The sequence below is a fragment of the Vigna umbellata genome, chromosome 6 (assembly GCF_029865625.1).
Source record: "Vigna umbellata cultivar VRB3 chromosome 6, Vumbellata_1.0, whole genome shotgun sequence".
NCBI classification, from domain to species: domain Eukaryota; kingdom Viridiplantae; phylum Streptophyta; class Magnoliopsida; order Fabales; family Fabaceae; genus Vigna; species Vigna umbellata.
Window position 1 is genome coordinate 17,988,567 of NC_142170.1, and position 72,089 is coordinate 18,060,655.

Sequence of the window (72,089 nt, forward strand, 5' to 3'; positions counted from 1 at the left end):
CCTGGGAGGCAACCCAGTTGATTGAATATTTCTGTTTGTTTGTTTAGTTAGGGTTTGCATAAGCATTTTGAACATTGAATTGCAGGGAGCCAGTGAGGGGCATGTCTAGGAGGCACGTAGGTTAAGAAAAGAAGGAGAAGAGCACTTCACGAAAGTGCCGCTGAGCGGTACTTTACCGCTGAGCGGTACTTTACCGCTGAGCGGTACTCTCGCAGAATAGGGTTTTAGCTTCCCTTAGCGGGACCCGAGCCCATTAGGGTATTTTTACACCCTAAGCTGCGCATTCTTTCACACTTTCAGACTTTTCTTTGCACAAACACTCCCACATACCTTCTCCAAGGTTTTCCACATCTTTTCACTCTTCCCTCTTAAGAAAATTTCTCTTCCACTCACTTTTTCACTAGTGTGCCATCAAAGTTTGGGGTTGGAAGAGAGCATTCTAGCTTGGAAGCATTCTCATTGCATCTAGTATCTCCACCCAAGTAAGTAAAATGCATTTTGTTCATTCTAGGGTTTTTGATTTTGAATATGATTGTCAAAGCATGAAGATTTAGGGGTTTTGATTTCTTTGCATGATTTGATGATATATTTGATGTTTGAACCGATTAAACTGCATGATTATGAACTGGAAAACTGAGAATTGCATTTGGGTGGAGTTAGGAAAGCTTTAAAACAGGTTTTTCAAAAATCTGCAGAGTTACCGCTGAGGGGTAAACTGCCGCTGAGCGGCACTCTGCCAGATTTGATTTTTCTGGTTTTGTGTGATTTGGAATGTGGTACTGGTGGCGCTGAGGGGAAATTCTGGCCCTCAGCGGTGGTTTAGCTTCGAAAGGAGTTGTGTTCTGTGTTTTACTAATGATTAACATCATGTTCTGTGGTTTGGTTTTGTGATTTGAATGTACGAATGGCATCCTCATCAGGAAAAAGATTGAAAACCATGGCAAACAAGAGAAAGGAAAAGGAACCAGAGCAACCCCATTCTAGCAGGTTCCTCTCTAGGAAACATGAGAAGCACTTTAAAGTGGTTCAGGACAGGAGACTTCTGATGGAGAGAAAGGTTGGAATGATACCTAACCTTGCTCCTCAATTTGGAGAGCAAGTTTTAGGGAATGACTGGGGAAAGCTAGCCACTTATCCTGCACCTGCCAACATAGTTGTGGTTAAGGAATTTTACACCAATGCAAAGAAGATTGGTGATTATCCAGCTGAGAATTATTTGGGCTATGTCAGAGGCCATGCTATCAGGTATGATCCTGATTCAATCAATAACTTTCTGGACACTGTATGGGCTGGTGAGCAGTGCCAGTTTGCTCTTTGCATGGAGGAAGGTGCTGATTATGAGGATGTGGAGAGAGTACTGTGTATACCTGGAGGACACTTCCAAAGGAATCGATCTGGCTCAGTGGTTAACATTAGGAGGACAGATTTGACTCCTCTTGCAAAGTATTGGATGGCGTTTTCTCATGCCAACATTCAGCCATGTTCACATGTGTCAGATATTACTCTCAGCAGGGCATTCTTTATCTACTGTGCTATCAGAAACTTGAATGTTAATATTGGGCAGGTGATAGCTGATGAGATTAGTGTGTGCGCCAATACTTCAAACAACAAAGCACCACTGGGACATCCTTCTTTGATCACGCACCTTTGCAAGATAGCTGGGGTGGACACTTTTGTTCCACCTTTTGAGAGGCCAAGAAAAGCTATTGATGAGGCCTACTATAGGCAGTACTGTGGAGGTGATGATGCAGCTCAGCCAGTTCCACCACGCCGTGCTCGTAGAGAGAGAGGGCCAGCACAGAGCCAGACATCTGCTGAGACACATGAAGCAGAGCCATTCCAGATGAGGGACATGTATATGTCTCTTATAGGGGCTCAGTTGTAGTCCATTCACAGAGGGCAGGTGGCCACTGCTGAGATGATTGTGGGGATGTATGATACACCTCCAGCCCACAGGTGGACTATGGATGAATTCCATAATGTGGTAGCTTGGCCAGAGGAACCAGTGCATGGAGGAGGAGTTGGAGCAGCTGAAAGAGGGCAGGTGGCCACTGCTGAGATGATTGTGGGGATGTATGATACACCTCCAGCCCACAGGTGGACTATGGATGAATTCCATAATGTGGTAGCTTGGCCAGAGGAACCAGTGCATGGAGGAGGAGTTGGAGCAGCTGAAGCTTCAGCTAGAGATATGGAAGAAGATGAAGCTGATGAGGATGATGCATTTGAAGATGATGAAGATGAGGAGGAAGAGAAAGATACAGAGGACAGCTCAGATTGATGAGGAGCTGAGATAGCATTTACTGATGAATGCTATCATGTGCTTATGCTTTGTGGTTTAAGTTTTCTGAACTTATTTGTTTCTGTTTTTAGATTAGGGTTTGATGTACTCCATTTGAAACCTTGTTTCTTGTGATGGTTTGCTATTAACTGTGATTGTGTGATAAGTAATGCTGAATGATGCTTATGATTGATTGATGTTGAGATAGATGTGCACATAAAATGCTTATACAAGTGATTCACAAGTTTTGTGAACAAATGCAGGATATTATGATTGTGATTGTGAAATTAAGCAGATGTGTATGTCAAATGTGAATGAGCTTATGTGTGAGATTTTGAGCTCCAGAGTTGTTATTGTTGAATGCTATTACTTTGAAAGCATGAATGGTTTTGCCCAGGTTTTCTATGATTGAATCAATTGCTTGTTTTGCATCATGTGATCAAGGCCATTTGTTGAAAACCTTTTTATTGGCTAAATTCATAAAATTAGCCCATTAAAAGAGAACACTGTGTGTTCTATCCTTTGAACCCTTAGCCTTGAATATACACTGAAACCTTTAATTGAAAAATCTTTACCTTGAGTTAAGTAGAAGATCTTGTGTGGTATTGTTAAATGTTCAAGTTTGGGGTTGTTGGGAAAACATGAAAAGCATTGAGCTAAAAGCTAAAAAGTAAGAATATGCAAAGAAAAAGAAAAGAAAAGAAAAAGAAGCAAAGCTCAATGCAAAGGCAAAAGAAAGTTGGGAATGAATAAGATGATTGTGTTGTTATGATTCTCTTAACTCAAGGGTTTTGTGATCTAGAAAAACCAATTTTCTTGTTAGCCCAGCCACATTATAAGCCATAGAAAAGTCCTTGTGATGATGCATGCTTGTGAATGTTTTTGATTGTGGTAAAATGAAAGGCAAAGTTAATTCATGTAACATTGTGATAGTAGAGTGAATGAGTGATCATCTCTTATACACTTGAGTGTGAGTGAAACACTTGACTTAGTGAGGAAATATCACATGAACACATGAACATCCATGCTTAATTGATTGATCATTCATGAAAATAGCATTTGTTGGAATTTAAATGACTTTGTGAACACTAAAGCATGTGCACATCTTGATTGAACTCTTGGTCATAAGTTTGAGTGAAGTTTTTGCTTATCTTGAAAAGAAGATTTTTGAATGAAGTGAACCATCATATGAATTGGTTTAAAGATGGAGTTACATATTATTTGCTTGAGGACAAGCAAAGTTTTAAGTTTGGGGTTGTGATAACAGTTGAAAAACTGTTATTTTCATGATTAGAATTGACACTAAAAGCAACCTTTACACTTAGAAACTAGCTTGAAATCATGTTTTTCCTCATGTTTTTAGAAATAAGAGAGTTGGACAGGTTTATGCTTGATTTCAGTGTTTTTGTGCAGGTTTCAAGGTGAATTTGGTGAAAGAAGTGAAGAAGGAGAGAGATGAAATCAGAAAAGACAATAAAAAGTGCAAAAGGAGAAGCCGAAGTCACCGCTCAGCGGCAGTTTACCGCTGAGCGGCACTCAGGAGCTTGCGGGAGGTCCACTGAGGGGCAAAATGGCCGCTGAGGGGAGAAAACAAGTCACGCACTCACCGCTGAGCGGTAGTTTACCGCTGAGCGGCACTCTGGAAGTCACGTAAGGTCCGCTGAGGGGTAAAATGGCCGCTGAGGGGAGAAAACAAGTCACGCACTCACCGCTGAGCGGTAGTTTACCGCTGAGCGGCACTTTAATGGGCTTGGACTTGACTTTTTGTAATTTACGAATGATACATAAGCTTTAGGGTTTCCTAGGGTTAGGTATCTTTGGCAGAAACGAAGCAAACACTCTCTCTTCCACCCCTTGGGGTAGATTGGGAGATGGTGACAACTCTCCTCTTCTCTTTCACGGGTTTTTCTATCTCTTTCATTCTTTCATCATTGTTCATCTAGGTTCACCATGAATATGGTGAACTAAACTTTGTATGTTTGTTGGGGAATCAATGTAATCTTATGAAACTCTCATATATGGAATCTGTTTTTACATCTTTTAATTAAGACTTATGCTTTTTTTCATCATTAGTTAGGGTTTTTCCTCTTTGCTTAATGCTTGCATTGTTTAACTCATTCGATGCATGATTATTGGTTTTGTCGATACGGGCACGTACGGGGAAGTCTAGATCCGGGGAATTTCTCCCAATTTTATATTGGTTGTCATTAAGCTCCTGCACTTATGAACTGATCATTAGGAATGCTAGGAATTGTATGAACTCGTGATTAGGGAGAAGCCTTCTGGAAAGGTACATTAGAGAGTGGCATTAACAATGATGATTTGACTGTTGAATTCCTAAAAATATATGAGAGTGGATAAGATGAAATTGACCCCCAACAACATATTCATATCTATATTTCATTGAAAGTGTTTATCTTTTGCTTTTTGCCATTGATCAAAATTCATGCATACATGTTTATTTTCTGTCTTGCATCTTAAACCCCAAATATTTCGTTTGTAAGTCTTAGTTAATCAAGAAACCATATAACTAAACTAGGCCGTGAGTCCTTTGGGAAGAACGATACTTGGTCTAACCAAGTTTATTACTTGAACGATTCGGTCATACTTGCCGATTGAAAACAAGTTTGTGACATCATAATTTGGTGTTCATAAATTTGTCCATCAGCGTTTTCTACACATAAGTGACGACCTATACAAGCGTGGCCACAGCACACCCGTGTTAAAGTGTATATCGGCGGACGAAGCAGATTACGTCCTGCGTGAACTCCATACCGGGATCTGCAGCTTTCATTCAGGCAAACACACGCTCAGAGCGCGCGTACTACGCATAGGATATTACTGGGGTTTAATGTCTCAATAGGTCCCTATTTTTGTTCAGAATTTGAAATAGGTCCCTTTATTTTTTGGCGTCTCAATTAGGTCCTTATTTTTGTTAATTTGATGCAAATAAATCCTTTCCGTCAATTTCATCAAACGGCGTTAATGAATGTGTGACGTGGCCTTACACGTGTCAATACTGTCCTCAGGCCACGTCACACATTCATTAACGCCGTTTGATGAAATTGACGGAAAGGATTTATTTGCATCAAATTAACAAAAATAAGGACCCAATTGAGACGCCAAAAAATAAAGGGACCTATTTCAAATTCTGAACAAAAATAGGGACCTATTGAGACATTAAACCTATTACTGGCCAACGATCGACCAAGATTGTGAGACATTCGTCAGGAAATGTCTCTCATGTCAAGCACATGGTCATGACTTCCGCGTCCCTCCTGAAGAATTGCATGGCATCATCTCCCCATGGTCGTTCGCCCAATGGGGAATAGATATAGTTGGATCGTTACCGATCGCAAAAGCTCAAAATAAATTTCTCTTGGTGGCGGTCGACTACTTCACTAAATGGATAGAAGCCGAACCACTATCCGTAATCAGCGCCCAACCAGTACAGAAGTTCATCTGGCACTTGATATGCCGGTTCGGTCTGCCGCAAAAAATCATCACAGACAACGGCAGGCAATTCATTGAGAAAAGGTTAAACTTGGGGATTAAACATGTGACCAGCTCAGTAGAGCATCCACAAACTAATGGACAAGCAGAAGTCGCAAACAAAGCTTTGCTCACAGTATTGAAAAAATGACTTGGCGAGGCTAAAGGTTTATGGGTGGAAGAACTACCAGAAGTCCTATGGGCGTATAGATACACCCCACACGGATCCACCGGGGACACTCCATTTAATTTGACATACGACACTGATGTCATGCTCCCAATCGAGGTCGGAGAGCCGTCACTAAGAAGCAACATCACCGACATGACCCTTAATGATGAACAACTATAGATGAATCTCGACACGCTACCCGAGCGGCGAGAGGTCGCCACCGTTCGTGCAGCAGCCCAAAAAAGAATGCTTTCCCGCCGTTACAACACTAAAGTCAAGCCTAGAGCCTTCAAAAATGGCGATCTTGTGTGGCGGAAACGAGGAGAAGCAAGAAAAAACCGAGCGCACGGAAAACTAGCAGCCAACTTGGAAGGACCGTTCCGCATTACAGAGGACTTGATGAATGGGGCATACCGCCTTGAACTCCTCAATGGGCGAACTGTCCCCAACACTTGGAACGCCACTCACCTTAAATATTATTTCAGTTGAAGTTTATCATTTTCATGTTTATGACACATTATTTTTCTGCTTACAATAAGGAATGTCTTTTCCATTCTTCATTTATTTTATTCTCACATGTCGAGTCCCAGGGACAAATTTTACGAAACTGTTCGGCCTGATAAATGTTCGCCCTAAAACATCTAAACCATGGCACATAAGGATACACTCCTTCTGGCAGATGTTCACCCTAGAACATCCAAACCATGGCACATAGGGATACACTCCCTCTGGTAGATGTTCTTTCTCGAACACCCAGGTGCATTAGTCGAAGGGATACACTCCCACTGGTAAATGTTCACCCTAGAACACCCAGCAAATTTAATCTAAAAGATCACTCACAGGTCTTAACAACGTCTACCTCACACCAGTATGAGAACACTTTACTATTTACATCACAGTGATAACAAAACTACAACAAATATCTATTTCATAGGTAATCAGTATATAACGTCTTCCCAAGTCAATGCAAGACAAACAAATAAGCATCAAAGGTTCCAAACAAACAAATAAACATCAAAGGTTCATGGCCACGCCAAAATCCTACCACCTAATCTATTACAATATCTGGTGACCCAACAGCAGAACCTCTGGTAGCTTCAGCATTGGGTTCCTCAGCAGTAGTTACTCCAGCGTCGACACCTTCTTCGGGTTCCATGAAGTCATTTCTCGATATCTTCATCATTTAACACTTCAATCTTTTTATTTTTTCGTATGACTCATCAAATATTTCTTTACATCAAATTTAAACTTAGACAGTATATAGATATTCATCAAGTTCACGCCCAAAATATTTTTTCTTTCAACATTATAAAAATAATAGATCTAGTTGTTATAAAATTTAATTATATTTAGTCTTTTATATAACTACTTAACATTTATTCAATTATGATTTAAAACTTGATGAAAAAAATTATATTTGATATTAAAGAAAATAAAATATTTATGGTTTCGCCATTAAATTCATAATAATATTAAGTTTCTTTTATGTGAATATTTTTATGTTGCATATGCAATGTCTAGAGAAGTATATGTAGAACATTCAAGTGGATGCATTCATTAAGATGAGAGTTGCATTAAAATTGCATTAAATGAATTTCACCTAATTCGTTTCTTTTATCGTTAATCCAACTTGTTTATTTTCCTTAAGCAACAAATCTGACACTTTTCTGCCATTGTCACTTCCCTATTATGCAAAAATAATAAGTTGTTTCAAGTAGCAAGTGGCTCAAAGTGATTGGTTTTTAATGTAGCTTGACTTTAGGCATGAAATCGTTTAGACAAAAGGATAGTTTTTATTTATGAACATTCTCTGCAAAATATAAAAAATAAACAAAGTGAATAAATGGAAACATTCACACGCAGTTAATGATTGCAACATTCTTAGAGGATTCTATCATGTATATGATAGCTTTAATATGAGTTTTATTGTTTGAGCTTTCTTCTTAATGAACATGAAACGTAAGTTTTATGCATGCTAATGTTATCTAAGACTTAGATGAAAACTAATATTTATTCACATCACTTTATAACCTAACTAGGGTATTATCGTCTTAAATCTAAGATTACATTTTGACTTGGTTCCTCAAAGTTCAAGTAATATATAAATTGTTCTTCCTTCTAGCATAAAAGAGTATAGTTTCATTATGTATTATGCATGAGTTTTCGTAAAAGATTAGAAAATTAACTACATTAGTCTTATTGTATAAATTTGCTGCTTAGTTTTTCTAGCTATAACAGCAAAAGATGAATTTTTTTTTTCTCGGACTTGAATCAATTTATTTAGCATAAGTCATCCCTCTATTGTATCAACATGGTATTATATGCATTATTGAAGAGAGTATTAGTTTCAATCATTCAAAATTTAAAAATATTATCAATCATGCTTAATTGTGTCAATTTTTATAAAAATAAAAAATTCAAATGCATTTTACTTGATTGATACTTAATTCATCTTATTTTAATTCTTTATGTTTTTACAATTATAACAAAAATAGAAAATGAATTTATGGCAGACAATATGATTATTTACATTCAAAAAAATAAAAAATGAATTTTTTATTAACAATATAACTATTTATGTTGAAAAATGAATAATTCAAAATTTTAATTTTAATTCAACTGTAAAATTAATTTGACGAAACAAATGAGGACCTGAGAGATTTACCCCTCAAATATTCAAAATGACTATTTATCTTTTGAAAAAGTGACTTTCAAATTACATATTTCAGGAAAAAAAAAACAAGTTCTTCAAAATTTTCGGAATAAGATTTCTGAAATATGATTTCTTAGAACAGAATTTTCAGAACGCATGAAATATATCCGCAATGAGTTTTTTTTTTTCTCATTTTTTCTCATTCTTTTTCCTGTAATGTTCTCCCACTCTTTTTCAGAAGCTGTGATGGCAACAGTAACGGCCACAGTTGTAGCAGTAGTGGTATGATGCAATAATAAAGAATCTTTTTTTCTCTTACTGTAACGGCCACAGCTGTGATGGATGTATTATTTGATAAGATTATAATTAAATTATGATTTGCATTAAAGTATGTTGAAATCGATTCCAACTCTTTTTTTCATATCGATGAATTAATTGCAGCCTCAATGAAATTGAATCCAACTCTTTTATATGGATCATGAAATTGGTTCTACATTGCATGAGAATTAATTCTCTTCTATAGATCACTCTCTTTTTTTTATCTCCAACCAGAATTTGAAAATCATGGTTTTCTGAAGATGTAACCACACGAAATAACATTCCATTGAGAGTTGTTAATCATGAACCACGTAACAAGGATATAATTATATTTTCATCTCTATTACCCTCAAATCAAATCTACTCATCTGAAGATCCGAAAATTCTTACATCCCATTAATCATCTCCTTATCTCACTCTCAAATCTGCCAAAATCATTTCTTCCTTATCCTTAATTACAGTGTCTCATCCCAAAGGAACACAGCATAAATCTAAATGTGTAAAATCGAGTATACGTGAGCTCATTTTCTCATAAATTTAAACGATTCTTATCATTCTTTTTACAAAGTCTTGTTTATAATATTAACATCCTTTTCTAATTAGAGCATATTCAATTATGGAAATATCATAATCTTTAATAGCCAATCATATTTAGTACTTTAATTCATAATAATGAAAAATGTTTTTGAAGATTAAAAGTTAATAGATTATATGTAGCTAACCTTTGTTAATCTAGTTTTATTCCACAGTTAATTTAAATGCAAAAGTCAATTTCCTCTCTTTTTATAATTGTACTATAAAAGTATTGATTGTTTTAATCAATCCAAACACAATAGTTTATCTTAAAACAACTTTTCACTTGACTTATTTAAACATTATATAACAGTAACTGATTATATCTATACTCATTATTATTATAAGCTTTAAAAAGTAATCTATATTCAATTAATAAAATAATCTCTTGGATAATATATATAATCATTGGGCTATTTTCTGATACAAAACAAGTTGCTGAGAACCTTTTTTACCAGACATCCCCAATTGAATGAGCTGGCACATGCTTCATGTATTAACAGTTACAAAACTTCCAACCACATGGCAATAGGGAAGACAAATATAATACAAATACATGCCATGAAGAGTGTCCTCGTGCCTCATCATGAAGGAAGCTCACTGCTGTCATTAACGAAACCAAAATCCCCAAAAAGACCCTGCATCATGGAAGAAAATCAGACAATAAATTCTTATCCACTATGGTCCCTCAAAACTTCCGTAATAAATCAAGAAATAGGAGCATTAAATAAATTTACTCTCACTCATCACATCATTATATATTCATATTAGGCCCCAAAGAAAAAATAAACTTTTTCCACATCATTTCATCATCATATTCTAAGATAGCCAGAAGATGCTACCCCACAAATAATCAGGTCTCTAAATTCAATCCGAGAAAAATGTTACAAAAAATAGCCTCTACCGATGTCGTACATATAGCCGAACAAAAATGATCAAGATCATACCATGCTGTCATTGATTGCATATGCCACACAGTAGTGCTCCTGAAAATCAACAGTACAGAAAAAAAATTCAGATAGTAGTGGAAGAAATAAACGAGGAACTCTTCACTTTTGATGACAAAGCATGTGTTGATTGTGGGTCATGTCACCAATTGCTTGCATTAAACTTCTACCAGTGCCATAATATAGAAAATGATCAAAGTGTCCATATTATAACACCCCACCCCATAGTGAATTCAAAACTATATTCCAAATCAAGCAATTCAGAAATATTTCAAATTGTGTAATTCAAAGATATTTCAAAATTGATTAATTTGGAATTTACTTAATCTGTGCTATATTAAGATTACTCAATCCAAAACATAGTTCCAGATCACATAATCTGGAAATGTTCTGGATGGCCTAATCCAGAATACAGTTTTGAAAAAAAAAATTCCAGATTTCTAGATCCGTAACCACTAAGACAATAATACAAGCTTTCATAAACAACAGAATGTCTTCTTGGATGGATTGTTCCGGAACATGTAATCTGGAAGGTCTTTGACATGTTCCGAAAGGAATGAGGTTTTCTATTTAGGTAATGGATAAGGATATTTTAGTATATGCACTTCAGCTATGGGTTGCCAGAAGAAACTTTAGGGGTGGAGGAAGAAACTATGGACAAGTTTTTTCTACTATGACCTCTGATTCAATTGATTCCTAGATAAACACGAGGATACCCGCAGCTCACCCCCAATTCTAAAGAGAGAGCAAATCAACTCTGATCTAGTCCCGTCCTTCATAGCCCCAGAAAAATTTATAAGACAGTTTTATAGAACCTAACAGCAGGAATAAAAAAACGTCACCTGCATCATGTACCACTCTTCAAATTCATCAAACAACTCCAGCCGTTCGATCCTAACAGTAAAGTATGAAAAATTAGTTTATTTTGACATTACTTACAAAAACAACAGGTTAGCAATCAGAGTAGAAAAAAAAACATAAGAGGATGGGGAATCAGGGAAAAACTGCCTTCTGTACAAAGATATACTTTAATACGTAATAGAAATCAAATAGTCCCATGATAAGATACTGGTGGAACATTATAGGGTTAAAATCTTAATGGGAATAAAAGGCCAGACAAAAGGCCTCCATAATAAAGAAGCCAAGAAATGGAAACCACTTAAAGTCATAATTCCTTTCCTCATGCTTCATCACCTTTTGCATTAGTTCACTCTGACATTTGGAGAACTAGTCGTGTTAAATTTAATTTAGGTTTACAGTATTTTGTTACTTTTATTGATAATTATTCCAAATACACTTGGCTGTTTTTAATGAAAAATCATTGAGTTATTTTTTTTATATTCAATCTTTTTATAATGAAATTAAAACTCAGTTTGGGATTTCTATTTAAACTTTACTAAGTGATAATTGCCATGAATACCTTTCCCATTCTTTTAAACATTTTATGGCTTTCATGGCATTCTTCATCAAACTTCATGTGCTTATACATCTCAACAAAAAGGGGTGGTTGAGCCCAAGAATAGACATCATGTTGAAACAACTCGCACACTTTTTAATTCATGGTGAGGTTTCTCAACATTTTTGGAGTGATGTTATTCTTACTACATGTTATCTTATTAACCGTATGTCATCTTCAATTTTAAATAACAAAATTCCTTATTCTATTTTATTTCCTCATGCACCTCCACATCCCTTACCTATTAAAGTGTTTGGGTCTACATGTTTTATTCATCATTTTAGTCCTGGTCTTGTTAAGTTATCTCCTAGACCACACACAAATGTGTTATTTTAGGATTTACTTGATCACAAAAAGGACATAAGTGTTTCTCTCCTTCTCTTAACTGCTATTTTATTTCCCCATATGTCACCTTCAATGTTTAAGGGCCCTTCTTCTTCTTCTAATGTGTCTCTGTCTACTACATTAACATTCTTGTTATCTGTGATCCTCTAATTGTGTCTAGTCCACCATCAGTTGCTACTTAGATGCTAATTGGGTAGGATCTTCTTCTGATAGAAGATCTACTTCCAGGTATTATCTCCATTGGTGGTAACTTGATCTCTTGGAAGAACAAGAAACAAAGTATTGTGGCAAAATCTAGTGTAGGAGCATAATATAGATCTATGGCTCAGCCACTTGTGAACTTGTTTAGTTTAAACAATTTCTTAGAGTTACAATTTGGAAATGTCACTCAAATGACACTCAAATATAACCAAAATGAAATACTCTATTTGTTCATGTACGTAAAGAAAATCTTATTCAAATGTATTACTTTTATCGTTTTTATTTGTAATGATTTACAAATTTTAAGAGTGTTTTAATATACATCATTACTAAATCAGTGTGAGATTTGTCAAAGAAAAGATATTTGTTTGAATCCACTGAAGATCTTGACTTCTCCCACTTCATTGTTCCAATTTGTATTGCCACCAACCACATACTCAAGAGTTTACATAAATAATGTTTTAGAAACTGGATTGGACCTTAAATTGGTCAAGCCCCCAATTCATGGACTGATTGGTTTGACTCTCATTCAGAGCAGTGATGGAAAAGAAATATATTACACATGGATGTAAAGTAGCAAAACAAAAGCCAAATAACAGTGTAATACAAAGTAAATTTAGAATATAAAGGATGCATCTCACGGCATCAGTACTTTATTAGAATATTTAAGTATCTTAGATTACCTTTTAGAAGTCATTTCCATATTTCATTATATTTCCAGATTTATTTCCTTATTTAATTTTATTAAGATCAGAAGTCATTTCCATATTCCACTATATTTCTAGATTTATTTCTTGATTTGATTTATTATGATTGGAAGTCTATAATTAGAATAAGTGTGAATGTATTGTATTTTAAATCAACATTATAAACGATAACAGAGACCAACAGTGTCATGCATTGCATGTAACTGACTCACCAAGTGGTCAGGGTATTTGTTGTTGTTTGCTGTCTCTATTCTCTCTTTTCTTTCTCACTCTAAATCCACATAATTTCAACGAGATATGCAATACCTTCACTAAGATTTGTTTCATCACTATTCTACCACCATGTTCCCAAATATCAGGAGCTCCTCCCCGTTTCCATCATTAGTTCTTCCTGTTAGAACATTAGTCTTAGTAGTCAGCTTGGCCTTGAATTGGTAGTATGATCATTTGACCTCATTATCAACACTACAAGCTCCACTCTCATCCATCTTGGAGCTATGCAAACTTGCCGGAAATGTGTTATTTTTTCCTGAATAGACAGCAATGATCAGTGGCCACCATGGGCTGCAGTGACCAGATAGCTTGTGATAGTGGCAAGCAGTTTTCAGGTTTGAATTGTATGCCTTTTTTTTCAGTTTGTAGGAGATTTTTTTGGACATGCGTATGCTGGTCATGTACATCATCTCATTGACTTTTGCCTTACAGTACCAGTTTGGTCAGGCCCAGCCCCTATCTCCTCTGTTCACCACTTGTACATGGTTGGCTTCACTGGTGTGTTGTTTTGTTTAGTGATCAAAGTTTTCTCTGTTTATCTATTGATGTATTATGGCAGTTTCTTACCACTTCTTACTTTGTCTCTAGTTTTTCAATGTTTTAACTGAGGGAGAAATTTTGAATGTTTGTTGAGCAATAAGGAGTCATACCAGTGGAATGGAGACTTCTCCAACCAATGATCACTCCAATTGTGATTGTTTTCCCACATGAATCGTACTAGTAGTAACTTATGTGGGCACTCACACCAGCCTTATCAAGTCCAAGAGATGTAGTCTTGCTCTTATGCTTGTTCCACACCCAGGTTTTTATCCTAGACCGTCTGCCCCCATTCCTAGTCTCAGATGCAGTCCAGCCACAACTTTAGTCCAAGATGCTACCACCTGTCATCATGTTACATTATTATTTTATTTTGTAGTGAATGTGTAGTCTTAAAAATGACAAGCTTAAAGCTTAGTGTGCTTTAATTTGAAGAGAAGTGTCACAATATCTAGAAAATAAATCATGACTTTTTTATTTTTTATTTTTTTGTACCTTATAACGTTTAGAGTATCTTTGATGATCATTATGAATGGTTTTCATATATCATTATATTTCCTTAATTGTTTCGTTATTTGATTGATATAATGATTTGCAAACATAAAATAAAGGTTAAATCTGTACCACAATGTATCCCACCAATATAAATAAGAAATTTTATTTATTGGTGGTCTCTTCGATCTCTTATACCTCCTGTTTCTACCTAAGTCGCCATAATTTCATCAGAAAACTTAGTAATGGCAGTAAAATCCTAATGTTAATTTTTTTCTTTGGTGCCTCCAGGCACACCCAACGATGTTATTTGTAAAAGAACCTTGAGAAAAGCACGCCACAAAATCTAGTTGTTATTGTGGGAGAGTCCAAATCCTTATAATCCCGACACTAGAATATACTTCCATTGTGGGATTGCTGGCAAACACTGCAATGCTGACATCACTGCTGACATTGCTTATTTGAAGCTAAGAGGCGTGATAAAAGGGTCCGATACAAAATTATATGAACCTAGAGAGAACCACAACACAACAAAAGCTAGTTGTTGTAGTTGGAAATTCCAAGTTGATAGGAACCACACCACATACACAATAGAATCCCATACTCAATTAATAGAAATCAGCGTTTAGGAATAAATGGAACAATCGAAAATATGAAGTGTGAAAAGTAGAATAGTGAAAATTCACTGTTATTATAAAACAGAAAACTCAGAAGGTTCAAGACCCTCTGCCCAGAGCCTCGCTCCTGAGAAGAATCGTAATAATTCTTCTCCTCCCACTCCACCGAAAAACCCAAAGCGTGTCCCCCCTCACAGCCTACACCTCATAATATATAACAAACCATTTTCTCTCTCTTCTAACTAACACAATTCCCTCACAAAGCCACGTCACCCTTTTCTCTCCTCTTATAAACTCTGCCCCACCTATTTTTATTATCTCTTGGGTACGTATCAATGCCTTCTTCATGAACTAAAGCCTTGTCCTCAAGGCTAAACTCTGGAAACTGACTTCGAATATTTATTTCATCTTCCCAAGTGGCTTCATCTGCATTCTGCTCTCTCCATTGAACCAGTACCTGTTTCTTAGTTTCTCCTCTTTTGTTGTAGTTCCTAGTGGCTAAGATGGCCGTGGGAACTAATATTTCAGCTCTGTCATCCTCTAACCCGGTAGAGAGAGCCTCCTCAACCTTATACTTGCCCACCGCTTTCTTCAGCAAAGATACATGAAAAACAGGATGAATTTTTGAAGTAGGTGGTAATTTCAGACGATATGCCACCTCTCCTACTTTCTCCTCTACTTCAAATGGTCCATAGTATTTAGCACTTAATTTATGATTAATTCTGCTCATGACCGACTGCTGTCTATTCTGTTTCAACTTCAAAAACACAAGATCTCCCACCGAAAAATATCTTTCCCTTCGATGCTTATTAGCTTGAATCATCATTCTGTCTTGGGCACGTAATAAATGAGACTTCAACTGTCTCAATGCTTCATCCCTCTCTAGAAGATCCTTTTGAACAGCTGCTACCCTCACCTCTCCTTGAACCACCTGTACAATCTTAGGAGGAAGTCTTCCGTACACCGCTTCAAAAGGAGTAATTTTTGTGGAACTGTGATAAGTGGTATTAAACCACAACTCTGCCCACGGCATCCAGATCACCCACGTCTTGGGTTGATCAGTAATAAAACATCTGAGGTAAGTCTCCAGACATCTATTAGTTACCTCAGTCTGTCCATCCGATTGCGGATGATACGCCGTGCTCATTTTCAGCTTTGTTCCTTGCATCTTAAAGAGCTCTCTCCAAAACAAGCTCATGAATATCGGATCCCTATCACTCACCACCGAATTCGGTATTCCATGCAGCCTTACTATTTCTTTTACAAAAATCTCAGCCAATGACTTTGCCGTATAAGGATGTTTAAGGGGAACAAAATGGCAGTATTTTGTTAAACGATCCACCACTACCAAAACGGCTTCAAAGCCTTTAGACCGGGGCAATCCAGTAATGAAATCCATACTGATATCCTCCCAAACTCTTTCTGGAATCTGTAAAGGCTGTAATAAACCATTAGGGGCTGCTGTTATATATTTCTGCCTCTGACATGTATCACAGGCTTGGACAAATTGTTGGACATCTTTTTTCATTCCTTTCCAGTACACATTGGCTGCAATCCTTCTGTAGGTTCGATAAAACCCTGAGTGACCCCCTTGCAGAGTAGAGTGAGCTTCTTCCAATAACCTATTGACCCACACAGATTTCTCCGGTATCACTAAGCGATCTTGATAATATAAAACGCCTTGTTTATATTCATATCCCACATAAACCTGTCCAGCCTTTATTTCTTCTATTATCTTCTTCAATTTATCATCAACATGTACCGCTGCATTAAGCTCTTGCCAATCTAACCAAACTGGAAAAGAGACCATGCTCTTCATTTCCCCTTCATCTCTACTTCGGGATAGAGCATCTGCCCCCTGATTTTCTTTGCCTGGCTTATAAACAATCTCAAAATTATAGCCTAATAGTCTAGCCAACCAATTTTGTTGTCCACCTGTCGTTATCCTTTGCTGCATTAATTGCTTAAGACTCTTCTGGTCTGAAAAAACAGTAAATTTGCGACCCAAAAGATAAGGCCTCCAGTGTTGGATAGCCAATGCCACTACCATCAACTCTCTTTCGTAGGCTGACTTCGTCAAATTGCGTGAACTCAAGGCCTTGCTATAGTACGCCACAGGTCTTTTTCCTTGCATTAGGATTGCTCCAATCCCTGTCCCAGATGCATCACATTCCAGGATGAACTCTTCTTCAAAATTTGGGAGCCTTAACACTGGTGCTGATGTGACCCTTTGTTTGAGTTCATCAAATGCTTCTTGAGCTCGTTCATTCCACCCAAATCCATCCTTTCTAGTCAACTCTGTTAGTGGTTTAGCTATCTTACCATAATCTTTTATAAACTTACGATAATAGCCTGTAAGACCCAAAAATCCACGAACTCCCTTTACGTTCTTGGGAATTGGCCACTCTAACACACTATTAACCTTTGCTGGGTCCACCGCAACTCCATGTATGGAAATAATATGTCCCAAATACTCCACCTTCTCATGGCCAAACAAACATTTTTCCTTGTTCGCAAATAATTGGTGATCCCTCAACACTTCTAACACCTTTTCAAGCAACTGCATATGCTCTTCCCAACTGTTGCTATACACGAGTATATCATCAAAAAACACTAATACCCCTCGCCTCAACAGCGTTCGAAAAACTTCATTCATGAGAGCTTGGAATGTCGATGGGGCGTTCATAAGTCCAAAGGGCATCACGAGGTACTCATAGTGACCCTCATGGGTTCGGAATGCTGTCTTTGCAATGTCTTCCTCCCTCATTCTGACTTGATGATATCCTGAACGAAGGTCCAATTTAGAAAAATATTTGGCTCCATGCAACTCATCCAATAACTCCTCAATAACTGGTATTGGAAATTTATTTGGAATAGTGACCTTGTTCAAAGCTCTATAATCAACACACATGCGCCATTTGTTATTTTTCTTCTTCACCAAAATGACTGGGCTCGAGTAAGCACTCTGGCTATGCCTGATATGACCCACTTCCATCAACTCTTGCACTTGTCTCTCAATTTCATTCTTCTGATGATACGCATATCTGTAAGGCCTCACGTTAATAGGTTCTTGTCCTGGTTTGAGATGAATTTTGTGTTCCTTTACACGTCTAGGGGGTAGCCCCTTAGGTTCTTCAAACACATCTTTGAAATACTGCAGCAAGTGATTTAAGACGCTTCGTTGCTCTGGACCCAACTCCGCAACTTCCATCTTCTCTTTTTCCTCCAACACCCCACACACTGAAATTAACAATGAATCCCCATGAGGGGCTCCTCTTAGCAGTTTCTCTCCTTGCTGAGTCTGGATCTTCATTTGCTGTTTTTTCCAGTCCACAGTGGTCTCTCCCAACGTCGTTAACCACGACATCCCCAATATCACGTCCATGTCCTCCAAATCGAAGAGAAAAGCATCAATTTCAAACTCACCATCATCAATCCTTACTTTGATACCTCGACAAATCCCTTGAGTCTCGGATTTGTGCCCATCTCCCATCAGAATCTTCATTTGCTTGGTTCTTTCCCACTGCCAACCCAAAGCTTCCACAAGTTTTCGTGAAATAAAATTGTGCGTGGCTCCGCTGTCGACCAAGAACAACATCGGAATCTCCCCGATCAGACCCCGTAACTTCATAGTCCTCGGTTGATCATTTCGGTCTCTCGTGAGAGAATAGAGATTTAACGTTGTACATTCTGCCACCACCTCATCTTCGTCATCCCTCTCCTCATTTTCCTCTTCATCTCCTTCGCATTCAACTTGGATTTCCTCATTCACCATGACCACCCTTAGCTGCTTAATAGGACATTGATGAAGGGGACCGTACACCCCACCGCATTTGAAACACAAGCCCTTTTGTTTTCGGTCGAGAAGTTCTTGATAAGAAAGATGATTTGCTCCTCTATCACGTGACCCCCCTTTATTCTTTGCACCCCAATCCTTCTGAACACTTGGGCCAGGCCCATTTCCTCCCCAACTTCCCCCATTTTGTTTTGGCCCAGTTTTTCCCACCACAGTTGAAATGGGTCGATGCCCTACTTGATACCTATCCCCTCGAGACTCTCCCCTTCCCTGCCATATTTTATTTCTCCCTGATATCTCCACATCAATGGCGCGAGCTACATTCATCATGCGACCCCTGGACATAGGATGTGCCACGTGCAAGCTTCGTATTCTCGCACGTATTTCATACTTCAGCCCTTGTGTAAAATAAGAAAAATATTGTTCATCGGGCATTCGTGGCACCTGAGCAATGAGACACTCAAAACTTATAATATAGTCTTCAATACTTCCTATTTGTTTTAGGGCAGCCAATTGATCATAAATACTCCCTTCTCCTCGGCCTCCATATCGCTCCAGCATCTCTCGTTTCAAATCTTCCCAAGTTAACTCATCATATTCATTTAATAACGCATGGAAAAAGTGAATCGTGCTTCCTTCCATACACAGTTGTGCGAGATTCACCCGGACTGCCTCTCGTGTCTCTTGTACGTTAAAATAAACTTCAGCTCTTGCTATCCACCCCGCTGGGTCTTCTCCATAGAATGGTGGTAATTCTATCTTCTTCATCGATTGCCGAAATTCGGCTAAATCGTCTCCCTCGAGTTGTCTCATACTTTTCGTTCTCTGCGTATTCACCGATCCTGACCCCAACTCTTCGTTTTCCCCCTCATTCATATTAGTGAACTTCGAAATTAAGTGAAGGAGCTTTGATTGATTCTCAGCGGCTTCTCGGCGTAAGGTTACGATCTGTTCTGCTGAATCCTTACGCAGCTTCTCCAAGTTGGTTTGACTTTGCAACAATTGTGCCACAAGCTCCTCAACTACCGCTTTGAGTTTAGCGACCTCACCCACAACAAGATCTGCCTCATTCTCCTCACCCGCTAGCTCTCCTTGGACATTGTTCTTTCTTGGTGGCATGATCTCCGATCGGGAAATATTGATCCGGCAGGTCGGACCAATTAATAGAAATCAGCGTTTAGGAATAAATGGAACAATCGAAAATATGAAGTGTGAAAAGTAGAATAGTGAAAATTCACTGTTATTATAAAACAGAAAACTCAGAAGGTTCAAGACCCTCTGCCCAGAGCCTCGCTCCTGAGAAGAATCGTAATAATTCTTCTCCTCCCACTCCACCGAAAAACCCAAAGCGTGTCCCCCCTCACAGCCTACACCTCATAATATATAACAAACCATTTTCTCTCTCTTCTAACTAACACAATTCCCTCACAAAGCCACGTCACCCTTTTCTCTCCTCTTATAAACTCTGCCCCACCTATTTTTATTATCTCTTGGGTACGTATCAATATTTCCCGATCGGAGATCATGCCACCAAGAAGGAACAATGTCCAAGGAGAGCCAGCGGGTGAGGAGAATGAGGCAGATCTTGTTGTGGGGGAGGTCGCTAAACTCAAAGCAGTAGTCGAGGAGCTTGTGGCGCAATCGTTGCAAAGTCAAACCAACTTGGAGAAGCTGCGTAAGGATTCAGCAGAACAGATCGTCACCTTACGCCGAGAAGCCGCTGAGAATCAATCAAAGCTCCTTCACTTAATTTCGAAGTTCACTAATATGAATGAGGGGGAAAACGAAGAGTTGGGGTCAGGATCGGTGAATACGCAGAGAACGAAAAGTATGAGACAACTCGAGGGGGACGATTTAGCTGAATTTCGGCAATCGATGAAGAAGATAGAATTACCACCATTCTATGGAGAAGACCCAGCGGGGTGGATAGCAAGAGCTGAAGTTTATTTTAACGTACAAGAGACACGAGAGGCAGTCCGGGTGAATCTCGCACAACTGTGTATGGAAGGAAGCACGATTCACTTTTTCCATGCGTTATTAAATGAATATGATGAGTTAACTTGGGAAGATTTGAAACGAGAGATGCTGGAGCGATATGGAGGCCGGGGAGAAGGGAGTAGTTATGATCAATTGGCTGCCCTAAAACAAATAGGAAGTATCGAAGACTATATTATAAGTTTTGAGTGTCTCATTGCTCAGGTGCCACGAATGCCCGATGAACAATACTTTTCTTATTTTACACAAGGGCTGAAGTACGAAATACGTGCGAGAATACGAAGCTTGCACGTGGCACATCCTATGTCCAGGGGTCGCATGATGAATGTAGCTCGCGCCATCGATGTGGAGATATCAGGGAGAAATAAAATATGGCAGGGAAGGGGAGAGTCTCGAGGGGATAGGTATCAAGTAGGGCATCGACCCATTTCAACTGTGGTGGGAAAAACTGGGCCAAAACAAAATGGGGGAAGTTGGGGAGGAAATGGGCCTGGCCCAAGTGTTCAGAAGGATTGGGGTGCAAAGAATAAAGGGGGGTCACGTGATAGAGGAGCAAATCATCTTTCTTATCAAGAACTTCTCGACCGAAAACAAAAGGGCTTGTGTTTCAAATGCGGTGGGGTGTACAGTCCCCTTCATCAATGTCCTATTAAGCAGCTAAGGGTGGTCATGGTGAATGAGGAAATCCAAGTTGAATGCGAAGGAGATGAAGAGGAAAATGAGGAGAGGGATGACGAAGATGAGGTGGTGGCAGAATGTACAACGTTAAATCTCTATTCTCTCACGCGAGACCGAAATGATCAACCGAGGACTATGAAGTTACGGGGTCTGATTGGGGAGATTCCGATGTTGTTCTTGGTCGACAGCGGAGCCACGCACAACTTTATTTCACGAAAACTTGTGGAAGCTTTGGGTTGGCAGTGGGAAAGAACCAAGCAAATGAAGATTCTGATGGGAGATGGGCACAAATCCGAGACTCAGGGGATTTGTCGAGGTCTCAAAGTAAGGATTGATGATGGTGAGTTTGAAATTGATGCTTTTCTCTTCGATTTGGAGGACATGGACATGATATTGGGGATGTCGTGGTTAACGACGTTGGGAGAGACCACTGTGGATTGGAAAAAACAGCAAATGAAGATCCAGACTCAGCAAGGAGAGAAAATGCTAAGAGGGGCCCCTCATGGGGATTCTTTGTTAATTTCAGTGTGTGGGATATGGGAGGAAAAAGAGAAGATGGAAGTTGCAGAGTTGGGTCCAGAGCAACGAAGCGTCTTAAATCACTTGCTGCAGTATTTCAAAGATGTGTTTGAAGAACCTAAGGGGCTACCCCATAGACGTGTAAAGGAACACAAAATTCATCTCAAACCAGGACAAGAACCTATTAACGTGAGGCCTTACAGATATGCGTATCATCAGAAGAATGAAATTGAGAGACAAGTGCAAGAGTTGATGGAAGTGGGTCATATCAGGCATAGCCAGAGTGCTTACTCGAGCCCAGTCATTTTGGTGAAGAAGAAAAATAACAAATGGCGCATGTGTGTTGATTATAGAGCTTTGAACAAGGTCACTATTCCAGATAAATTTCCAATACCAGTTATTGAGGAGTTATTGGATGAGTTGCATGGAGCTAAATATTTCTCTAAATTGGACCTTCGTTCAGGATATCATCAAGTCAGAATGAGGGAGGAAGACATTCCAAAGACAGCATTCCGAACCCATGAGGGTCACTATGAGTACCTCGTGATGCCCTTTGGACTTATGAACGCTCCATCGACATTCCAAGCTCTCATGAATGAAGTTTTTCGAACGCTGTTAAGACGAGGGGTATTAGTGTTTTTTGATGATATACTCGTGTATAGCAACAGTTGGGAAGAGCATATGCAGTTGCTTGAAAAGGTGTTAGAAGTGTTGAGGGATCACCAATTATTTGCGAACAAGGAAAAATGTTTGTTTGGCCATGAGAAGGTGGAGTATTTGGGACATATTATTTCCATACATGGAGTTGCGGTGGACCCAGCAAAGGTTAATAGTGTGTTAGAGTGGCCAATTCCCAAGAACGTAAAGGGAGTTCGTGGATTTTTGGGTCTTACAGGCTATTATCGTAAGTTTATAAAAGATTATGGTAAGATAGCTAAACCACTAACAGAGCTTACTAGAAAGGATGGATTTGGGTGGAATGAACGAGCTCAAGAAGCATTTGATGAGCTCAAACAAAGGGTCACATCAGCACCAGTGTTAAGGCTCCCAAATTTTGAAGAAGAGTTCGTCCTGGAATGTGATGCATCTGGGACAGGGATTGGAGCAATCCTAATGCAAGGAAAAAGGCCGGTGGCGTACTATAGCAAGGCCTTGAGTTCACGCAATTTGACGAAGTCAGCCTACGAAAGAGAGTTGATGGCAGTGGCATTGGCTATCCAACACTGGAGGCCTTATCTTTTGGGTCGCAAATTTACTGTTTTTTCAGACCAGAAGAGTCTTAAGCAACTAATGCAGCAAAGGATAACGACAGGTGGACAACAAAATTGGTTGGCTAGACTATTAGGCTATAATTTTGAGATTGTTTATAAGCCAGGCAAAGAAAATCAGGGGGCAGATGCTCTATCCCGAAGTAGAGATGAAGGAGAAATGAAGAGCATGGTATCTTTTCCAGTTTGGTTAGATTGGCAAGAGCTTAATGCAGCGGTACATGTTGATGATAAATTGAGGAAGATAATAGAAGAAATAAAGGCTGGACAGGTTTATGTGGGATATGAATATAAACAAGGCGTTTTATATTATCAAGATCGCTTAGTGATACCGGATAAATCTGTGTGGGTCAATAGGTTATTGGAAGAAGCTCACTCTACTCTGCAAGGGGGTCACTCAGGGTTTTATCGAACCTACAGAAGGATTGCAGCCAATGTGTACTGGAAAGGAATGAAGAAAGATGTCCAACAATTTGTCCAAGCCTGTGATACATGTCAGAGGCAGAAATATATAACAGCAGCCCCTAATGGTTTATTACAGCCTTTACAGATTCCAGAAAGAGTTTGGGAGGATATCAGTATGGATTTCATTACTGGATTGCCCCGGTCTAAAGGCTTTGAAGCAGTTTTGGTAGTGGTGGATCGTTTAACAAAATATTGCCATTTTGTTCCCCTTAAACATCCTTATACGGCAAAGTCATTGGCTGAGATTTTTGTAAAAGAAATAGTAAGGCTGCATGGAATACCGAATTCGGTGGTGAGTGATAGGGATCCGATATTCATGAGCTTGTTTTGGAGAGAGCTCTTTAAGATGCAAGGAACAAAGCTGAAAATGAGCACGGCGTATCATCCGCAATCGGATGGACAAACCGAGGTAACTAATAGATGTCTGGAGACTTACCTCAGATGTTTTATTACTGATCAACCAAAGACGTGGGTGATTTGGATACCGTGGGCAGAGTTGTGGTTTAATACCACTTATCATAGTTCCACAAAAATTACTCCTTTTGAAGCGGTGTACGGAAGAATTCCTCCTAAGATTGTCCAGGTGGTTCAAGGAGAGGTGAGGGTAGCAGCTGTTCAAAAGGATCTTCTAGAGAGGGATGAAGCACTGAGACAGTTGAAGTCTCATTTATTACGTGCCCAAGACAGAATGATGATTCAAGCTAATAAGCATAGAAGGGAAAGACATTTTTCGGTGGGAGATCTTGTGTTTTTGAAGTTGAAACAGAATAGACAGCAGTCGGTCATGAGCAGAATTAACCATAAATTAAGTGCTAAATACTATGGACCATTTGAAGTAGAGGAGAAAGTAGGAGAGGTGGCATATCGTCTGAAATTACCACCTACTTCAAAGATTCATCCTGTTTTTCATGTATCTTTGCTGAAAAAAGCGGTGGGCAAGTATAAGGTTGAGGATGCTCTCCCTACCGGGTTAGATGATGACAGAGCTGAAATATTAGTTCCCACGGCCATCTTAGCCACTAGGAACTACACCAAAAGAGGAGAAACTAAGAAGCAGGTACTGGTTCAATGGAGAGAGCAGAATGCAGATGAAGCCACTTGGGAAGATGAAATAAATATTCGAAGTCAGTTTCCAGAGTTTAGCCTTGAGGACAAGGCTTTAATTCATGAAGAAGGCATTGATACGTACCCAAGAGATAATAAAAATAGGTGGGGCAGAGTTTATAAGAGGAGAGAAAAGGGTGACGTGGCTTTGTGAGGGAATTGTGTTAGTTAGAAGAGAGAGAAAATGGTTTGTTATATATTATGAGGTGTAGGCTGTGAGGGGGGACACGTTTGGTTTTCGGTGGAGTGAGAGGAGAAGAATTATTACCATTCTTCTCAGGAGCGAGGCTCTGGGCAGAGGGTCTGGAACCACACCTCATACACAATAGAATCCCATACTCAATCGTATCCCATACTCAAGAGGAGTGTTTGAAACACTCTTATAGGCTAAAATTTATTGGAAATTATAAAATCAGGAGGGTTACTCAATAAGTTGTGGGATCCACCAAATTTTGTAATTTCCAACAAATTTCAATCATTGAGAGGGTTCAAAAGGATGTGTTAGAGAATGTATTCCTAGCATTGCTTTATATTTTAATGCTCACTGTATAAGATAGATAAATACGTATAAGCACATAAGTGAAAAGTCAATATCACTAAACGACCATGTATCAAGTACCAACTATTAGTTAGTTGCCTCTAGGAACAAAACACCAGCAAACACAGCTTTTGTAAATCTAATACACAGGCTCCCAGGTTCTATCATAGTACCTGCGTCTCTCCTGAGCATCAATAAAATCATTGTAAACTCTCAGCATGTCCCACGCAACAGATTTCTGACGCCCACACATAAAACAAACAGAAAGTATGTTATTATGTTAATCATATACTATAAATACAAATGAAGACCACATCATGTTATATAAAATTGAAAACAGCATCAATATTATTACTTGAAATGGAAAAAAAAAGTGAAATATATGAACAGTAAGAATTCTGAAAATGTGCTTCTAATATGACAGTTTATGCAATCCATCACACCAAGAGAATAAAAATAGCAGCAAAGTGGCATTAAGTCCCCTGGGAGCCACTTGATCCCAGGATCAAATATCTGCTATGCCCATTTCTGCACTTCAGCCTACAATCCCTCTCCCAATCAAATCACAACCCTTGCAAGTAAAAAACTTGAATTCGGAGAACATATTTTGTTACGTATCCAAGTGGGAGACGTAATTAAATACGATCACACTAGGTAGAAAAGACAATGAACAAATGATAATGGATGAATGAATTTCTTTTATTGATGGTAATATCTGAATAAACAAAAGTAAACAATAATTGGGAACATAACCTCCTTTAATTACTTGGGAGCATAACCTCCCTCACATGACACATAGCCGCCAGTCAACAAAACTCAATAATCAAAAACATGCCCTAAACAATAGCATCTAGCTTTATTTATATTAAATATTCCCCCATAATATAATTCTATTTACTATAATTAACTTATACCGAATAATTTCCTAGAATATAATTCTATTTACTATAATTAACTTATACTGAATATTTCCCTAGGATATAATTCTATTTACTATAATTAACTTATACTGAATATTTCCCTAGGATATAGCTCTATTTACTATAATTAACTTATATTAAATATTTTCCTAGGATATGGCCTTATTTACTATAATTATTTCCCGCCCATCCTAATCGTTGTCCCAGTTAGGATAGTCACTCTTCAATCGGCTCTAGCTCTTCACCGCCTTCTGTTCGGCTTGCTTCCCCCTATATCCTACCGTTCGGCTCCAACTCTTCACCACCTTCCACCGTTCGGCTTGCTTCCTCCTGTCTCCTACCGTTCGAACTCCAGCTCTTCACCGCCTTCCACCATTCGGCTTGCTTCCCTTTTGCCTCCTACCGTTCGGCTCCCCTGCCTTCTATCCTATCACCCAGTATCCTATCATATTCCCTAATAGAAGTGCAAATAATATGTCTATACTTCTCTGATAGTGTATATCATGTATAGGTCCTACTGTGAGTAGCATGGACAAGCAAGTAGTTTAGAGCTACTCCTTTGTTAGTTATAACAGTTGTTGAGTTACTTGCAACAGCAGTCAGTCTGTTAGACCCGAGCTCTACCCATGTACCTTACGGTAAACACAAATCAACGGCAATGAAATCATTGATATTATTCTCTTTTTCCAAATTCTATAATCTTTGTTAGATATATTATATCTTTTATCTTTTAGTTATTTGTTATTATTTCTCATTTGTATTTTGGGCTTAGCCCATATTTCTTTTATTATAAATAGAGAACCCTATGTGTGTATTTTACACTAAGGGAGATTAATCCAAATATAGTTTTTCATTATATTCAACATGGTATCAGAGCAAGTTCTCTGATCCTCTTCTGGTGGTCTCTGCTGTCTGTCGGCGGTCGGCCGTCATGGCCGCCGGCAGCCCCTAAAATCTCAGTGGGCAGTTCATTTTTTCTTCTTAAAATCTCTGCCACAGTCAGCACCAGTCCAGACCCAGTGTGCCACTGTTGTCGCAGCCACTTTCCGCTGCCGTCGCTGCTAACTCCGGCCACCGTCGCCGCCGGCCGTCGTCACAGTTTCGACCGGTGACCAGCGGATCTGAAGCGTCTCCTCGAGCGACGGCCAACCCCGCCGGAGTGATGACCAGACTCCTCACCACGCACCTCAACGCGCCTCCACGCGCCGCTTCTTCTCGGCCAGTCTCGGTCGCGTGTTCTGCACGCGCCACCTTCCCGGTGTCGGAGTTTCACCGCGTCACTGCAGATCGTCTCGCCGGAGCTTCTTGAATGTGTTTTGGTTCCTGTTTCTCCGTTTTGTTGGCTTGGGCTCATACCTAGGGTTTTCTCCCTCACGTTTTTGGAACCCTAAGTCCCTTTGATATCCGCGCCGTTTGCCGCTGTTCGGCCGTTTGCCGCTGTATGCTTCCAACCACTGTAGGCCCCCATCACCTCGTTAGTTAGTGATGGCAATCCCTGTAGTTTTGTCGCTTCCAACCACTATAGGCCCCATCAGTGATGGCAATTTAGTCCCTGCAGTTTTATAGCTGTCAACCGCCGTTGCAGTCGCTACCGTCTCAAAAAGACGCAACTGCGGCAGTTCTTCTTGGGCTAGAGTTTAGCCCGATCTTCTTGTGATACACTGCTAAGTATCACCACTTGGGAGTTGTCCAGCAAAGAATTTTGGACCTCCAACATATCTTTGGATCTTTGATGCCTCTGTTTCAGCATTGTAGCTTAATATTTTGTTTTGTTTTAGTGGTCCAACAACTGTGATATTCCACATTTCTGCCCTTCACACTAAGGGGGAGTACGTTTCCAAGACACTGCAAGTCACATATATATGGGTGTAGTCCCTGCAGTTTTGTAGATTTCAGCTACTACTGTTGATCCCGTCACCCAGCCATCATTGATGAGGATTTAGTGTAGTCCCTGCAGTTTTGTAGCTCTTAGCTTTCAGCTACCACTGTTGATCCCGTCACTCATCCATCATTGATTGGGAATCAGTCCTTGCAGATTGTCATTGTCCACCACTGCTTTCCTTCATCCACTTTTGAAGTTGAAGTTTCACAAGCTACTGTTAGTCCATCTATGTTTGCCTCACACTCTTGAAGACAAATCATCTAGTTCAACACTGAGTTCATCTATTCCAAGCTTAGTTCATACAATTTGTATGCTCCAGCTTGAGGGGGAGTGTTAGATATATTATATCTTTTATCTTTTAGTTAATTTGTTATTATTTCTCATTTGTATTTTAGGCTTAGCCCATATTTCTTTTATTATAAATAGAGAACCCTATGTGTGTATTTTACACAAGGGAGATTAATCCAAATATAGTTTTTCATTATATTCAACAATCTTCTACTTTTCTTATTCACTAGAATTTTCTTAGCACAGGTAGAGGTCCTCCTAGTGCATACATTGTCGCTGAAGTGAGAATTTCCAGCCTGAACAGCCCTCAACTATGATAAAAATTATAATTAATCTAAGATAACTAATAGCTACAATGACAATTTAATATCAATTACAAAGGATCTCTAAATGAGAATTTTCCATCCTATTTTGAAGAGATGCAAATTAATAACTGCCTCTAGTTTTGTCTACTGTGTTCTCAGGATATTCATGCCTAAATAACTCCCTTAAAATGTACAAGAAAGAAACACCAAATATATATTTTCTAACAAAACATACAAATATACCTGCCATCCTTGGTCCAGAAATAATTTTTCCTTCGCATGTAAAGTTGGTGTATCATAAATACCCAACAGAGCACAACCTCGAGACTGATGCAAAACAGGAAAGAAAAATTATATTATAATTTTATACACATCATATATATATATATATATATATATATATTCTATTTTATAACTACAGTTTCATACACATCAAAGATATTTTTAATTAATAGTTTTAGTTTAATACACATCAAAGGTATTTTTAATTAATAATCAAAAGTCATAATCTCAACCTAAGATCACAAAAAAATCTTAAATGAGCCAATAACAAAAAATCCTAAATGAGGGAGAAAATGCAACATCAAATTTTAAATGTATTTAAACCTAGCAAGCTATCAAATCAAATACAAGTTTTTACTTAATCAAAAATGATGTCCATAAACGAAGACCAGTCGTGGTCCATAGGAAAATTTAGAGAAAACATAGGAACAAAAAATTAATAAAAGGAAGATTTCAGAAAGAAAAGTAAACAAAATAAATATGATAAGAAATTAGGAGAATATGAACTGTGAAGTTGGAATGAAGAACACAACAGATGGGGCTCAGGGGAGAGTACTGATTAGGAACATGAAATCTGTGATTTGTGGACAGAAACAAAGGATTAGAGATCAAGCTGTGATGCCTGAATAGACAAGAAGAGCAGAGACCTGCAGTAGGTCACTGGGCAGCAACTAAAGCAGATTTTACATAGAAACATTAAACACTGTATTTTGAATCACAGCAGAAACCCTAGTGTTTCAGATGAAAAAACTCATGAAACTACCCAAAGATATTGCTGTTATTACCCCTACACAGGATAGCACATGATTTACCAAGATAGTTATCATCCTCAGTCAAAGAAGACAATCAGGACAAAATATGTGACGTGATTAAAAGTATGCATTGGTCTGAGACAACTAAGCCTCACACCAGGTTATTGTGCAATTGCTTATCCTGTTTTGAGTAAGACAACTAAGCCTCACACCAGGTTCAGAGGCGATCTCTTCTCACAAATACTCTTTAGTAGTTGAATCTCATACATTGCAGACATAGCTCATCCGTCCAGGACTCCAGCATGGGATTTTTACATTTTCCAGTAAATTAAAAAATTTGCAAAAAGGGTTGGATTTTGAAATAAATTACAGGGTATGAGTAAAATGTGTTTTGAAACGATGACTCCTTTAAATGTCTTTTAAAATCATACAATTTAACCTCAAAAATTATTTCAAATCTACCTATACTCTGCAATTTATTGCAAATCTATCCATTTCAGTAATACTTTGAGAAAAAAAAAACAGTACCAAAATTGTAAAACCGACACTCCAGCTTGCTACCACTAACTGCACCCTCATAAATACAAACGCAGCACAACAGCAATTAGAGGGGGAAAAGGTGAAAAGTACGTGCACCGTTAGATAGGAAAAGAATTCCACTTTTGGGATGAGACATATCCAGGTAGACTAAAATTAATCAATGTTAATGTAACATCCAACTATTTTTATTAATTAATTATTATATTTGTGTTTGTGTTAGGATCTAGGATGATAGAATAGATTGGGTTTAGGAGTTAAGGGTGTGGGGTGTCGGTTGTGTCGGTTGAAAAAAGGGGTAGCGGGTCAGAGCTGCTATAAATAGAGCTCTTGTAACTCTGTAAAGGGGATCGAATATACTTTGTGTAAAGTCAGGCATTTTAGCTTGTAGAGAGGGGTTATGCCCTCAGCCAGGGAGGTTATGCTCCCAACTCATTCTTGTAAAAAAGTTTCTTTTACTGTGAATAATACAGAAAACCCATTCTTTCTTTCTGTCTCCATCTTTTGATTGTGTTCTTGTTAGGTTCCAAACCGAGGAACCTAACAAATTGGTCCAACCCACCGGATCCGAGTGGGGGTGAAGGATCAAGAAGTAATCAAGAAACTGCCAGATCCCATTTGGAGAGGGGTGTCGGATTCTTGGGGAAAGGAGCGTGATGGAAGGAAGAGACAATTCTTGGGAAAGGAGGATCAACGACAGAAAAGGGAGCTAGCAGAATGGACAAAAAATATGCAAGAAATGCGGCAGGAAACTAGAGAACTCTTGCGAGTTCTTGGAGGAAGGGTGTGGACCCAGGAAAAGGGATTAAAAGGCAGTCAGGGTCTGTAGGTGAAGATCAACATTCTGTTAACGAGAATCAGAGAAGGAGAAGGGAATGCTCAGAGGAGGAACTGGATGAAGACCGAAGAGACGCCCAACCTAATTGGGGAAAAAGGATAGAACTACCCACTTTCGAAGGGTTTGATACGTTGGGGTGGGTCTCTAAGGCAGAGACGTTCTTCGAGTTGCAAGGTGTGGCAAAGGAGGAAAAGGTGCGCCTAGTTGACATCAGTATGGAGGGGAGCGTTGGCTACTGGTTCAGAGCCTGGAAGGAAAAAGCCAAGAATCGTTCTTGGGAAGGTCTGAAGGGGGCAGTGGTGGTGCGATTTGGAGAACGGAACGGGGGTACCATCTTTGAAAAACCGCGAAAGAATACGTCCCAGCATCGAACGTGAATGATCGTACAGTCAAAACGGTCTACCAGTCATTGGCCGAGCAGTCCGAGGCCATAGAAGACCAGTCGTCTTGGGGACGAACGAGAGGTGAGGTGACACGATCAGAGGCCGATCGGGAGCCGCCAAGAGTGTGGGGTCAGTCTGGAATATGCACGGTCTGCCAGGGAACTGAACGGTATTGGTCATTAAAGAACGAACGGTTGAATGCAAGGGGGAGGAGCCGAACGGCAAAAGATATGGAGAAGAGAACCGCACGGCAGAGGACTGTTGGATCCGAACGTGAGAGGACGACCGGAACCGAACGTGAGGGAACTACCGGAACCGAACGGTCGAGGACTGCCAGCACCGAACGGAAGAGGACATCGGGAAGCGAACGTGAGAAGACAGTCGGACCCAAACGGAATAGGACGGGAGGAACCGAGCGGTCTCATAGCTACAGTAAAAGGCCGAACGGTTTTACACTCAAAACGGTCTCCTAGTCATTGGCCGAACGGTCTTACAGTCTCTCAGTAATTGGCCGAACAGGCTTACCATTAGAATGAAGGATGAGGAGGGAAAGGTGGATGGAAGAATCAATGCCCGAGAGAGAAGGATGGATTTTGTGAAGAGGTAGACCAGCGGACTAAAGAAGGATCTTGCCGTTCGTGAGGCACCTACAGAGGGGAGAGAACTTTTTGAAGCTTTGAAAGGCATCGAAGACCATTTCCTCACGGCTTATAATTCTGGAAATGAGGTGACCAGAATGTTGGAAGCTAATAAAATCCAAGAAGAATGGAAGTTATTGGAGGAGGAATTGCCACCACCCAAACCTCCAGACCTGAATTGGAGGGCAGTTGCCAAAGGGCTCCATTCATATGAGTACACGATGATGAAGCAGAGCAAGGAGATCAAATCTCATGTTTCCAACCTTGAGGACAAGGTTGTTCTGAAGCTGGGTGTAATGTTAGGATCTAGGATGATAGGATAGATTGGGTTTAGGAGTTAAGGGTGTGGGGTGTCGGTTGTGTCGGTTGTGTCGGTTGAAAAAACGGGTAGCAGGTCAGAGCTGCTATAATTAAAGCTCTTGTAACTCTGTAAAGGGGATCGAATATACTTTGTATAAAGTCAGGTGTTTTAGCTTGTAGAGAGGGGTTATGCCCTCAGCCAGGGAGGTTATGCTCCCAACTCATTCTTGTAAAAAGGTTTCTTTTACTGTGAATAATACAGAAAACCCATTCTTTCTTTCTGTCTCCATCTTTTGATTGTGTTCTTGTTAGGTTCCAAACCCAGGAACCTAACAGTTTGATAAATAAATATATAATAATTAATTAATAGAAATTGTAGGATGTTAGAATTAACCTGAAAAGCATGGTATAGAACAAAACTTTCAAATCCATACCTCCAAATTTCTTATCATCTGCTGCCCAAAAGCATCATCAGGGAGGATCTGTTAAGAATGTGTGCAAAAAAGATCCTACTTCATTCCCATGAAAGTAGTAGTCATAATAGAATATGAAACTATGAAGGCTGTTACCTGCTCATAAAGAAAAAATATTGCTGTAGAAAACATTTGAGAAGCCCAACCAACAATTCTACGACTAGAATCTGGATCCAAGTAGATCAGAACACATTCTGAAATTATAAAAGTTGGCAGACTGATAACAATAACAGAATGAATCAATTTATCACTCCTTGGTCATGAAAAATGAGTCTTAACAAAATCACAACTAAACCAAAATAGACACATACACACAACTATGCAAATTAGGTTAAAAAAGCCAACAATACTAAATTAGTATCAAATCCCAGGTATAAAAAAGGGCACCTACATTTATATTACAAGTTAAAAGCATAAAACTACAGAAAGAAAGGGAAAATTAAGAATTTCTACGGCTGAACTTGGTTCATTCTGGTCTTTTCCCATTTTCTCAAATAGATAATTGTAAAATGTGTGAAGGGACACATCATTGCTTTCCAATTATAAAACTCAGAAGCATTATACTTAAGATTAAAAACAGAGAGATATATTTTGAAGGGCTTAAGCGACCCCTCTCATAATCTTTTATTTATAATGAAAAATTGATTCAAGATTTATATGGAAGATTAAGGGACTATACTAGACACCTAGGTGCAAAACTAGGTATGACTATAGGTACAGCTAATAAATTGTTTAACACACTACACCCTACTTAGGCTTAATGATGATACATAGATGTAATGATTTTAACACTCCTCTCAAGCTGGAGCGTACAAATTGTATGTTTCAAGCTTGGAACAAATACACTGAATCCGAAGTCCCCTTAAGGACTTAATTAACACATGCAAGTTGGTCATTTGATCCAACAAACTCAGTACAAATTTCTTTGGACAACAATTTTTCCCAAAACAAAAGTGACAATCAATTTACGTGTTTAGTCCTCTTATGAAACACTAGATTTGATGCAATGTGGAGAGCAGCTTGATTATCACAGTACATCTTCACGATTTGAACTTCATAGAAATTAAGCTCTCGAAGAAATTGTTTTACCCATATAAGTTCGCAAGTGAGAGACACCATTGCCCTATATTTAGTTTCAGCAGTTGATCGGGCCAATACATTTTTCTTACTTTTTCATGAGATAACATTTCCTCCAAGAAAAACACAATATTTTGTAATAGAGTGCCTGTTAGTGAGTGAACCTGCCCAATCAGCATCACAATATTTGAAGACTTGGACATTTCCTTTATCTTCATATAACAAACCTTTTCTTGGAGCCTTTTTGATATACCTTAGAATGCAGATGATGGCATTCCAATGGCCACTACATGGAGCCTGCATAAATTGACTAATCACTCCAACCGCGAAAGATAGATCAGGCCTCGTAATAGTAAAATAAATTGGCTTTCCAACAAGCCGCCTATATCTTTCTAGATCAGGTAATGATTCACATTTTTCCATTATTAGCTTTTGATTTTGGTCCATTGGACTATCTACTGGCTTACAGTCGAGCATGTTTGTCTCGTGTAGGATGTCAAGCGCATCTTACTTTGAGATATTACAACCTATCTTTTGATTGAGCTACCTTAATGACCAAGACATATTTAAGACTTCCAAGATCCTTGGTTTGAAAATGTTTACACAAGTACTCCTTCAATTGAGTAATTCCAACAACATTATTTCCTATATCATTAACATAGACTATTAGGTAAATACATTTCCTAAGAAGGGTATTGAAATAAAAAAATTGAATAATCTGCTTCACTGCGATTTAGCCTAAAAGTTTAGGCAATTGAGCTAAATTTACCAAAACAAGAACATGGTGATTGCTTGAGACCATATATGAACAACGCAACGTACGAACCTTACTAGACTTCCTATGAGAAACAAACCCAAGAGGTCCATGTATAATTCTTCTGCAAGATCACCATGTAGAAAAGCATTTTTGATATCCAGTTGATGGAGTGGCCAATGACGAATTATTGTCATGACAAAGAGACAAATAGTAGTCAACTTTGCCTCTAGAGAGAAGGTATCATTAGAATCGAGGCCATAAACTTGAATTTACCCTTTTGCAACTAATTGTGCCTCGAGACAATCGACTTCACCATTAAGGCCAACATTAATGATATAAACCCATCGACATCCAACAACCTTTTTCCCAGTTGGAAGGGAACTAACTCCCAAGTATTACTCTGGTCAAGAGCCTGTATTTTTGCAATTATAGTTTGTCACCATCCAAGATGATCAAATGTTTCCTTCACATTTTTGGGAATGGTAATGGAAGACACTAAAGATATAAAAGAACAGTAGGAAGGCAACAATTGGTGATAACTTATAAAATTATAAATAGGATGTGGGTTTTGCGTGGAACGAGTACCTTTTCAAAGAGCTATGGGTCAGCCTGAATCATCTTCACCAGAAGTAGTGGTATCAAGGGACAGGGGAGAAGAATTTGAAGTAGAAGATTCACCGTGTTCTTGAATAACTATACTATTCCCTAGGGTCCTATGTTGGAGGCTATCAATAGGTGGAGATGATGGTTCAGAAAGACTCTGATTAAGATTGCGATTGGCAGAAACACTAAGAATATTGGACTCAGCTACTAGTATATGAGGGACATGTATGACATGAATATCTTGAACAAATGGATAGAAGGTAACATTAGCAGACATGTAGTACTTCTTGGTTTCAAAAGAGTAATATCGATACCCTTTTTGAAGCCAAATATAGCCCAAGACACATTTGATTGCATGAGCAGACAGTTTGTCCAACCCTGGAGACATGTCATGAATAAAACAAATACACGAGAAGAAATGTGAAAGAAGGATCATTAGGAAAAAGAATTGAAAAAGGAACCTTATTATTGAGGGAGGAGGATAACATCCTGTTATAAGATAACATGAGGTTAGGATGACATCTCCCAATGATGGACAGGAATATTTGCACCAAACAATAAGATGCGAGCAATCTCAACTAAGAGTCTAATTTTCCTTTTTGCTATACCATTTTGTTGTCGTGTGTGAGGACAAGTAAATTGATGTAATATATCATGTGAACTTAAGACTATAGAGAAATTAGATGAGAAATACTCTTTGGCATTCAGAAAATTTTGATTACTTAACCGAATTAATTCTTGATCTCATTCAGAAAAGATGTAATGATAGACAATAATTCAGTATGGTCTTTCATAAAATAAACCCAAGTACATCTTGAATATTCATTTATCAGTGAACCAAAAGAAAAGGCACGACTAGGTCCCAAAATATCAGAATTGGATAATGGAAAAACTAGAATTATACCTTGATTCAAACCATTTAGGAAAGGTAGATCTAACATGCTTTCCTAGTTGACAGGACTCACATTTTAAGGTCTGGAGACAACTAAGCTCATGGACCATTTTCTATAGTTTTGACAAATGTGGATGACCTAACCAATCATGTAAACAATTTAGGACTTGGAGATGCAACACATGACACATGGGAACTAGATCCAAGATGGTATAAACCTCTAGCTTCATATCCTTCTCCAATTTGTCTCCCTGAACCACACTCCAATATAACAAGATTTGTTATCAACGATTATTGAGCAATTTAATGTTTCAGTTAATTGGCTTAATGAAATCAAATTGAAAGGACAATTAGAAACAAAAAGAACATATTTGAGATTTTGGAAAGGGGAAAGTGACACTTGACCAACTCGTTTTGATGAAGTTTTAGAACCATTTGCCAAGATTATGAAATGATGGTTTCTTTGAAAGGAAAGGGGTGAGAAGAAGGAAGCATTACTAGAGAAGCATGAGTCAATTACCCACTAGTTTTAACCTTCCATATCGAGAAATGCAATTTGTTGATGTACTTGGAGTTCCAAATGTTTATGCTAAGTTGTTAGACTTTAACCTTAAATACTCTTCATATTCATCCTCAGTTAATTTGGAGTCAGTTGTTTCACCCTAAGAGACATTGGTTGTCTTGGTAGGGAAACCATGTAGGGAGTAACAGTTTTCTTGGGTGTGACCCATCCTCTTCCAATATGTGCATTGAGGATGCTCTCGACCTTCACGTCCTCCTCCTCTCATGCCACGTCGTCCTGTTCCCCGTTTGACAACCATGACAAATGGTTTTACTAGTTCATAACCTTCCTTAGTTAAGGCGTTGGGACTCGAAGAAGGCATGTAGGGGTAGAACTAGGTACAATTATAGGTACAGCTAATAAATTGTTTAACACACTACATCCTACTTAGGCTTAATGATAATACATAGATGTAATTATTCTAACAATAATCTTTAGTCATTTTCAATTTTAAAATTTTAGATCACATATGCTCTTTGTATTTATATTTATCACTTCCCCATAGATGTTGGCCACCACTGACAAATTATTGTTGATATCCGATAGCGGTTGAAAAATCGTTATTTTTATACTTAATTTTGATATTAAAAACACCCTTTTTTACTTAGAAGCTTGTTTGAACTCATGTTTTTGCTTTAGTTTTGTGAATAAGAGACTTGAGGTTATACTTCATGATTTTATCACTGAATTCCTTTGATTTTGTAGGCTAATTGAATTATTTGAAAGAAGAATTAAAGTACCAAATAGTTGGAATGCAGAAAAGTCAACCAGGGTGCAGAAAAGTCAACCAGTGCAGTGGGGCTGAGCGCCAGTTTTAGTACCGCTGAGCACCACTTTTGGGTGCTGAGCGCCAGTTTCGTGGGCTTGGACCCGTTTTCTGTTATTTAGTGGGCTTGGACCTGTTTTCTGTTATTTTTATGTTCTATTTAAGGACTTGCACGTCCTAGGTTTTGGATCTTTTGATGGCTTGAGCACAGAAACACATTTTTTACCCCTTGGGGGTAGATTTGGAGATGGTGATGGCTTTCCTCTTCTCTTTCTAGAGTTCTTCTATCTCTTCCATTCTTTCATTCCATTGTTCATCTAGTTTCTCCATGATAATGGAGAGCTAAACCTTATTTGTTGTTGGGAAAGATGTAACCTCTTAAACTCTCATATATTGAATTGATTCTTGATTATATATGTTTTACTTCATTAATTGTTAGGGTTTTTTCTCTTTGCTCTTTGCATGTTTTGTTTAACTCATTCAATTGCATGATCATTGATTTTGTCTTAATGGACACATACGGGGAAATCTAGAACTGGAGAAATTCTCCCTGAAGAAATATTACCTAGACATAAGAATAGGAGGATCAGTTGCCTTTAAGCTTCTGTACGAATGTAATGCATGATTAATTGCTAGGGAGACAAGACATTGTGAACTAGTAATTAGGAGTAGGCTTTCTTCACCGAGACATCGGGTTTAAGATAAATTAAAAAGTGGCATTAACGTTAATGAAGAAGATGAATTCATATATGAATGAGAGTAAATTAGGTGAAATCTAAACCCAACAACAATATCATCAACTTCATCCATTTATTCTTGTGTTTAGCCTTGTTAGATGTTAAGATGTGAGTTTCTGTTAATTGGGCTCAGCCCATTCTATATTAAGGGCATTGGCCCATATCTTACATTATAAATAAACTACCCTATGTGTATGCAAAAGACACAAGGGCTATAAGTGTTTTTCCTCTTCCCTCAATCGTCATTTTATTTCTGCTGATGTCACTTTTGATGAATCTTCTTTTTACTTTTCACATCTATCTTCTAGTTCTGTACCTCCACCTGCTACTGTTGATATTCCTATTTTTTGTGATCCTCTTGGTGATGCTCCACCCATTTTGTCTCCTCCTTCTTTAGAATCCCATTCACCACAGGATCGTCCTTCACCACCACCCCTTCAGGTTTATAGTCGCTGCAATTGTCTCCCTCATGACTCACTTCTAGTGCCGCCTCCTGTGTCTCCTCCGGCTCCAGCAAATGAGTCTGACCTGCCTATTGCCCTCCATAAAGGTATACGCTCTACCCGTAACCCTTCCCCCCATTATACTGTTCTTAGTTACCACAGAATATCTCCATCTTTTTACACATGTCTTCATCCATTTCTTCTATCAATTCCCAAGTCTGTGGGTGATGCCTTAACCCATCCTGGCTGGCGTCAAGCTATGCTGGATGAATTAAGTGCTTTACAGAAAAGTGGAACTTGGGAGCTTGTCCAATTACCATCTGGAAAGTCTGTTGTTGGTTGCAGGTGGGTGTATGCTATCAAGGTTGGCCCTGATGGCACAATTGATCGTTTGAAAGCTCGACTGGTTGCCAAAAGCTACACACAGATTTTTGGTTTGGATTATGGTAATACTTTTTCTCCAGTGACAAAAATGACCTCTGTTCGCCTATTCATTGCCATGGCCGCTCTTCGACAATGGTCTCTTTACCAACTTGATGTCAAGAATGCTTTCCTTAATGGTGATTTGCATGAAGAAATTTATATGGAGCAACCGCCTAGCTTTGTTGCTCAGGAGGAGTCATCTGGATTGGTATGTCGTCTTCGCAAATCCTTATATGGCCTAAAACAGTCTCTTCGGGCCTGGTTTGGTAAATTCAGTTGTGTTGTTCAACAATTTGGTATGTCTCGCAGTGAAGTGGATCATTCAGTGTTCTATCGTCACTCAAGTGTTAGATGTATCTACTTAATAGTGTATGTCGATGATATTGTTCTCACAGGAAGCAACTATCTTGGCATCTCTCAGATGAAACAACACCTTTGTCATCATTTTCAAACCAAAGATCTTGGCAAACTCCGGTACTTTTTGGGTATTGAAGTAGCACAATCCAACACTGGTATTGTCAAATCTCAGAGGAAGTATGCGTTAGACATCTTGGAGGAAACATGGTTAATGAACTCTAAATCTGTTGAGACACCTATGGATCCTAACATCAAACTCCTACCAAATCAGGGGGAGCTTTTCTCAGATCCTGAACGGTACAGAAGATTAGTTGGTAAATTAAACTATCTTATTGTTACACGTCCTGACATTTCCTTCGCAGTTAGCGTGGTGAGTCAATTCCTAAACTCCCCATGTGAAGACCATTGGGATGCAGTTGTTCGCATACTGAAGTATATTAAAGGATCATCTGGAAAAGGTTTGCTATATGGTCCTAACAACGATACAAAAATCGTTTGCTATTCAGATGCTGATTGGGCTGGTTCCCCTTCTGATAGGAGGTCTATTTCTGGATATTGTGTTTCTATTGGTGGCAACCTGATATCTTGGAAAAGTAAGAAGCAAAGTGTTGTGGCAAGGTCTAGCGCAGAAGCAGAATATAAAGTTATGGCATCAGCTACTTGTGAGCTTGTGTGACTTAAACAATTACTTAGTGAATTGAAATTTGGAGATGTCACTCACATGACACTTATATGTGATAATCAAGCTGCTCTCCATATTAGCTCTAACCCTGTCTTCCATGAGAGAACCAAATACATTGAAGTTGATTGTCATTTTATTCGAGAAAAAATCATATCCGGAGATATCAAGACTGAGTTTGTTAACTCAAGCAACCAGTTGGCAGACATATTCACTAAGTCCTTACGAGGACTTAGAATTGATTATCTTTGTAACAAGCTTGGAACATATGATTTATATGCTCCAGCTTGAGGAGGAGTGTTAGATATTAAGATGTGTTTTTGTTAATTTGGCTCAACCCATTCTATATTAAGGGCATTGGCCCATATCTTACATTATAAATAAACTACCCTATGAGTATGCAAAAGACACAAGGGATATTTCTCCCAATCTTCTCTATTTCTCATAAGCGTCAATTGATCAAATTGCATTCATTTTTATTTTATTGCATTTGCATTCAAAAACCCCCAAAATTTGTTCTTTAGAGTCTTAATTAGTTGAGTAATCACATAACTATTTAGTGTCGTGAGTCTCTTGGGAAACGATACGTGGTCTTACCATTTATTATTACTTGATACGATTCGATACACTTGCTGATGTATTAACAAGTTTTTGACTCCGTTTTCGGAAATTAAAAATTTGTTTACCAATATCAATGACAAAGGCATTTAGAAATGTCACAAAGTTGTATGATAAGCTACATATTCCTCTCCAATTATTAAATTCAGATGAATTGTCTTTTATAAAAATAACAGAGACATTCATTAGAGAAGAAAAAGAAAGCAACTGGACATTTTATCAACAATACATACTCTTCATAACCCTTTTTATTTAAGCTTTTCAGATTCTAAGGACCTTTTCTTATTTTCAAAGGGGCTGATGCCTTCAAACAAATTATAAATTATATTGAAATACTAGCAGAATCTCACAACTGTACAGATGGAGAGGCAGAGACGAAGCTGAATCCCAATACATACCTTGGATCCATAGCAGCAACAGATATAATATCATTTAATTGTTTTACATCACGCAAATCTGCAGGGACTAGTTTATATTGAGCACTGACCACTTCTCCTTTCTCTAGCAGGGAATGAGACATGCATGCATCAGATCCAATTAGAAGTAATCATGAATTTTAACTTTCAGTATTGATGTTACCAAAAATCAAAACGAAAAAACTATGTTGATTATATCCTCAGATATGATGAGGCAGTTGTTAGATGTTTCTACTTTGTAGTTCTAAGATTAAGCTTGGTAGCCGAATCAAAGTTCCTCGACCTTCTGAATTGGAACTCTTTGTTCACACATGCATACTTTTTTATTGCAATTTTAACATAGAGATTTAAAGGGCCATAGACTTTATTATTTTCTCAATCTTTATATTATTTAATCTGACAAATTACTTTATGGGTCTAGTCTCTAGATCCCAACTCCATCTCTCCTTGCAGATAATTCACTTAGGCATTTTCAATTATAATGAACAAACATTAAATAAAAAGCTTTTAGAATTTAAAATGTCCCATTCCCTCTTTAAGAAACTAAACTATCCCTGTCATCAACACTCTTAGTGTCATATTATGCATTATCCTTTCCTTTGTTTGTTCTCTTAGTGTCATATTATGCATTATCCTTTCCTTTGTTTGTTTAAAGAACTGGTGAGTCCAAATGGACATACAAGAATAGAGAGATTAAATGTCTAGGGTTTGAAGACTTTAAAGGGTGTGAATTTTATACCTCTTAATTTATATTGTCACTTCAGCACCAGGTGCTACCACAAAAGAAAATGACATAACCACAATAAGAGAATAAAAGTTATCAAAGATGTTCCTTCCATATAAATTATCATATTTAGCATGGCTTACCTCTTGATATGGTTGCTGTTTCACCAAGTTTATTCTTCAATTGACTGTTAGTCTCGATAAGAGCTGCCTTTTTACTAGTTACCTAGATTACAAATACAATAGTGACAGTCAAAAACTTACAATTTAAAAATTATATAAACCACTGTCTCTTCAATTTACAAACAGCTGCCATTTTACTAGTTACCTTGATTACAAAATACAAGAGTGACAGTTAAAAACTTACAATTCAAAAAAATATATAAATCACTCTCTCTTCATTTTACAATTAGATATAAATTTAGTCAAAACAGACAGTATAGTTATCGAGTTTCTAGACAAAATACATGTGAACAATCCCACTCAAAACCCAAAATTAACTAGAAATATGCGTTGCATTGAAAAAAAAATTGAAAGGTATTCAAGTTTCTACCTCCTTAAAATCCACTTCAACATACAAATCTGGTGCTTTCCCCTCGTCCTGCCATGAAACAATTTTTAATTTATGACATGACTGTACATTAGCACAACACTAGTTTAGAGAAGCTAAGCAAACAAGTTGCTAGGAAAAAAATGGAATTAATGATAATGAGTAAACAAACTACAACGTTTCACAATTTCCATCCACAACCGGAGTCACATGGAGGCCACAGTAAAACAGCTGAAGCAACCAATGAAGTTGAATACAACTAAATTTATGTCCTGGATGCGCATGGGTGAAAGAAGAAAACACTCTTGTTCACTACCGCGCAACAATAACTCTAATCTAAACAACGATGTTATTAAAATAATAGGAAAGACAGAAGCTTTAAGATACTTATACATATTACAAATAAAGTATTTTTTTCACACATATTACTATATCATAATTGAAATAAGCATACACTAAATCTAGGTGAAGCATGGCATCATTCTACGATATGTGCAGCACTTCAGTAACCCTGACCAAAACATTTTTGCAGCCATCAGAACAAAACTAGAAAAAACAGAGAGCATAAAGAATAAGAGATGGACATGGAGAATTCACAAGGCCTGGATATACTATAGAATATTGCACACATATTCTTGTATTAGAATATTCTACCACTCAGTAATTAATGTTAAAATTATATGGAAAAGATAAGTCCAAAGGTCTTCAAAACTTGTTGACAGGTAATTAGTGACTTAACTACTTATTCATCCATACACGTACTTTTCATCATTCATCGTCTATTTACTTTTTCTCTAAATACACTGGTATAACTAACCTACAAAGTCCTGAAAGGAAATTACATTCCACATAAAAGAGAACAAAAAAAATATATTCAGCCAAAATAAATATGTGCATGAGACTTAAGGTTAAAAATAACAACTATGTCTTGTGTAAGTAGAGTGCAACACCCAGTCTTATACATTGAGATTGCAAAAGCAGAAGGTAGCTATTATAAGCACTTGGGAACCCACCCTTTAAAGCTAGCAAGTTAGTGCAAAAGCACCAACAAGAATATAAACCTAAAGTTTTTCACGTCCTTTAAAACACAAAATAAACAAAATTCGCTAATATTTAAATGCAAAAGCACTCGATCAATAGTAGTTCAACCCAAACCATAATTTAACCAACAAGGCACCAAAAGGATAGGTAAACCTATAGTTTAAAAGTCAGAACCAGATTAATTTTTAAGTACAGCATGCCAGTACAAATCACAAGGAAAGCCAGGCACCTGCAACTGAAAATATGTTGTATCAAAGCCTGCTCCAAGTGATAATATCTGCTTCTTTATTGGGGCATCTCCATCTGCCTTCTTCTCAATGTCAAGAAACTGATAGAGCAGTTTCCTAATAGCAGCCCAACGGGCAAAGTAACCTTCATACTCAAACAATTCAAATGAATTAATAAACTAGTAACTAGAAGGACAGGTATTTACACAAGTAAATTACTTAAAGAAGCTAAATCCTACCACGATTAATAATTGGAGATCTCCTCACGGGTCTTCTCACAAATAAATGAACATAATCATCTTTCATGTAGCTCTTTTTTACACATGACCTACAGCCAGTTTGTAGTGAGCAAACATTCACTACATAATAATAACTATAAATCATCTGAACTCAGAAGACAACTGAATACAAGATGAAATTTATGACTAAAATTGAGTGAGAATAATACAAACATTATTGGAACCAATGTTACATGATTTGTTATAATGTTTTGCGATGTGGGACCAGACTTTTTACAGTACAGGGAAAGGATGGATAGATCTAACCATATTGCTATTATGGATCAAGGTCCGTTTAAATTTAACCCCAGTTTTCAATTTTGGAGCCCATGGTACATATATTTTCAATTGTTTTTCTATAACACATTTTTAAAACTAGATTACTGACTTCTTACATACATAATTTCAAACTCTACAGTTTCGTCCCCGGTCTGACCAGGCCAGAAAATCTAAATGTTAAACTTTCAAGTCTACAATATTTATAAAACAATAAATAAATGATACTGTAGGAAACCATAGTATTATATTATTTAAAATTAAACCAAGCTGTTACCAATAAGAATTCAAATGGTCTGGCATGATAGCATTTGAAAGTAAAATAAACAGAGAAAATGTGTTTCATTGTGTTTGTTTCACAATATAAGACTTCAGACTCACTCCAATAAATTTAATTTATCCATCCAGTGTTTCATCAAAACCATGTCATGAATATATAACATTGTTACATGCAATACATTGTTATATTTCATCAAAAACCCAAAGCAGTTCCCATGAACATAGCGAATTCCAATACTGAGACAAAGATTTGTCTCCATTAATGCTTATGCCGTTGGGACCATGTAACTTAACCCCCTGCAATATTCATTTTTCACAGGTGCAAATGCAATTTTTCTATTGCATCGCCCTTTGACAAGCCATCTTTGAGAGAAAGCTCCAAAGAAGGTAAAACTAAGGTAGATCAGTATACATTAAAATTTTAGAAAGAGTAAACGACCTAAAAAGACAAACTCATCAATTACAAGAATGAAGCAATTCCCATACACAAAACAAAAAAAAAATGAAATATCTCATTTTCTTTAGAAAGCCACTTAAGTAAGATGGCTTGTGGATTCATACTTAGGACAGAGTCTTACAGAAAGGGGTATAACTTCTAACCACTATCTAACTATTCCCTATGTTGCATGTAAACAGACATTGCAGTTTCTGGATAGACCTAGGCACTGTTTGGATAAATTCACCCTGAGCGCATCAGACGCTGCAGCTTCTAGATATAGACTCTGTTTGGATAAATTGTACATAAGCACATGTAGGAAAAGAAAATAAGACAGCAGAATGAAATGAGCTACCCCCATAAGCGATATCAACCTGTACACTTAACTTCTGTTGAAGTTCTCTCGCCAACTTCTCCAAAAAATTGAGGTGAAGAAGTTTATTTAGCTTGTAAAGGAAGCTCGATTCATTTTTTTTTTCTCCTATGAGTAGTGTTTACGGAAAGTCTATCCAAACACAACCCTATTCCCAATTTACTAAAATGGGGAAATAATAAAAGAGGTATTGTAATAAAAAGCAAACACATGAAACAACAACTGAAGAATGTTATTCCCTAATCCCTAAAATGGTGCAGAATGAAACTCACAAATAGTAAATCAATGGATTAAAGAGGCTTAAAAGAACATCATAGTTGATTTGGAAACAACAACAATTACTTGACCCGAGATGCAATGCCAGAAAAAGAGTCCAATTCCTAATTATTAATTGAGGTGCCCTTACAATTTACTGGCGGATGCGTCGTCGTTGGTGGCTTGCACCGCCGCATTGTTGCGTGAATCGACCACCGTGTCTGTCATAGTTCTTTGACAAAGGTCCAATCTCTGTTTAGGTTATGCCTGAAAATGAGCAAACAGAAAGTGATATCTGGATAGAAAAATAAACAAATATTAATGATGAATTAATGATTTTTCTTTCTTTGAATTTTTTTACTATTGTTTATCCTTGATTAAAAACATAATATTTTCCTTTCTAAGAAGTTTTTGAAAGGGATTTATACAACGTGGATTATATTATATTTTCGAGATAAAGACAAACCAAAAGTATTATTGAAAAAATACTGTAATTTATTCGGAACAAAAATATATAGCATAATCTGTGTTCAGAATCTAGAAATACATGTTATACTTTTATCTATTTTTATTCCTTTTCACAGTTTTCTCTCTTTATTTCAATATGTCCCATCAAATATCTTTAATGTATAATTTATTTTCATTCAACCTATTTATGTTTTTTGTATTAAACAAAAGAGTAGATTTTAATAACTATTAAATAAAAATAAGTTTTTGTTCTTAACAAATTTTGAATTTTCATTGTGCTCCTCAGTATAAAAAATTATCATTTTGGTTTCTATAAAAAAAATAAATTAATCTTTCTTACGTTGAAACAAAATAAAAATATGATACAATGTTTTAGAATTTTTTGAAATTTTTGCAAAATATCAACTTAGAAGATAATTTTTTTTAACAAATATATTATTAAGTGATTTCATAAGAAATTATATTTGATGATAAAAGTGAGTTACAACTTCTTGACTGATAAATCATGTAAAATGTTTTTCAAAATATGTCTTTACAATATTTCTTAGAGGAGTAATGAAATAACATGAATATAAGATATGAGAAAGATTTATATTATATTGTTATATAGATTTTTATAGTGTATACAAAAGTTATCATTCTTCTAGGTCCCTAATGAACATGAACATTGTTCCTTCTCATAATTACAAGGCTTGAAATGTTAAGATCTTGTGCACGATTTTGTAGCAAGACTTGTGTTGTTGTCATTCATCCCCTTTTTTTGAAAATATCTTTTATAAATATAGCTTGAGAAGGGAAGAGTCACCGCGAGGGACATCATCTATTATTGCTTCTTCTTTCATATGCTTTGAGGCTTCAAGACACAATAATTACTATACTATTGACCTAGCATTGAATCAGTGTCGCTTCTTTGACAACACTTTTGGAGTGACAAAGCATCACAAACCAAGGTAGGTGACTTTTCTCTTCCTTTTTTAGTAAAGGGCATGACCTAACATAATTGGTTAACTATGTAGTGTTAACATCTTACCTTTTTTCAAAGAAGTTGTTTATAGAAAGCAACTTTTAACATGTTTTTCAAGAAAAAAATTTATGTTAACAAGGTGTTGCGAGATTTTCTTGAGAGAATGAAGTAGAATATATTTTCTACAAGCATAAAACAAACATTTTGATGTTATGAAGTGTTTCAAGCTTGCATCTATCAATTATTAACTTGTTTATTAAGTACACTCACTTGAGTTTGTTCAAGCAAAAGTTCATCAAGTGACTGCATGTCTATAAAGAACATATAAATATAAGTTAGCCTTTAAATTTTTAAATGTTGTATTATTATCATTAAATAATAAAAATGATTTATATATTTATGTATTCAAAGTTTGTCATGGATAAATGTATAATTAGGAAGTGAGATGAATATCAATACATGTTTTGTGTGAGTTAAGAAGAACAAAATCATATGTTGTGAAAGTATAGATTAAATATTAAGTTATATAGTATTATAGATGAGATATTTAAATTTTATTTATAGTCTAAAACAAATTATGAAAAGTTGATAAATGTTCACACTACCTCTTTAAAGATAGGTTTGTTGGAGTCACCCAAACAAATAATAGATGCATATGAATTAAAATGGGGTCAAAAGGTTAAAGTATTTTCCTGTTACTAATTTGATGATTAGGTATACTACAATTGCAATCAAATGATGCCTTGCTTGCTTAGAATAAGATTATAACTCAACCGCTGGAGAATCTAACAAAGACACTTACTCAATTGCCAAAGGAATTAAAGACTGTTGCACAATTTCAACAACAGATGTGTGAACTATGTGGAGGTGACCATATCAATGGTCAATGTTCTTTTCCAGTGGAGGCCCTAGAAGATGTAAATTTCATGGCCAATCAATTTCCATACCGCCAAGGTAATTTCAACCAAGGGTGGAAACCTCACCCAAGCATGGGTCAAGGTCAAGGACAATCTGGACAAGTTGGGCAATCAGGACAATTTAATAGGCCACAACAACAACCAACACTATGGCAACAAGTGTCTACACTCAATGAAAGACATACAAAGTTGGAAGAAACTCTTCAACAATTTATGCAGGTAACTATTTTCACACAAAAGAGCACTGAAGCGTTTATTAGAAATTTAGAGATACAAGTTGGCCAAATATCTAATAAGTTGGAAGATATGTCTGATAAGAGTTTTGGGGCTAATACTGAAGTTAACCCTCAGGAAGAGTGCAAAGTTTTAGTGAGTGTGAATGTTGAAAAAGTTGAGTTACAGAGAAGAGAAGAAGAAGAAGAGAGAGTAGAGAGAAAAGAAGAGAGAAAAGGAGAAGAAGAGAGAAAAGAGAAAGAAGAGAGAAAAGAGAAAAAAATTGAAAATATCCTTCCTTTTCCAAAAGATTATGAGAGAATATGGAAAGAGAGACAATAGGGGCTTTGTACAGATATCTTCAATCAAATGGATGTTGATCTACTTGTGAATGAAGCATGGCAACAATTTTCAGCTCAGGTAAATAATATGAATCAAATCTCCAAAAAAAATATATATATAGAGGAGGACATTCATGAGTGCAAAGCTGCTAAGAAGAGATCATTCCCTCCAAAAGTGAAAGATCCAGGAAGTTTCACCATTCCTTACATCATAGGAAAGAAAAAGGTAAAGAAAGCCCTACTTGATTTAGGGTCAAGTGTCAATTTAATGCCTTTACCTTTACTTGAGCAAATTGGTGAATTTGACATCAAGCCAACAAACATGACTTTGCTAATAGCAGATGGATCTTCAATGAATCCTTATGGTATAACAGAAGATGTTATGGTTTGTGTAGGCAAACTACAATTCTTGGTGGATTTTGTGGTGATAAAAATGGAGGATGAAAAGGTGCCAATTATTCTTGGGAGACCGTTTATGAAGATGGCTAAGGTCATCATTGATGTACATGAAGGAATAGTGGTGCTTCAAGACCAAGAAGAAAGGGTGATTGTTGATGTCTTTAAAGAAGAACAGTAGATAGAGACTAGTCATAAAGCTACATATCAAGATGTACTCGTGACTAGTCATAAAGATGCAAAGTCGAACTTCCCAGGTAAAAAATGTTTCGTGTTTTAGGTCAGGGAAGAAGAAAAAGATGGCAAAGGAAGGACAATTCATGATGACTTGATGCAAGCACAACCCAAACTTGGTAAACATGTAAGATTCAAGAACAAGTTATGGGTTGTGAAAGACTATAAAGAAGATGGAGTGATAGAAATTGAATCTCCACATTCAAGAAGAATCAAAGAGGTGGACCGGAAGCAGCTGATGAGTTGGTGTGATGACATAAAGATGAACAACAACATGGAAGATGGAACTTGAACTTTATTGGGTCAAGCTAATGACGTTAAAAGAGCGCTTTCTCGGAGGCACCCTAGTTGTTTCAGAACATTAATTCTTATTTTATTTTTTATTTTTGGTGATGTAATTTTATAAACTTCGGACATTATTTATGTTGAAATGTTTGGGTATAACATCTACTGATGGATGCTAGGTGGTTAAGTATCTACTGAAGGATACTAGGTTTGTTACACCTACTGATGGGTGTTGGTAGATTTTGGGTCAGGCTCGTGACGTTAAACAAGCACTACCTAGGAGGCAACCCAGTTGATTGACTTTATCTTTATTGTTTGTTTTGATTCTGCTTTAGTTGTTGTCGTGACCGGTATCGCGACGGGACGACGATCCAAAAAAGGAACGGGTTTTGAAAAGAGATTTTGGAGTCGCCACCATAGTTTATTATGGAAAACTACGGAAAAACCATAAAATAATAAGACACGGTCCACGAAAACCATATTCTGGGTTCGGGAGTCGGTTACGCGTAGAGAAGGTGTTAGCACCCTACAACGCATGCCCTAAGGCAGTACCTTTAACTAAATGCACGAATATGATGTGGTTTTCAAAATGTTTAACTATCCCCTAAAATAAAAATCTAAATAAACAAAATATATCTTTTTGTTTTTTGGGCCCGATAAGGATTGACCTTGCTCCTACGTATTCTCATTCAAAATGAGAAATCAGGGTTACGTAGTTCTTTTGAATCTGTTTGAGAAATTTGTTTGGAAATTGTTTGAAAATTTGTTTTGAAATGATTTTGGATAATAGGGAAGTGAACTTGACAAGGACTAGCCTTGCTCCTACGTATCTCCACTCTTGATGAAGAATCAAGGATCACGTAGTTCTGGCAAAAAGATTATTTTTGTTTGAAAAAAGCAGATGTTTTTAATAATAACTTTTTTTGAAGATTTTATGTATTTTTGGTATTTTTGAGAAAAAGAAAGTAATGAGCACTAGGCTGACGCAGATGGTCACACGAGTACTCATACCATTATTTAAAATTTTTTATATTGAGGATATTAAGTACTAGGCTGATACGGACGATCGCACGAGCGCCCATATCCTCATTTAATATTACGTAAATAAGAGAAAAAGGTATTGAACACTAGGACGATGCGGGCGATCACACGAGTGTTCAACCTTTAAAACGTATTATTTGTAATTTTAATATAAGAAAGGAGAAGAGGTTTTTAGCACAAGGACGACGCGAGCGGTCACACGTGTGTTTAACCTTTAAAACGTATTTTTGTAATTTTTTTTATAAGAAAGAAGAAGAGGTTTTTAGCACAAGGACGACGCGAGTGGTCACACGTGTGCTTAACCTTTAAAACGTATTTTTGTAAATTTTTTATATCTATTTTCTCCTTTTTTTTATGTGTTTATAGTGCAACAAATAAACCAAGCCCAATAAATAAATAAAAATAAAACACCAGATATAGGAGTGGGGGTTATCATACAAGGGGTTACATATAGTAAAAACTAATAACCAAACAAATACTAATAAAAATAAAGAAACAAAAGCATAAAAATAAAGCAAGAGAACAACCCAACATGAATAGGGGTACAGAGATAAAAACCAGAGGTGCGGAGTAAAGTTGAGGCTCTTTTGGTTTGGGTCAAAGCCCTTTTTTCTCCAAATTTGTATCTGCCAGGGGTGTAAGGATGAAATTGAAGGTACATCCCGAAATAGTGTGATGAGGCCCAATTCTTTTTTATTTTTGCTTGCATAAACAAAATGGGCTTAAGCCCGAACGGAATGAGGCTTAAGATATATGCTTTCTTTCATCTTTAGTTAGGGTTTTTCCTCTTTGCTTATTGCTTGTTTTGTTTAACTCATTCATTGTCATGATTATTCATTTTGTCGATACGGGAACGTACGGGGAAGTCTAGATCCGGGGAATTTCTCCCAATAGCATATTGGTTGCCTTTAAGCTCCTGCACTTTAAGAACTAATTACTAGGAATGCTAGGAATTGTATGAACTCGTAATTAAGGATAGGCCTTCTTGCAAGGTGATTTAGAGAGTGGCATTAGCATTGATGATAAGAATGATGAATTCTTAAAAGTATATGAGAGTGGATAAGATGAAATTGATAACCCCAACAACATACTAATCCATCTAATTCATTGAAGTGTTTGTATTCTATTTTTTTCCATTGATCAAATTCATGCATACATATTTAATTACTGTCTCTTGCATTTAAACATACACTCAATTTGTTCTTAAGTCTTAAATAATCAACAAATCATATAGCTAAACTAGGCCGTAAGTCCTTTGGGAGAACGATACTTGGTCTTACCGAGTTTTATTACTTGATACGATTCGGTCACACTTGCCGATTGTTAAACAAGTTTGTGGTGCCATTTTTCGGTGTTCATAAATTTGTCATCAAGGGGCGTCACCTCCGCACGCACACTGCCACCTCCGCCAGACCGGCCGCCGCCAGCTGCAAACCAGGGCGCTAATGTGCGCTGATCGCCGCCACAGATCCCACTGGCTGCCGTGCCAAGCTTCTCCGAACCAGCCACTGCGACACCACCTCTTCTAGTCTCCGCGCCACTACTTCGTCAAATGCAGCAACCACGCCTCTGAACCAGCCACCGCGACCTAGTCTCCGATCCCATGTACTCTCTCCAACGTCTCTGCGCCGCGTCTGCCTAACTGGCCGCCGCTCACCACCGCGACCCAGCCACCATGCCACTGCTTCTCCGATCCCTCTCTGTGCCACTCCAATTCCGCCCTAGATGAGGCCATCCACCGCGAGCTGTAACACCCAAATAATTTAAAGGGTATTACTAGTAGTAGAGACTAAATTAATTTTAATATTTGATATAAACAATCAAACTTTATTTCAATTCCTCCAAAGTATAACTCAAACCTTCAAACTTTAAACAATATAGTCTTCACCACTTAACACAAATTCGAAATTAAACTTATAAGTCTTACACAACATATTTTTCCAATACAAATTTATTCTTTTTACAAAAATTCCTGAAAGTTTTTCCCCACATCTCTCTCATCATCTCTAAGCTTTTTCAACCGCATCTGCAACATTATCTGTTCACATATAACATGAGTTATATGATCACAGCACAAACAAATAAGGGTAAGCCAATCATATCATACAATCATTAAACTTACTTATAATATAAATGTTTCAATCATGTATTTCTGCAATTTATAAATATCATTATCCCGATGTCATTAATTCATCATCTTTCTCATTTTCATAAACCTTCCAAGTATACCATGCTTACTCACGAAGCCTTATGGTCAGACCGCTCTCTGCCTACTTCCTTAAGCCTTACCTGTATACTATGTCTTACTTTTAGAAGCCTTATGGTCAGACCTCTCTCTGCCTGCTTCTATAAAACTTACGAATCATATGTTTATGTCAAAGCCTTATGGTCAGACCACTTTCTGCCTGCTTTCATAAAACTTACGAATCATATGTTTATGTCAAAGCCTTATGGTCAGACCACTTTCTGCCTGCTTTCATAAACTTACGAATCATATGTTTATGTAAAAGCCTTATGGTCAGACCACTTTCTGCCTGCTTTCATAAACCTCGAGTGTTACTTTGCTCATATCAAGCTCTCATGGTATAAACTGAACATACTACTCCCAGTAGTAAACATCATTTCATAAGTAATGATTTCTTATATCTACTCCAACATTTCATAAAGTCAACAATTCATACCCTCTTATCCACCTAACTCAATCATGTTCATTCTTTAATCATAAATTGACAATAACCCGTTTTGGTGTCAATAAATTAAACATTGCCAGATATCATACTTCATATTATAAACTCATTTTTTCCCATAACGAGTATAACTCAACATATTTTCACCAATCAAAGATCATAGATCAGCCAAAATACATCAACATATCTTAGGAACTACATATTAAAGTTTGGGCTCAATGTAACGGTAAATGAAATATATATGAAGTTTTTACCATGATAACTTAAGAACAAAAATATAGTGTTCATCATACTTTTCAAAATTTCGACATTTATTTCTCAACACATAGACTTCTAATTACAAATCCGAACGGTCAAATTATAGTAATATATCTTAGGAATCATATATAAAATTTTTAGGTTGATCCAACGGTCAAATAGAATAGAATCTATATTTTACTGAGAGTACTCAGTAACACAATAACAGGGGTAATTAATTTACTCAAACATGCAAAACTTATTTCTCCAAGTACAGACACTTAATTAATGATCCGAACGGTCAAAGTGAAGAAATAGGTCTTAGGATTCATATATTAAAATTTTAGCTAAATCCAACGTTAAAAACAATTAAAAGGAATGTTTTACCACAGTAACTCGAAAATAAGAAAAATTATAATCATGAAAACTAAATTTACACAAGTGAATAGATAACTACCATTACCAAAATTTTAACATGTTCTTAACTATGTTCATGATCATAATATGTATAAACATCATATGTAAGAAAGGATTAGCTCCCCTACCATCAAAATAATCTTAATATAAAAATTCAGGGGAAACGAGAAGTTGAATCTGGCAGAGCCGGTTAGACAACTTCCCATCCTTCCAGAAAGATGCAATAAAAAAATAGATAAAAGAATAAAATTTCTGGGGAAACAAGAAGTTGAATCTAGCAGAGCCAGTTAGACAACTTCTCATCCTTCCAAAAATACAATATAAATAAATAAGAAATAAAAGGTCTGGGGAAATAAGAAGTTGAATCTGGCAGAGCCGGTTAGACAACTTCTCATCCTTCCAAAATTGCAAAAGAAATAACTAAATGTTCTAAGTAATAATAACGTACAATTAGCATAACAGAATCAACATCACATTTTACAACCATCAAACTTGGGTCTCATCATAGAAGCATGTTCTCATTCAAAATTCAATACCATCCAGAAACAAAATACTCCATATTCAAGATTTAGAAACAAAAGATAAGTATTGTATACTCAAGATTCAAGAGTGGCTTCCCTTACCTCTATTACGGACTTAATCTCCTCGTTCCCCGAAAACTTCCAGAATGTCCCCTTTGCAACTAGAAATTCTTCCAACTCTCTCCTCTCAAAAATTTTCTAAGTTTTTGGTGTAAATTTTCAGCCTCCCCCCTTGGCTATTTATAGCAAAAAAATTTTACTATTCATTTTGACTATTCATTTTTTTATTCATTTTACTATTACAAAAATAATTTTTTATTCATAATTTGATGAATTCTGATCTCTTATGACTAAAGGCAACGTGGAATACTTATCCCTTCCACAAATTAATTTTTTTTTACTATTCACTTTTTATTATTCACATTTTACTATTCACTTTTTACTATTTTTTTTATCTAGTATCTGAATTACAATATTTTCAAGGGTCTTACACGAGCCGTGAGCCAAGGTCGTGCCAATGATGCAGTTTACCGCCATGACCAAATCCAGCCGCCACGGGTACCTCCGCAGTTTGACCCTTCTCGCACCGGCGCCGCGACATCTCTTTCCCCCTTCCCATCTTTTTTATCACTTATTGATTGGTTCAGTATTGATTGATTCGTCTGATATTTTGTCTACTGGATTGGAAACGATGAGTGTGTGTTGATTGGGGTGTTTGGATTAATTCTCTTTTCTTGTAGGAAAACGGCATTGGGGATTTCGGTATTACAAGTCAGGACTGACGATGATGGGTGTTGGAGGTGATCACGGGTGCTGGAGATGTTGTTGTTGTTGTTGTTGATATTGTGGAAGAAGATGATGCTGAGGAGAAGTTCAAGGAAGGGGTTAGGTTTGTAATAGTATTGTTGAGGCCCGTGTTAATCACGTATTTGCTTGGAGAGGATTCAAAATCCTGATCAGATTAGATCTAAGGAAGAAGAATAAGGTAGTGTGAGGAAGTGTGAATGATGATGGTCGAAGGAGCAGGAGGATGGAAGCGAAATAGAGAGATAGAGAGGGAGATCTGTGATGTTCTTGATGGAGGAAATTGGTTTCTCAGGAGGTCTCTCTGTTGAGTGAGTAGAGAGTGAATAGAGGTGTTGAGACTAAGAATCGTGCCTTTGTGAATGATGTTGGTGTTGTGTGTTGATCCCCTCTCAAAATGGTTCCCCCCTTTTGGCTTATTCACGCTTCAGATGAAGCTTAGAGTTAAAAGCATGGCCTGTCATTGCTTCCTGCCACAGCCTCCTGTTCTGCTCCGCTAAGACAGTGTAGATGCAGCATGCATGGCGAGCAGAAGATTTGCACCAGAATGGGAGATGGCGTGATGGAACCAAAAAAGCCAAAAAGCTAAAGTTGGCTCAAATTGGACTGACATTTTTACGTTTTGTTTCTTTTTTTTTAACATTTGACAGAATGAATTAAAGTTAAAGAACGTAAAAATAGAATAAAATAAAACAAACTAAAATAAAATAACTCTGAATAAATAAATAAAATTAGAATAACCAAGAATAAAATAAGAATAAATAAAATAAAACACAATATAATGAAATAAAATAAAATACAATATAATAAAATACTATGGCTCAAAATAACAAAATAACCTAAAATAAAAATAAAAATAACAATAACATAAAACAGAACAACTTAAAAAAATAAATAAGATAAAATAAATTTCATTATTATTTATTTATTTACCCGGACGAAATTGGGTATTAACAGCTGTATGATAGGGATTGAGTGTATGAGTGATTTGAGAAATTAAATGCATGGAGTGAGTGAGAGGCATGAGTAGAAGGCACCAAGGGCAACCTAGGAAGAAAGAAAGCAAATCACGCAAGTGCCGCTCAGCGAAAATTTCCGTTGGCGGTATCACTACAGATTAAAGGGTTGTCCTTAGTACAACCCGAGCCCATTAGGGAATTTTTATACCCTAGGACGTGATTTGGCCTCTATTTTCATATTTCCTTCCTCCCACATACTCCTAAACACTTTTCTAAGAGTTATCTACACCTTTCCCTTCATTCTCACTTACAAAACCTCTCTTCCACTCACTTTCTCACTAGTTTTCCATCTAAGTTTGGGGTTTGGAGAGAGCATTGCTATTGGGGCTGAGTTCTTCATATTCTTAGAGCATTTTGCATTCATCTAGCATCTCCACCCAAGTAAGTCAAGAAAATTTTCATTCTAGGGTTCTTGAAAGCATGAATTGGTATGAATATGGTTGTTGAAGCATGATTCTTTAGGGGATTTTGATTTCTATGCATGATTTGAGGAATTAATTGATGTTTGAACCGATTAAACAACTTAATTTTGGTCTGGAAGTAAGAAGATTGCATGTGGGTGGAGTTAGGAAGTTTTAAAAAGGGATTTTACCAAATCTGCAGAATCGCCGCTCAGCGGAAATTTCCCTTGAGCGCGATTCTGATAGACTTGGTTTTGGCTCCTTTTCTTGCTGGTTTGGTGCACTGGTTGCGCTGAGGGGTTCTTTTAATCCTCAGCGGTGGTTTAGCATGGATTTGGGGTGTTGTTTGGGGTTTACTAATGATTAACAACATGTCCTATGGTTTTATGATTTGTGTTTGATGTAGGAATGACATCCTCTTCAGGCAAAAGATTGAAGACTACATCTTCTAAGAGGAAAGACAAGGAACCATAACACACCCATTCTAGCATGTTCCTATCTCGCAAGCATGAAAAGTACTTTAAGATTGTCCAAGATAGGAGGCTCTTGATGGAAAGGAAAGCTAGAATGATACCTAATTTTGCTCCTTAGTTTGGAGAGCAACTGATGGGAAGAAATTGGAGGAGGCTAGCCACATACCCTGCACCAGCCAATATAGTAGTGGTAAAGGAATTTTACACCAACGCAAGGAGGTTGGGTGATTATCCGGATGAGGATTACCTAAGCTATGTTAGAGGCCACGCTATTAGGTATGATCCTGACTCTATCAACAATTTTTTTGGGTATTGAATGGGTTGGTGAGCAGTGCCAGTTTGCTTTCTGTATGGAGGAAGGCACTGATTTTGATGATGTGGAGAGTGATCTATGTGTACCTAGAGGACACTTCCAGAGGAACAGAAATGGTGTAGTGGTTAACATTAGGAGGACTGATTTGACTCACCTTGCAAAGTATTGGATGACATTCTCTCATGCCAACATTCAGCCGTGTTCTCATGTTTCAAACATCATTGTCAGTAGGGCACTTCTCCTCTACTGCGTGCTCAGAAATATGAGCATTAACATTGGCCAAGTGATAGCCAATGAAATACAAGTGTGTGCCAACACGATGAACAACAAGGCACCTTTAGAGCATCCTTCCTTGATTACGCACCTGTGCAAGATAGGTAGGGTGGATACTTTTGCTCCACCATTTGAGAGACCGAGGAAATTCATTGATGAGGCCTATTATAGGCAGTACTGTGGAGGTGAGGAGGCAGCTCAGCTAGTTCCACCACGCCGTTCTTGCAGAGGGAGAGGATCAACACACAATCAGGCATCTGTAGAGACTCATGAGGCAGAGCCATTCTAGATGAGGGATATGTATATGTCTCTTATAGATGCCCAGATGCAGTCCATCCACAGAGGACAGGTGGCCACTGTTGAGATGATCATTGGGATGTATGATACACCCCCAGCACACAGGTAAATTATGAACGAGTTCCATAATGTGGTGGCATGGCCAGTGGAGAACGCACAGGGCAGTAGAGCTAGAGCAACTGAAGCTTCAGCTATGGAGGAAGATGAAGATGACGATGATGACACATTTGAGGATGCTGAAGATAATGAAGAGGAGGAAGATACAGATGACAACACAGGATGATGAGGAGTTGAGATAGCATTTACCGATGGATGCTATCAGCACTAGAGCAGGATCTTCTCTATCTTTTGTCTTGTAATTTTGAACTTTTTTGCTTCTATTTTAGAATAGGGTTGATGTACTCAATTCGAAACTTTATCTGTTATGATGGTTTGCTTGTGACTGTTGTGTGATAAGTAATGCTTGATGATGCTTTGATCTTGATTGATGTTGAGAATGTGCACATTATACAGGTGGTTCACAAGCTTTGTGAACAAATGCGTGAAGTTGTGATTGTGATTATGATGCTAAGCAGGATGTGTATGTGGAATGTGAATGAGCTTATATGTGAGGTTTTGAGCTCCAAAGTTGTTGTGATTGAATGCTATTACTTTGAAAGCATGAATGACTTTGCCTAGGTTTTCTATGATTGAATTATTTGCTTGTTTGCATCATATGATCAAGGCCATTTGTTGGTAACCATTTTATTAGCCAAATATATGATTTTAACCCAATCAAAAGAGAACACTATGTGTTCTATCCTTTGAACCTGTAACCTTGAACAAGATAGAAAATCCTCTTTGAAAAGCTTTACCTTGAGTTAATTTGAAGACATTTTGTGGTATTGATAAATGTTCAAGTTTGGGGTTGTTGGGAAGTTAAGAAAAGGAAAATAAAAAGCATTGAGCTAAAACTTAAGCTTGTGAAAAGCAAAAGAAAAAGAAAAAGAAAAAGAAAAGCTCAATGCAAACGAAAGTTGGGAATAATTAAGAATGGTTGTGTAGTTGATTCTCTTAACTCAAGGGTTTTGTGATCTAGAAAAACCAATTCTCTTGTTAGCCCAGCCACATTATAAGCCATAGAAAAGTCCTTGTGATGATGCTTGCTTGTGAGTATTTTTTATTGTAGTTAAATGAAAAGCAAAGTGAAAATCAAAAGGATACTGGTATATGAACCAGTCTCTTGCTGCACCTTGAAGGGACATTGGAAACACTTTCATCAACACTGTCTCCTTTGAAACACCAGGAGGCCTCATCGACAAACACACCAAACAAAACTCCTTGAGGTGCCTGTATGGATCTTCATGTGCCAACCCATGGAATTTGGGAAGACTCTGGATCAGATCATATATCCAGTCTTGAGAATCTGTCATCTCCTCTATTGTAGTGCAAAACCTGTCTCAAACCTGGACTTCCACTTCAAACAAAGATTAAACCAAACATATAGAAACATAACATGGAGAAAACCATTATTTACATAATTTGAAACTTCCAGAAACAACAACTAAATGCACAAAATACAAAAAATGATAAAAATCTAAAAACACAAAAATCGATAAAAGAAGTAAACCCAAACAAGACTAACTAAACATCCTAAAACACATCACGCAACACAAGACAAAACACAACACACACTGACACAACAAAAAGACCTAAGACCGAACCGTTGGTCCCCGGCAACGGCGCCATTTTGATGAGAGGGTCGCACCTCCCAACAAAAGTTGTGCATAAAAGAATGCAGTATAGACTAGGAAGTGACTCCTAGGTCGTCTCTCAAGGACCAATTTGGGTTCAGTCTCAGATCTAAACACGTAGTGGGGGGTTTTAATGGTGTTTTTGTGCGGATAAAATTAAACACGACTGAATTAAAAACGTTGAAATAAAATTTAAAGACTGTAAAACCAAAAGGTAAAAGATAGTAAATTATGCGGTGTTTGAAATTAAAATGCTCGAAACAATAAACATGCAGAAAACGTGATAATGGCCAATTGAAATGCACATTCATAACGAAAATGGTACTAAAAAAAACAATACATGAACACGGGTGAGATGAACCAAACTTTGCTAAATTCAAACAACATTAAACGTTCACAACTCAGTGCTACTGAAAAAAGAAAGAAAGAAAACTAAAATGTTGTGCCGAGAACCTAGAGCTATCTACTGGAATGGTGGAATGAAAAATGCAGCTCCTGGAAGAGAAACCCTCTCCCAGCCCGTAACACCTCTAAAGTGAATCAGCACACGGCAGTCTAGGACGTCACCAGGCCGTGACAACACCATTTCGTTTCTCCATGAAAATGAATCAGCGCCCCCATCCCATGTGCGCACCTAAGCTGCTGGGAAAACCATGATTAAAAAAAAACAAATGAAATCGCTGCCGGAATCAAAATCACCGCTGCACCTCTTCTTCATTCCGTGAAAACAAAATGCAACTTTTTCCAAAATAAAGATGTATATAAAGTGGCAGAAAGCACCGTGCAGTAGTGACAAAGCTCAATGACAAATGTGCTGGAGTAAAATAAAAATGCAACAAGTAAACTAAGCATTTAAATGCAATTCAAAAACAACGTTTTCTAAAAACCAAGAGCAGAATGATAGAATCCTCTAGCCGTAACCCTCCATCTCTGTTGCTGTAATTTTTCTAAGTGAAAGATCCCCACTTTTGTTCAAAGGTGAAATGCAGAAAAGAAAGGGTGGCGGCTGACGCTCCACCCCCAGCCCTCTCATTTTTTCATTTAATATAGCATGCCCTATTCACTTTGGACACGTCAGCTGCTGGATGCACCCCCATATTTGCTTGCTGTCACCAGGCCGTGGATGTTGCTGATGGATGATGAGTCCGCTAGAATTTCTGGACCGTGTGCGTGAAAGCATGGACGCTGCTGTGCTTTCATTTTTCTTCACGCACCACCTAAGAAAGCTGCCATGGACGCTCACGTTTCTGGATCAGTGCTGGATGCACCCCCTACATTGTTGGACGCGTGCGGAGTGTGCTGGACGTGCGTTGTCTTCCACTCTGCTGGACGTTCGTTCTGGAAGTGTCTGGACGTGCTGGACGTGCGTGCTGGATGTGTGCGGACGTGCGCTTCATCTTTGTTGGACGCTCGTCCTGGATTTGTTGGACGCTCGTCCTGGATTTGTGCGGACGCTCGTCCTGGATGTGTGCAGACGCTCGTCCTGGATGTGTGCGGACGCGCGCTTCATCTTTGTTGGACGCTCGTCCTGGATTTGTTGGACGCTCGTCCTGGATTTGTGCGGACGCTCGTCCTGGATTTGTGCGGACGCTCGTCCTGGATGTGTGCAGACGCTCGTCCTGGATGTGTGCAGACGCTCGTCCTGGATGTGTGCGGACGCGCGCTTCATCTTTGTTGGACGCTCGTCCTGGATTTGTGCGGACGCACGTCCTCAGCGAGAAGCCAAATCAGGTCGTGCGTGCCATCTGCTGGACGCTCGTGCTCCTGTTGGGTGCAGGCCGTGAGCCTCTTTTTCTTCAAGCACCACTTCTTAGCTTCTCCAACCAAGCCCATCTCCAGGTGCACTCCCATAATTTAAATCCACACCTCCTCAGATTTAGCCTCTAAATGTCCCAAATATTATCCAACAATTTCCCTATAATTAATAATGCAAATAATTAGCTCAAATAATTCAAATTAATTAAAATAAGAATTTTTGGTCAAATTAAGCACAATTATCAAAAACGGGAAAATATCGGACAATTAAGCACAATTCCCCGATTAAATTCGGTACAATAAACTAAGTGAAGTGAATAAAATATTGACTCATCAAGAGCTAATTTGAGTATTTACTTGTCTTGAAGAAGGAATTTTCAATATGATGAACCATTGTATGGAATGGTAGAAGATTGAGTTACATCTTGTTTGCTTGAGGACAAGCAAAGTTCTAAGTTTGGGGTTGTGATAACAGTTGAAAAATTGTTATTTTTATACTTAAAATTGATATAAAAAACAACCTTAATGACTAGAAACTAGCTTAGAATCATGTTTTTGCTTATGTTTTTGAAAATAAGAGAGTTGGACAGGTTTTATGCTTAATTTCCTTGTTTTTGCAGGTTTTTGAGATGAATTTGATGAAAGAAGTAAAGTGGGACAGAGATGGAATCAGAAAAGGACACAAAAAGTGCAAAAGAAGAGAAGCCGCAAGTACCGCTCAGCGCCAATTACCGCTGAGTGGCACGTTCAAGGACCCGTTGGCACCGTTGAGGGGTAAAAATGCATTTGATGGGCAGAATAGAAGACGCATTGTTGCCGCTGAGCAGTATTTACCGCTCAGCGCCACTTTTATGGGCTTGGGCCTACCTTTCTGTATTTTTTAGAATAATATATAAGCTTTTAGTTAACCTAGGTTAGACATCTTTGGCTAGGACAAAGCAGAAACACACTCTTTCACCCCTTGGAGGAGGATTTTGGATGCTACAGCTCCTTTCTCACCTTTCTAGGGTTCTATCTTTTCACTCTTTCACTGTAATTCATATAGTTTCACCATGAATATGGTGAACTAAACATTTATTGTTGTTAGGAAATCAATGTAATCCTTTTGAAACTCTCATGTATGGAATTTGTTCTTCAAAATCTTCTTTAAGATACATGCTTTCTTTCATTAAATGTTAGGGTTTTTCCTCTTTGCTCAAAGCATGCATTGTTTAACTCATTCAATGTCATGATCATGGATTTTGTCGATATGGACACATACGAGAAAATCTAGATCTGAGAATCACTCCCAATAGTAGTATAAACCTAGACATAGGAGTATGATGGTTGGTTGCCTTTAAGCTTCTGTTCACTATAATGCATGATTAATTGCTAGGGAGACAAGACATTGTAAACTAGTGATTATGATTAGGCTTTCTTCGCCGAGACATCGGGTTTAAGGTAATTTAGAAAGTGGCATTAACAATTAATGAAGAAAGATGAATTCTTGAATACATGAGAGTAGATAAGGATGGAAATTGATAAACCCCAATAACATAATCATTCATATATTTCAATTCACGTGTTTTGTTTCTTCTTACCATTGATCAATCCATGAATACATATTTACTTTTGAGTATTTGCATGTAAATCTTAATCAATTGGTTTTACAAGTCTTAGTTAATAAACAAACCACACAAATGTCTGGGCCTTGAGTCCTTTGGGAGAACGATACTTGGTCTTACCAGGTTTATTACTTGATACGATTCAGTTACACTTGCCGAGGATTTAACAAGTTTTTGATTCCGTTTTCGGGGATTAAAGATTTGTTCATCACCGATGAGTTGGCTCGCCACTTTTTTATTATTTTTTTAAAATTTGTTTGTATATATACTTATAAATAAATATTTAAAACATATATAATTGATTAATTAATATTTTTAATTGGATAAATTAAAATAGTTATTATATTTACATGTTAAATTACTCTATTATAACTCATTATTGGAACTTAATTTGTAAGCGTTAATGATTTAAATTATAATAGTATTGTATATTTACATCTTTACAAGTATAATATAAAAAAAATAATCTTTTAAATTATTTTTAATTTAAAAAAAAAAAACAACCGGGCCAACAACCAAGAAGTGGACTAAGCAAGTCGATCCAAACCGGGCTAGTGAGTGAAAAATTTCAATCGACCCCATTCCATTTTGGATGGTTGGTAGTTTAAGTTGAAACCACAACTTATTTTAACACCCTACTTGTATGTAAGTTACTATCCACTACATGACATTTGTTAAGATGATCAAATGATTGTTCATACTCATGTAAACCTTGTTTTCATGGTTATACTAACAACCTATAAATTAATTATCATTAGGAAAAAAAACTTTATATCTTCAACTTCTTTCCCATCTTGTTTAGATATTAATCCACACATCTTCATAAATGTCTTCTAAAAATATTAATCCACACATCTTCATAAATGTCTTCTAAAAAATAACCTTTTTCACTATCGTTGTTTACTAACATGATCAAAATATAACATAATTTAAATATTATTCTTTTACTTCAATCAAACTATAAATATAACCAAATAACTCTCTTAGGTTTCAATTATAGTTAATTGTCACTAACTAGTTAGTTACACAAATTGGAATAGAGTTTCTATGAATGATAATCTCCATAAATATTCCTATAACAAAAAAAAAGATAAATTAAATCACATCAATTTTTCATAAATTAAAATTAATTTATAAAACTTTCGTATAATTTTTTTAAAATTATATATATAAACTAATTTTAATTTATAATTTAGTTATATTTTTTTAATGCTTTGTAAATCTTGATAAGTTTTTTTTTCTTTCTAAATTGTACTTTCCGACCAACTAAGTTAGTTTCTTTACGCTCATATACTCATGTTCTAGTTATTGTATATAGATTTTAAAGTTTGTGTTGTTAATAACAAAATTTTAATATACCATGCTGTTAGCATATACTCATGTTCTAGTTATTGTATATAGATTTTAAAGTTTGTGTTGTTAATAACAAAATTTTAATATACCATGCTGTTAGCATATACTGATGTTCTAGTTATTGTATATAGATTTTAAAGTTTGTGTTGTTAATAACAAAATTTTAATATACCATGCTGTTAGCATAAAGCTAAAGAGCAGAAATTTTGATGATGTCTCAAAAACAAGTCTCAAGTGCTCTTATTGCACGAAGATCTTCATGAAGACTTGTTTTTATATTAAAACTTTTATAATTTAGTAGATTTATGTATAAGATGTGGTTTATATTTGATTCTATGTATTGTTTGTCTTAGTTTGCGTTAAAATTTATTTTGAATCAGAAAACCTCATTTTATACTCAAGATAATTGATTATCAATTTATAATAATCGATTATCAGTAATCAATTATGACTTACCATAATTGATTAGATATGGACTCTCATTCAAAAATACGAAATACAAAATACGAAATAAGTGTATTTTGAAAAATCTTATCTAAAGTGTGCGATGATAAGTTTTCTAGGGTTTGTTGAACCCTTGTGCTGTGGCTTTGAGAACTTGGCGTGTTAGCATAGAGCGAGAACTTTCATAGGGAGTGTGATTGAGTGTTGTTGTTGTTGCTGAGTTAAAAGCCTGTCATCCTTCGTGAAGCATTCGAAGGAGGTGTTCATCCTTTGCGAAGGAGGGAAAGTGACTTTCATCTTTTGGGAGTAACAAGAAATGTGGTTTCTAAACTTTTACAAATTGTTTCTTTGTGATTGTGTTGTGTGAGTTGTAAACTGTTTATCTTGATTTGAGATAAGCGATTGGATGTAGGACTAGTAAGATCCGAACTAGAATAAAATCATCTATGCAAATTCCTCTCAACCTTATTCTCTTTATTTGTTATTATTATTTGTTTGGTAAGTTTAATTGAGTAGAAATTAAAAGGCACACATTTGTATTAAAAATTCTCTTGATTTGTTATTCCTCGCTAACCATTCCGATGCAGCCGCGCTCTGACACATGCATGTATGCATGATATGTTTTTGGATAGAATCCATGACACATATTTTGATTAACAAGACAATTATTTGAGGAGTAATAAACTATATGATCAAAATATTTTTCTTCAATATTATGACTACTCAATGGATAAAGTCATTGGTCCAATGGAATGGATAAAGTTTTTGGTTTTAAGGAACTATTGGAACCACAAAGTTTACAACTAGTTCTTTGGTCATAACTTGTAGAGGATGATTTCATTGAAAAACCATTTGCAAGATAGTAGAAGTTTCAGTAAAGACAATTGTTGATGGTTGTCTAATGAATGAAAGAGTCTCATTCACAAGCTTTTAGGATAATGATTGAAGAAGTGGACATCATTTTTATGGTCGTTACAACCTAAATATGGATAGTATGTTGTCATATGCGATTTTTTTGGAGAATTTGAACTTGCTATTGTTATTATTAGGTAGGATGGTTCTCAATATTCTATTCAATATTGTGATACCATACATAGAATATCTAGACCATGTGTGTCAAAAAAATGTTAAACTCGTCTTATTATATGAGATAATCTTTAAAATTAATATTGTATATTTTTCTAAGTTAGCTTGTGAATGAAAAATTGAAAATAAGAAGGGAGTAAGAAGGAAGAAGAATTGAAAGAAAAAGAAACCAAAGACAAAAAAATGACAAAAGCAAATCATAAAAAAAGAAAAAAAAACCAAAATACCATTTAATTCTTAAGTAAAAAACTAAATTACTTTTAATGCATCATCACATAAAATCTCTCTTTTCAATATTAACTTAAGGTATATATACAAATAGTCCGATGGAAGACTCTCATACCATGTTAAGAAGTAAATTTTAAGTCTAACTCAATCCTACAAAACCAGTTTGTAAAATAAAAATTACACGTATTTATATACTTTAAATTGACTTTAATAAGACTTTCAAGTAAAACAAAAATGTAATATTAGATTACATCATGTTTTCGTAGATTTAATTATTATTTTATCTTTTAGATAATTTATTAGGTTCAATAGATTTTTTATATAATTTTATCAAATTATTCAATATCGTTCTCAATTTTATTTTATTTTAACGTAGTTTTCCTTTTTATTAATAAGAGTCAATATTATTAACTTTCTTAAATTATTATTAACGTTGTTTAAAGAGTGAACATGATAATACAAGTGATACATGTCATTATATTATTTCATGATTTGTCATTTTCATTATCTTGTTGTCACCTTTTACACGTTAAACACCATATTAAATTTTATAATAAAAATAAAAACTACATACAAACATAGCACATTGAGAGATATTAAATAATGTTAACAAAAGTTAGGATAAAAAAACTACTAAACCCATTTAATACACACATAAATTATTAATTAAATTTTATTTATGTACAAATGGAAAAGAAAATATTTATTATTACTATTATAAAACAATATTATATATTATCTTCAAATTTAATTTAAACTAAACAAAAGGTACCTTTATAAAATTCAAGTGAAACTTTGATCACATTTCTCCTTATTTTTTCATTTAGTTATTATTTAACTTAATTAATTAAAAATAATTCAATATCGTCCAAAATAACTTTATTAATTTAATTATTTCCCAACTATTTATTTATTTAACTTTATAACTAAAAAATAAGTCTGTTTAATCGAAGTTAATAATATTAATTTAATTTTACCTGTTATATAAGAGCCTGCCCTGTCACAGAAACATAGTATTTTCTCTTCGGAGACGCATTACTCATCACCGGTTGGGAACTAAGGTCTCTCACTTTCCGAAAAACTCTCTAATTTGCAAAAATCTTCTAATCCTCGAATCCTCAGTCGAAACCCTAATCCTTTTACCTTCGATTTTTCCCTCAATTCCATCTTTTTTGCCCTCTCGAAAAAACCCTAGTTTTTTCCTTGCTCCTAGAGATGGACATCGAGCAGAGGCAATCGGAGCTCATCGAGCACTTCGTCAAGCGTGCTTCGGCGGTCTCCGACGCCGCTGCACTCGCCTCCGTCCTCGTCGAAGCCACTTCTCACCCTTCGCTATTCGCTTTCTCCGAGATTCTCGCTCTTCCCAATGTTCTTCAGGTTCCTCCTGTCTCACTCTCTCGGCTTTTCTTCTCGTTTTCCACACTTTTGTTGTTGGTTTTATTTTGTATTTTATTCACGAATTGTATCGTTTACTATCCAAGGCGACTGTTTATTGTGCAGGGAAATGAAAAAGTATTGATTTCTTCATAATTATCTTTTTTTTAAAAAAATATTTGTTGCCATTTTCCTTCCCTGTGATTATTTTTGGGTGCTGTGAAATTTTCATGTTCGTGGTAGATTTTTTTGTTTTAATTATATATTGTCAATGTCTTATTTGTTAAAACGGTTTTGGCTGCGAAATGAATCTATAATAGTTTTTGGGTACTGTATTAATGTTAATGTTTGTGGATGCCGTTTTAATTTTTTTGATTATATATTGTAAATGTTTCATTTTGTTAAGGCGCATTCGACTGTGAAATGAAATTGGGGGAATATGAAAGGTTGTTTTGAGTAACATGGATACTAATATACTATGCTTTTTCTGTTTTGTTTTTCTGAACTAGTTTCAATATGTCTGCTCAATTTTTTTACTTGTGATTTGTTGCAGCTTGAAGCAACCGAGAATTCTGCTTTCCTTGATATGCTTCGGTTATTTGCACACGGAACGTGGAGTGATTACAAGAGTAAGCCTATGAATTCGTCTTTCTGTTATTTTTTAGGTTTCCTCACTTCACTCTTTTTTGATGGGTATTTTCCTCGATTATTGTCAAGAAATAAAAGTTGTAATCTGTTAGAATGTGACAATTGAAGAGGATGTACTTACATAACGATTTAATTAAGTAATAATTAAGCTTGCTCCCTTGATTTCCCAATCAATTCTTGTCATTCGTAATTTCTTTTTATGCCATGCCCCTTTCACTTTACAGAAGCTAAATTTGATGCCTTTGGTTGTGGTTGTTCTTTCATTGTGATTCTTGATGTTGTGGTTTCTGAAATCATGACCGCTTACTGTTCTTTTTTGAACCTTGACATCCTTAAAGCATCTCATGCTATTTTCATTGTAAAGGAACTTACGTACATGTGGACTATTGTTAAAATAGGTATTAAATATAGGCAGTTAGCAATTGCATTAGAAGATTGCTATATGCTGTACCTCTTAGCTGTTTACTTTTTAGCATTAATTGTCTAGATACTCTAATGTAATTTTCGTCTGTAAATAACAAAAATCAGCTGAGAGATAATAAATCTCTTAAGCTCTTTTTCTCATATGTTCAGTCTTAAGTCTTATAAAAGGTATGGAAGCCTGGTTAGTGGTATATTTTGCAATTTATGATTTATAACAGTTAGATCATGCTAATTTTGAACTCCACTAATTATGATATATAAGCTTTTCACGTTGGTTGCCAATTTAAATAATATCATTTGGGAAGTTTGTAAATATATCCTTATCTTTGCGTTGCCAGTCTGTGTATGTAAATTGAAATAAAATGTGTATTGAAAGGTTTACATGACTTGCAGGTAATGCTGACCGTTTACCACAATTGATACCTGATCAGATTCTCAAGCTTAAGCAACTTACCGTTCTTACGCTTGCTGAAACACACAAGGTGCCTATCGATAACACAAAGTTATTGGTTATCTTGTTTTGCAGTTTTTGCTTGACTTGTTTACCGAGGGTTGTTAATTGATCCATTTGAATCCCATAGTCACTAGCAACTGGCCTATGCCAGTTTAGATAACTTGCATATTTATTTATTTTTCGAACTAGTTTTTTTATAAGTGGAAGTTGATTTCTATTTCATAGGTTTGTCTCAATTACTTGTTTTAGCTTGGGACTTCTGTTGAAAGATGAATTCTCTTGGCTAATAGAGTGGTTCAAAGACCTAAATTGAGATGGCTATATTCTGCTGCTAGTCTTAACTGTTTAGATTATGCTTTCTCATTGTTAAATATTTATAGTTTTATTTAGAAAGAGGAGGTACCCATGTTGGTTTGGGATCCCATGTTTGTTTCACGAAATCTTTAATATGTGGAGACATTGGCCAAACCTGTAGGATTCTTTATTCTCCTTTGTGTTTTTGGGCTTGCTTTGCTCGCACCCTGTATGTTCCTTCGTTCTTTTCTGTTTGATGATTTTTTTTTTTGCTTTAGAAAAAGGGAAATATTTTCATGAGAGTTGAACATCAGTTTAAGGTGTCCTGAATTTTTCATAGATTTGCTTGTGGTACCATCTGATTTTTATGTATTGTATATGTTATTTACCAGCATCCTGTGTTTTTTACTCAGTGGTAAATTTGCTTTGGAATCCATCATACTCGAATTCATATATTTTATTTGTTTCACTACTAGGCAACCCTTTCTTAGTCAGTTGTGTTAGCATTCTGCATCAACTTTGCTACAGTTTGCAACTCTTGCACCTTTATGGTGCCCACTTTGCCCCTAGATGTATTGCGAGATTATGTTGTTTGTGGTCTCTATGTGGAGTTTTGCCCACTGTTGTTTAAAGGTTTAACTCCTTCTTGAGTTTTATGTAGAGGATAGTTTCATCTAATTTATCAATTTAAATATAGATTATACTTTCATAGAACTAAGTGCTTGATTAACACCCAAAAGTTTCTTTCTCCATTTTTTCTGTTTCTAGTGTCCTTGTCTTCGAATCAGCTCTTACAAAATTAATTGTTTTTCAGGTATTACCCTATGACCAATTGATGCAGGAGTTAGATGTAACAAATGTTCGTGAACTTGAAGATTTTCTAATTAATGAATGCATGTATGCGGTAGGCATCATTCCCTACCAGAGAGTATTTTTCTACAATGTTTGATATAATTGTTAATAAATTGGTTGCTTGAAACGATATTTGATGAATGACAGACAAGATTTCTAATTTTGTTGCTCTCATCAGGGAATAGTCCGAGGAAAGTTGGATCAATTGCGTCGGTGCTTTGAGGTCCTTGCTCATCTTCATCATCTGTTATTGTATTTAACTGTATTTTGATTCATTTCTATTTTTTCCATTTAATGCGTATTAGAAGTTTACCTGATTTAAGTGTGATTTCAGGTCCAATTTGCAGCAGGGAGGGACTTGAGGCCTGATCAACTTGGGAATATGATCCAGACTCTCTCTAACTGGTAATCTCTCTTTTTCAAGTGGGGGCCTGAGTAATTTGTAATCATGTGGATGTTATTTATTAGTCAATTACCAATTCTTGGAAAAATCATGTGAAATTTTAAATTTCTATGTTTGATATTAAGCTTGTTTGTGAAGCTGGATGACTTGAATATCAATAGAACTTGATTCAACACTTAAAGCTTTGAATATTTGGACTGTGATCACTGTATAAAAATATCCAAGTCTGTTTAGCATCCAATCTTTAGTTGAAAGTTCCTATTGTCTACTTGTCACAAATTAAATTTTGTATTTTATATACATTTTTTGATACTGAAATTTGTGTTTGAATATTCTATTTCTTGTTTCTTTCGTTCAGAATATCTCAATTTGGTATTTTATACACAGTGCTAGTTTTTGGGATGTAATGTTTAATATTTATCTTTGAAATACTAAAATTAAATATGAATGGGAAACATAGGTTGTCTACCTCAGAAAGTCTGCTTGTTTCAATCCAAGAGAAGATCAAATGGGCAGATGCTATGAGTGAAATTGACAAGAAGCACAGGAAGGATGTGGAAGAGAAGGTGGAAGACGTAAAGAAGTCTATTTTCAAGGTGGGTTGGATTTATTATTATGCCTTTTAACATTTTTACAGATGAGAAAATTTCTGAGAGAAAATTGTTTGCATATAATTTCATTCTTGTACCGAATATGTTGAAAAGTTCGTTTATCCTTATGTACATTAAACTCTTGGAAGGAGAGCAAACATTGAACTGAAACTGTGTGTTTTTAAGACAGTAGGGATGTTTTGTTTATATTGAGAAAAAAGTAATTAATACAATAAATAGAGATGTAATAGCTTCTAGTAACTAAGCTATGACATTGGAATGAAAAATAGAAATGTTTCTAATAATACACATATAGATATTCTTGATTATATAGAATCAGTTCCTTATTTGTATAATTGTAATAGTGTATCTGTGTGTTATGAATTGGTGTTTGATTATTCACTGATATATAATGCAAGCTGGAACTCCATTCCCTACGCTATTTTCTAAATTGCCAACACTGCTCTACCCGAGGTTATTATGGCAGAGGGAAATAATTTTTTTTGTCATTAAAGTAATTTCCATTTATATGTATTCATGACTAAAACTTTGAGTGGCCATTGTGTTGCACAAACAGAATTCATTATTCTTTAATAATCAAGCTACAACGTTTTGGGGTTAGCTTATGGATCACACACAACCATGGCTTCCTGTCTTGTATTAAATTCTAATATAGGCCTTTTACCTCTAAATCTGAGGTTTGGCTGATAACTTTTCCTTGTATCCTTTATCTCTATTTCTTTTACCATCCTTCATC

The 72,089-nt window shown here is 36.7% G+C and overlaps 2 protein-coding genes and 1 pseudogene across 6 annotated transcripts in view; 2 read left to right on the top strand and 1 right to left on the bottom strand.

Moving 5' to 3' along the window:
• Positions 1-9,858: 9,858 nt before the first annotated feature.
• Positions 9,859-46,123, bottom strand: SBI1 (Leucine carboxyl methyltransferase). 3 transcript variants are annotated; one of them, XM_047324955.2, is made up of 13 exons: positions 45,942-46,118; positions 44,133-44,221; positions 43,896-44,038; positions 42,629-42,676; positions 42,220-42,301; positions 41,335-41,437; positions 33,119-33,239; positions 32,984-33,031; positions 29,063-29,146; positions 25,598-25,662; positions 11,276-11,327; positions 10,434-10,472; positions 9,859-10,124 (listed from the first exon to the last, which is right to left on the bottom strand). In XM_047324955.2, exons 1-13 carry the CDS (start codon positions 46,016-46,018, stop codon positions 10,071-10,073), a joined length of 1,005 nt encoding a protein of 334 aa, XP_047180911.1. In that variant the 5' UTR covers positions 46,019-46,118; the 3' UTR covers positions 9,859-10,070. The 3 variants fall into 3 exon arrangements, with proteins under 3 accessions (XP_047180911.1, XP_087949035.1, XP_047180915.1); XM_088092909.1 differs by having other exon boundaries at positions 44,133-44,252; positions 45,942-46,110; XM_047324959.2 differs by lacking the exon at positions 41,335-41,437 and having other exon boundaries at positions 33,119-33,189; positions 45,942-46,123.
• A 2,322-nt stretch (positions 46,124-48,445) lies between these two features.
• LOC148196871 (uncharacterized) lies at positions 48,446-49,615 on the top strand (annotated as a pseudogene).
• Positions 49,616-67,303: 17,688 nt separating this feature from the next.
• FUS5 (Proteasome component (PCI) domain protein) overlaps positions 67,304-72,089 on the top strand; it is a 6,299-nt gene continuing 1,513 nt past the window's right edge. For 2 of the 3 annotated variants that reach the window (XM_047317232.2, XM_047317239.2), the window contains exons 1-7: positions 67,304-67,671; positions 68,222-68,297; positions 69,133-69,221; positions 70,302-70,391; positions 70,518-70,562; positions 70,674-70,744; positions 71,203-71,338. In XM_047317232.2, coding sequence (XP_047173188.1) covers positions 67,510-67,671; positions 68,222-68,297; positions 69,133-69,221; positions 70,302-70,391; positions 70,518-70,562; positions 70,674-70,744; positions 71,203-71,338 — 669 coding nt within the window. In that variant the 5' untranslated portion in view covers positions 67,304-67,509. The remainder of the gene's footprint in view (positions 67,672-68,221; positions 68,298-69,132; positions 69,222-70,301; positions 70,392-70,517; positions 70,563-70,673; positions 70,745-71,202; positions 71,339-72,089) is intronic. The other variant, XM_047317223.2, reaches the window with a different exon arrangement.

Coding starts and splice junctions, on each gene's coding strand:
- SBI1 (XM_047324955.2), bottom strand. CDS start 46,018: ATGACAGACACGGTGGTCGATTCACGCAACAATGCGGCGGTGCAAGCC. Junction 44,222..45,941: donor GACGCATCCGCCAGTAAATT/GTAAGGGCACCT, acceptor AACTGGCTGTAG/GTCATGTGTAAAAAAGAGCT. Junction 25,663..29,062: donor TTCTGGACCAAGGATGGCAG/GTATATTTGTAT, acceptor TGTGGGCGTCAG/AAATCTGTTGCGTGGGACAT.